Source organism: Rhincodon typus, chromosome 6 (genome assembly GCF_021869965.1).
Source record: "Rhincodon typus isolate 14 chromosome 6, sRhiTyp1.1, whole genome shotgun sequence".
Lineage (NCBI taxonomy): Eukaryota > Metazoa > Chordata > Chondrichthyes > Orectolobiformes > Rhincodontidae > Rhincodon > Rhincodon typus.
The window spans coordinates 19968117-20039522 of record NC_063337.1 but is presented as its reverse complement, the minus strand read 5'-3'; the positions used below and the strand labels follow the sequence as shown (position 1 = coordinate 20039522).

The 71406-nt window shown below is 41.2% G+C and overlaps 2 protein-coding genes across 6 annotated transcripts in view; one reads left to right on the top strand and one right to left on the bottom strand.

The window, feature by feature from the left end:
• The first annotated feature begins 20336 nt into the window (after positions 1–20336).
• Positions 20337–43035, top strand: LOC109910576 (mitochondrial uncoupling protein 2-like). Of its 5 annotated transcripts, none has more exons than XM_048597626.1 (9): positions 20341–20703; positions 29048–29245; positions 34552–34759; positions 37320–37517; positions 40128–40229; positions 40307–40487; positions 41872–41911; positions 42545–42601; positions 42696–43035. In XM_048597626.1, exons 2-9 carry the CDS (start codon positions 29120–29122, stop codon positions 42807–42809), a joined length of 1026 nt encoding a protein of 341 aa, XP_048453583.1. In that variant the 5' UTR covers positions 20341–20703; positions 29048–29119; the 3' UTR covers positions 42810–43035. The 5 variants fall into 5 exon arrangements, 2 of the variants coding, with proteins under 2 accessions (XP_048453584.1, XP_048453583.1); XR_007262218.1 differs by having other exon boundaries at positions 20344–20703; positions 41872–42159; positions 42696–42748; XM_048597627.1 differs by lacking the exon at positions 37320–37517 and having other exon boundaries at positions 20337–20703.
• Positions 43036–49606: 6571 nt separating this feature from the next.
• LOC109910656 (C2 domain containing 3 centriole elongation regulator) overlaps positions 49607–71406 on the bottom strand; it is a 97945-nt gene continuing 76145 nt past the window's right edge. Inside the window, exons 20-21 of the mRNA XM_048597900.1 lie at positions 70777–70885; positions 49607–53367 (exon numbers count right to left, since the gene is read on the bottom strand). Coding sequence (XP_048453857.1) covers positions 53227–53367; positions 70777–70885 — 250 coding nt within the window. The 3' untranslated portion in view covers positions 49607–53226. The remainder of the gene's footprint in view (positions 53368–70776; positions 70886–71406) is intronic.

Here is a 71406-nt window from a genome sequence, read left to right as displayed (position 1 = left end):
GTGTTCATCCAGCTCTACACCATGTTAACTCAGACTCCAGCATCGGCAGTTCCTATTATCTTCTCAAGATGAGCAACAACTTTGTATTCCTGATAAGGAATTGGCCTCCCTGAAATTATTTGTTTGCCTTAGATTCATGGACCATATGAGGGCTAACATGTAGCAGAACTATCCAATGAATTACTTACTGGTTCATCGCAAATGTTCCTGGAGGGAAATTTAGAGCACAAATTTTACTTTACATTGCGATGAAGAGATCCGATGCATACTAAAAGAAAGAACACTTCTTTAAAATCAGTTATATAGCGTCCAGTAGCACCAACTGAGACCTTTGAGGCAAAGCCAAGGAATAAATGCCATGCAAATGGAAATGGAATGTTTGTACCCAGCTCAGTAGTCCTGGAAGTGTCATATTAGGTTGTCACTATCCTCTTGGCTTCTAATTTCCATTGTCCTTTAATTCTCTTATTGAAGCCCACAGCTTCCCGTGGGTTATGTTAGAACACACTAATCTTCATTTTCTTTCTCAGAGGATTCCTGTCACTCCTGTCAAAGGGAAATCATAATAGATATCAAGGGTTCTTCCACTACTTTTGATGCAACCAGACTTAGGCTCTTGATCAGTATCTTTTGGGATGATCCTTATAAAATCAACTTCTTCATCAAGCTTTAACCTAATATGCTGGGCTCGCAGCATTAACTCTGCTTCTCCATCTCTCCACAGATACTGCCTGACCTGCTGAATTAATCCAGCACTTTGTTTTTATTTCAGGCTTCCAGCACCTGCAGTGTTATATTTTTATTTTAGCTGGTGTTTTACATGTATATTTGAAATTCTTTACGTATGTGGCTCAAAGGTAAGGCGTTGTCTGAAAACCATTTGCCTCACCTGAGAGTAAGCTGCTCAGTGCACAGGGAGTTAATCAGAAATTGGAGCAAATTACTGCAGATGCTGGAATCTGTACTGAAAACAAAAATGCCAGAGATCACAGTGGGAAACAACCAGGAAGAAAATGTGTTAGAGGAATAATGTCGATGTGGAGTACTGCAGGTTCGTGAGAATATTCTCAAGGCTGGAAGTGAGAAGAATGTAGGCTAGTGTTATCATGTCAAGGGCTGAACACAATGGCCAGAGTGCACTTCTAACCATCTTGTAAGAAATAGGTGACTGTGCTGCGAAAGGCATGTAGATTATTGCCACTCCAGCTAGCCAACTAGTGGTAACGTAGATGTTAGACAGCAGCCTATTCAACGCTACACATATTATCAATGATTTGGAGGTGGGGACCAAATGTAATGTTTCCACAAATTTTCAGATGACACAAAGCTAAGTGGGAATGTGTGTTGTGAGGAAAATGTAAAGAGGCTTCTGGATTTGAACAGGCTTGTTGAATGGGCAAGAATTCCTTCCCTAAAAGGACATTAGTGAACCATATGGGTTTTTGACAATCGCCGGTGGTTATATGGCTGCCATTAGACAGCATTTTATTCCAGATTTTTTTTTGGATTCATAATTCACTACCTGCCATGATAAGTTACAAACCTGCATCCTCAGCACATTAGCCTGAGGCTATGGATTACCAGCTCAATGATGCTACCACTACACCATTGCCTCCCTGGATGTGCAGAGTATTTCTTAGATGGTAAGAGTTTGGAAACCATAGATGTACAAAGGGACCTGGATGTCCTTGTCAAGAAGTCACTGAAGGCTAACATGCAGGTGCAGCACACTATTGGGAAGGCTAATGGAACGTTAGCATTATGACAAGAGGATTTGAATACAGGAGTAGTGAAGTCTGGTTTCAGTTGTGTAGGTTAGATTGCATTAGAAGTCTTTTCTAGTACTTGACCCATGGAATTGTATACCTTGATATCACGAGTGCACACCTAAATATTTCTTAGATGTCGTGAGAGTTTCTGCCTCTACTGCCTTTTCAAGCAGCATCTAGATTTGGTCTCCTTATTGCAGCAAATATTGCCATGGGGGAATGTAACGAAAATTCACCAGATTTTGTTTCCTGTCCCACGAAGAGAGTTAGGACGGTATTCTCTAGAGTTTCGAAGAATGAGAGGTGAGGTAAGGAGGCTTCAAGGTGATTTAGACAGGTCGAGTGAGGGAGTAAAAATGTGGCAGATGCAGTACAAAGTGGCCAAATGTGAAGTTAGCCATTTCAGTGTGAAAAACAGAAAAGGAAGAGTATGATTTAAATGGTGATATAATGGGAAGCATGGATGTACAAAGGGATCTGGTGTCCTTGAACCAGTCAAAGAGAGTAGATGCATGCAGCCAGGAAGGCAAATGGTATATTAGCCCTCATTGCAAGGGGTTTCTTACTGCACTTCTATAGGGCCTTGATGAAACCACACGTGGAGTATTGCATCCAGTTTTGTTCTCCCTACCAAACAGAAGATATAGTTGCCACGGAGGGAACACAGTCGAGGTTCACTAGGCTGATGGCGGGGGACGGCAGGCTGTTCTATGAGAATATGTTCGTTCAAATGGGCCTGTATTCACTAGAGTTTAAAAGAATGAGGGGATCTGATTAAACCAAATCTAACAGGACTGTAAAGACAAGATGTAGGGTGGATATTTTCTCTGGTTAGAGAGAGTCTAGAGCCAGGGGAACACAATGTCAGGAAACAGAGTAGTCAATTTGGGACTGAAATGAACAATAGCTTTTTCTCTCAAAAGATAGTGACCCTGTGGAATTCTCTACCACAGAAGGCTGCGGAGGGCAAGTCATTGAATGTATTTAAGAAAGAGACAACCTTCTAGATTTAAAAGGTGTCCAGGCTTATGGAGAGAAAAAAGGAATATGGCATTGAAGTAGAGGATCAGCCATGGTCCTCTAGATTGGCTGAGCAGGCTTGAAGGGACGAATGGCCTTCTCCCGCTTCTGGTTTCCGTATTTATGTTGCTATGTTTTTATCTCATTGACCCTTACAAAATACCTCAAGGGAAAGGCAGGGAAGATGCAGATAAGATGTTCTCTCCTGTCTGGCCAGTCTAGAACATAATTTAAAAATAAGACAGATGTCACTTACTTCAGAGATGAGAAGTTTCTTTTACTCAGAAGGTCATGAACCTTCTCAGAATTCTGTATCACAGAGGGCTGTGGAAGTTCAGCCTTAAACACACTTTAAAGGTAGAGTATGGTAGATATCGGATTATCAGTAATGACAGAGTTTATAGGGTTGGGGGGAGTAAAAGGCACTGAAGTAATCATATTGAGTGGCAGGGCATGTTTGATGGACTGAACAGCCTACTTCTGTTCCTGTGTTCCCAAGGACTGCATGGTTAAGGAAATAGTCTTTGCTGTTTGAGATTTATTCAGTTTATAGATGGAGACAACTGGAACCAACTCTGAGTCTCGTTTCACCTGGGTGATTGCTGAGGGCAGTAAATAATTTAGACATGTTGTACTGAGGTTTTAATAGAAAAACTGCAGAATTTTATTTATATAGCCTTTGTCCTGGTGTTATGACCCCAGCTGATGGTACCACCAGGTAAGTCCACCCTCAGCTGACTGTCTGTGTGGAGTTTGCACATTCTCCCCGTGTCTACGTGGGTTTCTTCCGGGAGCTCCAGTTTCCTCCCACAGTCCAAAGATGTGCAGAGTAGGTGGATTGGCCATGCTAAATTGTCCATAGTGTTGAGGGATGTGTAGATTAGGTGGGTTATAGGGGGATGGGTCTGGGTGGGATGCTCTGAGGGTTGGTGTGGACTTGTTGGGCCAAAGGACCTGTTTCCACACCATAGAGATTCTATGAATCTATGAAGTCAGATATCAGAATGAAATCTAGCTTGATGGATTTTTTTTTGCATCCAGTTATTGTGGTAGCTAATCACTAAAATGTATTAACACGCAACAGCAGATTTTCTTTAACAAAAGAAATGTTTATCATACAAAAGAATGAAAATAAAACTTCAAAGCTACTGTAAAATAATTGTCATCTATATTTAAACACCCAAAAAACAAAGTTTCAGCCACTTTCTCTGATACAAATTCTCAAGTCAAGAGAAATTGCATCCATATCCGAACTCTAAGATTCTACTTCACTGACTCCTTACAGTTTCTTTGCTGTGAATTGTGGAGACACTTCAATGAGTCCTTTCCATGTTTGCTGACACAAACTTTTCACAAACGCGACAGTCTGAACCTTCTCAGTTTTAATAATCTCCAAACTTTTCACTAAGCTCTCCTGATTTAGAAATGTCATAAACTAAACTCTTCTGCCGGGGTAACCAGTTCCCTCAACTGCCTTGAACTCCGAGGAGAGAAACTAAACTTGCTTCTAAACTCAACACCACTGTTTTTGGAACTGAATTTTTTAAAAAAATCTTGCTGAATCCTACGTTATTCTGAACTGAAAACAAAACAACAACCTATGACATTAAATGCTTATCATACCTGTCCTGAACCCAACAGCGTAAACATTCTTTCCATATGGCCTGCAGTTACCTGCTTTCTGAGAAATGCAGGTCTTGGGTCACTCTCGCTGAGTGTCTAAATTTGGATTCTTTTTGGACAGCGAGAGAGATGGAGAGCGGGAGCGATGGATGGAAAGATTGATAGAGAGAGAGAGGGCGTGCACGCATGAGAGAGTGTGAGAGTATATAGGGATGTGTACATATATTCTACATTTATTGATTTCCTACCTCCCCCATTGCAGTCTGGAGTACTCCCTATATAATTCATATCTTTTCATTTGATAATTTGCTTGGATTTTTTTCTGAAAGTTGAAACATAGGCTGGAAGCATTGTCTCTGAGCCTTGGTTTTTAAATTTCTCTCCTCTTTAATTAATTCAAGTGCCCCCCTCACCTTTAATCAGTTCAAAAGGACTAAACCCAGTGGACTGTTTCAGAATGTCCCTAATTGTAAACAAGAAAAAATGATCCTGATAATTAGCACTTTACAGGCAATAAGCTCTAATTATGAGATAGTAAGAACTGCAGATGCTGGAGAATCTGAGATAACAAGGTGTAGAGCTGGATGAACACAGCAGGTCAAGCAGCATCAGAGGAGCAGGAAGGCTGACGTTTCCGGTCTGAACCCTTCTGAAGAAGGCTCCTGTGGAGCTCATTGCCACAGAAGGCTGTGGAGGCTGTGCTGTCTGCTGAGCTCTCACTTTCCTGTCATTTTTCAAAATTGTTCAAAGTCTATTTGTTTGGAGATCACGGGTTAGCTAGACCCCTCGGTTTACATTTTTGAAGATTACTCCACTGTTTTCCTCTATATTGAAAATTGTTAGCCTACTCAAATGTGTGTCCCCCCCATACCATAATTCTTAAAAAAAATACACCTTTTAATACGAGTGTACTTTTTCTAAAAAAGAAAGCCATTTTGTTTTGTTTGTCTCTTTTACCATCTAAAATTTTGCATTTAGAAGAAGGTGTAAATATGAGCTGACCACTAACTGATCAAGTAAAGAGAGATAGTAACTGAGGTTGAAGTGGTGTTGCATGATTCTACATAGAAAACACATACAAACCTATGAACAAGTAACAAGAGGTCACTCGGCCATTCAAGCCTGCTCCACCATTCAACAAGATCATGGCTGATCAATTTTAGCCTCAAGTCTACATTCCTGCGCATCCTCAATTATCTCTCATCCCCTTGTTAATCAAGAATCCATCTACCTCTGCCGTAAAAATATTTTAAAGATTCGGCATTCATTGCCTTTTGAGAAAGGCAATTCTCAAGCTTCTCAATTCTGATACAGAACATGTTTGCTCATCTCTGTCTTAAATGGGCACCCCCTCATTTTTAACCTATAAACCCTAGCCCTGGATTGTGAAGAAAACTGACTCCCTAGGGACCAGATGTGAAACATGACCTCCTACTCTTGGGTAGTTACCTTTGACTCTAAATTCAGAGGATATTGACCAAGACTGACTGACTGTCTAATCTTTCCTCATAAAGCAATCAACTCGTTCCACATATTAGACTCTATTGCATCACACATTTAGCCTCTTCTGTAAGTATGCTGACCAGTACTGTACACAGCACTCTACATGGTCTCACCAATACCAATAACTGAAGCATTGCCTCCCTACTCTTGCATTCAATTCCCCTCACAATAAAACAACATTCTATGAGCTTTCGTGACTTACTTGCTTTACTAACATTCTACGAGTCACGTACTATGATACCCAGATCTCTCTGCATTTCAGAGTTCTGCAACCTTTCGCCATTTAGATAATATGCTTTTTAATTCTTAGTGGCAAAATGGACAATTTCACACTTTCCACATTGTACTCCATTTTCAAGATCTTTGGCCATTCACTTAACTTATCTATATCCCTTTGTAGGCTTGTGGTTTCTCTTCTTAACTCGCTTTCCTACCTATCTTTGTGTCATGAGCAAATTTAGCTAACATACCTTTGGTCCCTTCATCCGCATAATTTATACAAATCGTAGAGTTGAGGCCCAGCACTAATCCTTGTGGCAGGCCACAAGTGACATCCTGCCAGCCTGAAAAAGTCCCATTTTATTCCTAATCTGTTTTCTGCCAGCCTTCTATCTATGCCAATATATAGGTGTAGTGTAGGTGGCTCCCCACACCTTAAGCTTTTATTTTCTACAGTAACTTTTGATGTGGCATCTGATCAAATGCCTTCTGGAAATTTGAGTACAACACATCCACTGGTTCCCCTTTATCTAAAATGCATGTTACTTCAAAGAACTCCAATAAACTCCAATAAGCTTGCAGCCTCAACAACTGAAGGTGCTGCTGATGGTGAAGCAATAATTTATATTATACATTGATTGTAATTAATAAACTCTACTTGACAGTATAAGAGCAAATTACTACAGATGCTGGAACCTGTACTGAAAACAAAAAATGCTGGAAATCACAGAAGGTTAGGCAGCTTCTGTGGAGAGAGAGCAAGCTAACATTGAATCTACATGACTCTTGTAGGAATGACCTCGGTCTCTGAGGCTAGAAAACTCTGAAGGTGTCGGGAATTTTAAGGAACAGCAGTTTATTCGAGTGGTAATTGATTACAACAAGGAGAGGAACTGAATATCATCACACAGGACAATCAAGCTCACTCCACAGAATACCCTTGCAACACTGTTTTATATTTTCTTACATTGTAATTATGTAATTCTACAAACTGTTACTATGCAGTTGATTGTAAGTCAATTAACGAAATGGTAATTACATCAAGTCTGTAAGGCCCCCAATTAAATTATATCAAATTCATAATTCAATTAACGAGGCACATTGATTACATCAAATTGTTGTGTATTACATATCTACTAGTCGGATTCAAACACACGGTGCCTGTTTGCTTATGTGGTCACTTGCTTATCTTGTAACCTTTGCCCCTGAATATCCTAAGGTCTGCTAAGGTCTGCCCTGCTTACTCATATCAGCTAGCAATCAACAAGGCTTCCGTGGTCTGGGTGGCACGTCTTTAGTAATGCAGGGTTGTTAAAATATCCTATTCTATGGTTTTTGTGAGACACTATATCACAAATCTCTTTGCTTTTGTACTAAAGGTCCTCTTTGCCAATCCACCCACAACTGCTCTATATTACCACTATTGTGCTCTCATTCACTCACAACTTTACTAACTACTCACTAGTGTATTATGTTTACTATTACCACATTTCATTCATTCATAAAACTGTGTTCTTGCAATACATTTCACTATTGAAAGGTAGACTAAATTAAAATGTCCCTTCCACCCCATTACTGCCTTTTCACAGTTTTAACCCTACCCGGCTCCATGCTGCTAGCAGTGTCTGGACCTGTGTCTACACCAGAGGCTATCCCTGAGTATGTGTTAATTTTGAAATCTATTCAGAACATCACCATCCCAGCCACTGTGTCACACGAAACTATGAAAGATTATAATATTAATCAGCCCTCAGCAACCGTCTCCCAGGACTTGAAATAGTTTGCAGGATATCAAACAAGTTATCTCCATCAGCATGTATCTGTTAGATACATATTGAATAGGGCCTCTATTCCCTTGAAGAGAGTTACTATCAAAATAGCACTTCTGTGAAATTGAATGAATGAATGAGGAAACAGCAATAATGAAATCTCAAGACCCAGCAGCAGTAATCAGTTTATACCTTCTGCCGTTTGCCTTTATTAAGTACATACATAATTTCTAACTTGATACAGGCCTGATTTTTATTAAAACGCAAGAGAATTCTAGAAAGAATAAAAAGAGACCCACAATCCTCACCCTCACTACATTTTTCATCAGATTTGATCATGTTCATCAGAAGAATAGTCATCTGGACTTGAAACGTTAGCTTGCTCTCTCTCCTCCCGGATGCTGCCTGAGCCGCTGAGATTTCCAGCATTTTTTTTGGTTTCCAGTTTTACTTTATATTCTATTTTGTCTTGTTTATTTAAAATTCTTGCAATCTTTCTGCTCTCAGTTTAGTTATTGTAGATTGATTTTCCTGCCTTTGCTCCCCATCCTACCCCCTAACCATGCACACTTCATGGGAGGAATGTGGGCCTCCTTGGCCATTCCCAACTCCTTCAGGGCAATTGGTGGGGAGCTGCTCTCTTGTACTACTGCAGTCCATGGGATGTTGGAACATCCATGGTGTTACTGGGAGGCAAATTTCAGTATTTTTAACGCGATGACAATGAAGGAACAGTGATTTTGGTCCCAGGCAGGAAGGGGTCTGCCTGAGAGGAGAATTTGCAGGTGTTGTTCCCATGCATTAGCAGCCTTTATTATAAATGAAAGGGGTTGCAGGTTTAGAAAGTGCTGTTGAAGGATGCTTTGGTGAGTTGCTGCAGTATATCATATAGATGATACATACTGCCATCTTCCCACATTGGTAGTGAAGAGAGTTAATGATGGAGGTGATGGATAGGGTACAAACTAAACAGACTGATATAGCCTGGATGGTGGCAAGTTTCTTGAATGTTGTTGGAGTTATACTCATCCAGGCAAGCAGAGTACTCCATCACACTCTCGAATTATAGTTGTAGATGATGGACAGGGATTGAGGAGACTGGAGTCAAGTTACTTGCTGCAGAATTCCTTGCCTCCAACTGCTCTTTTAACCACTGTGTTTATAAGGTTGAGCAATCCAGTTTATGATCAATGGTAGCCCCCAGCATACTGATTATGGGACATTTTAGTAATATCAATGGGAGTTGGGTAGATTCTGTTTTGATGGAGGTAGTTATTGCCCAACACTGGTATCATCAATATTGATATAAATTAACTCAAAGGCCAGAGGTCACCTTTAGTAAAATTATTTAAAATGCTGAGAGATATGGCAAAGCTAGCACATGTCTGGCTCCATTTGCCCTTGATCTGAGAGGGCCTAGTAAGCCACACATAGGGCAATTAAGAGTTCATTGTGCTACATCTGTAGTCACATTGACCAGACCAGTTGGGTTTCAAGTGAAAATTAGTGGCAATGTTATGGCACTACCAATACTGACTATCTTTTAATTCCAGATTTTATCCCAGAGAGAATTAGTTTGTGGATTACTAATCTGTCACATTACCATTACACCACCAACTTATTTTAAAAAAGGTTCAACATACCATTTGCTGACAAGCACAGTCAACATTTAGCAAGCAACCACGGCAGATGATTTCAATGTATGTTTACATTTGCTAAATCAAGTGAATTTATTTTGCAACAGGAAATCTGGAGGATGTTTCTCCACATTTTAACTAAATTTTCATATGCCCACAAACATAGCTATTGCACAGTTAGACCAAAGTTGCATGTCACAAAGCAGAGGCGAATTCTGTGCTTTTTAAAAAAAATCTGACTGAAGAAAGATAGTTTAAGTTAGCTTCAGACAGCCCTTTTGTTAAAGGTTCAAAAGTTAGCTCTCCAGCACCTTCCAAAGAGCAATTAAGGTTTTGTTTTTGTTAAAAAATCTTAGAAGCCTCATCTGAGGCCTCAAAATAAAGTAATCAATGGCCCAGTTGAGTCATTGCTGGCACCTATGTCTGTAATGACAAATCTATTCCATGTGATTAGCAAGTCTCAGGTTAAGTGCTAACATACATAAAATAAGAAAACAGAGCCTTAAAAGAACTGCGGATACCGGAAAGAAGAAACAAAAACAGAAATTGCTGGAAAAACCCAGCAGGTCTGGCAGTATTTGTGAAGAGGAATCAGCGTTAATGCTTTTGGTCCAGTGACCCTTCCTCAGGATAGACTGCAGCTAGGAAAAGTTTGATACTTGTGTAGATGATAGGTTGGGGGAAGTGGGGAGGAGTAAACGATGGGCAGTGATAGAGCCAAATTGAGAAAAACAGTTGGGCAGACAGGGTAAAGTACTGGGTAAAGGTCAGTCTAGGAGAATGTCAGCTACTAAGCACTAGCAGCTGTTCAATGGGTCGTTTCTGGTAGCAGCCCATGTGATGACAAGGCCTGGTGTTATGGGTGGGGGGTGCATAGGAGAAGGTACCTCAAGCCCCAACGTTATTAAACTCGATATTGAATCTAGAAGGCTTGCAGAGTTCCCAAGTGGAAAATGAGATGATGTTCTTCCAGCTTGCGCTGAGCTTCACCGGAGAACTGCAGCAAGCCTGAGATGGAGACATTGGCCAGGGAATACAGTGGTGCGTTGAAATGGCAGGCAATTAGAAATTCAGGGTTTCTTTTGCAGACAGAACATATGTGTTTTTCAAAGCTGTCACCCAGGCCGCACTTTGTTTCTCCAAAGTAGAAGAGATCACATTGTGAGCAGCAAATACAGTAGACTAGATTAAGTAAAGTGCAGGCAAATTACTGCTTCACCTGGAAGGTGTGTTTAGGATCTTGGATGGTGAGGACAGAGGGTGAGGGGGAGGGTGAGGATGTACAGTCAAGGAAACTGTGGCAGTCAGTTGATTTGTAATGGATATTGGTGGCCAGCCTATCACTAGAAACGGAAACAGATGCTATCAAGGAAGGAAAGGGAGGAGTCAGATAGATGAAGGTTAGAGTGGGTAGAAATTGGAAGCGAAATAGATTAACTTTTCCAATTCCGGACAAGACAGGGAAGAAGCACTGATGAGGATGTCATCAATATACCAGAGAAAGAGTTGTGGGCAGGAGCAGGGGTGGAACAAGGAATGTTCCACGTACACCACAGAGGGACAGGCATAACTGGGGCTCATACAGGTACCCACGGCCACACCTTTGACCCGAAGTAAGAGAGGGAGAAGTTGTTCAGAGTGAGGACAAGTTTGACCAGGCAGAGGAGGGTGGTGGTGGTAGTAGTAGAGGAGGATCATGATGATTCATCAAAAGCTCCCATCTCCCACCCAAGGAGAAAGCAGAGAGCCCTGAGACCATTCTGATGGAGGATGGATACATAGGATTATTAGAATTTCCATTTTATTCTCCCCCGCCATTGCTCTCTTTTAGTTCTATCTCCACCTACTGTTTACTCCACTCACCTCCTCCCGTCTCCTGCATAAATATTATAAAATATGAGGAATCCAGGCCATCAAGGAATTTATTATTTCATCAGCTGTTATAAATATTGATCACCTACCAAGGCAGGGGAAGAAAAGGAATATCACTCACACATGGGATCTCATTGTCAAGATGTTATCCTTTTAACATTTCTTTATTTTACTTTCTTGCCATGCATTAGATTTCTTGTAAATACATGTTTAGCTTAGCCTAATTGTAAGTTTATTTAGTCAATTTCTCTTGGTATCAATACTAAGTGGAATACTAAATTTTCTAAATGAAAAATTGTGTTTAGAACACTATCATTTGGTTTATCATGCAATTTTTATCAATTGCCAACAAAATATAATTAATTCCCTTAACTTCAACATATTAGATTCAAACAAGCTTTATTTTAGCTACACTGCATTTGGAATGCTGAGATAAATTGTTTTTGTTCACAAGAGTCATCATTTATCTTTTCAGCTGGTACATTTCCTCACTATCTGCTCATCTCAAAGCAGTTAATTCTCTCCATTTTTATCTTTCCCTGGTGGTATAGACAGCATGTGGCATGATCATCATCTTCAATCACTTTTGGTTTATCACTTGGTGCTCACTTCTCCAAAAAGAGGACATACATTTATGTATCAGAACTTCTTCCTCATAGTTATTACCCAGCTCTTTAGAAATAATCTCTGCTGAACTTGATGAGCCACATACCAATGATTTTTGATTTTGATTTTATTGTCACATGTACCGAAATACAGTGAAATGCTTTGTTTACAAGCAGTACAGGCAGATCACAGCAAGCAAAGGCTGTATAGATCAAAAGGACTTAGAGGGACACAGGTTACATTATTGATGCCTCTAAGCAGAAAGGTTTCTTTCCATGCCCCTCAAGTTTATACTCATTAAATCAGCACATCACCTCTTCCCTCTCACCCATAGGTGAAACACTCCAGCCCAGGCAACACCCTGCAGAATCTCCTCCACGTCCTCTAGAACAATCATATCCTTCCTATAGTTAGGTAACCAGAACTGCACAGAGCCCTCTAGCTGTGGCCTAACTAATGTGTCATACAGCTCTTTAACTTGTTTCGTTTCTAAAAATGAAACATTCACAGGATGTGGACATTGCTCTCTATACCAGCATTTCCCAGTGGGCAGTTAAGAGTCAACCACATTGCTGTAGGGCTGAAGTCACATGTTGGCCAGAGCAAATAAGGACAGCAGATTTACTTCCCTAAAAAAAGGACATGTGAAACAGATGAGATTTTGTAATAATTGACAATGGTTACACTTTCATCATTAGTTTAGCTTTTTAATTATTGAATTCAAGTTTCACCATCTGGGATTCAAATTCATGTCCCCAAAACATTAGTCCAGGGCTCTGGATTACTAGTCCAGTGACAATATCACTAGTGCCTACCACTACCGCTTAGTGCCTGACTAATAAAAAAGGTAACCATTTCATAGGATCTGTGTAGGACATACACACCAAGGTCCTTCTGATCCTCTGAACGTCCTAGGTTTTACCATTCTTTGTGCAACCCTTTAACTTGTTAGTCTTCCAAAACGCATCACCCCACTTTACAGATTGACTCTTTTGTGGCTAAAAGAGTGGTGTGGAAAAGAGGGTTTCCTTTTCATGGGGCACTGGCATCAGTTCTGGGACAGGAGGGGATCTATACCGCTGGGATGGACTCCACCTGAACAGGGCCGGGTCCAGTGTTCGGGTGAAAAGGGTAAATAGGGTGGTTAATGGGACTTTAAACTAGTAAATAGGGGGAGGGGAAAAGGGAGAAGTGAGCGTAGAGGGAGAATAACAATTAATGTAAGGCAAAGCAGCAGGTTAGCAGGTGACGAGGAAGCTTCAACTCCATTGAAAATTAGGAAAAAAGTTAAAGGGAAGGAGAACTCAAGAGCTGTTAGTAATGGAGGTAATAGGACCCAAAAAAAAGGTGCAAAAACTGGCATAACGGCACTTTATCTGAATGCTCGGAGCATTCGAAACAAGGTGGATGAGTTGAAGGCACAAATCATGGCAAGTGGATATGATTTAGTGGCCATTACAGAGACATGGTTACAGGATGGTCATGACTGGAGTTAAATATCCAGGGGTATCAAACTGTTCGGAAGGACAGACAGGAAGGTAAGGGAGGTGGTGTTGCTCTGATTTTTAGGGATGATATCAGGGTGGTAGTGAGAGATGATATAGGTTCTACTGAACAAAACGTTGAATCCATTTGGGTGGAAATTAGGAATAGCAGGGAGAAGAAGTCACTGATAGGTGTGGTCTATAGGCCACCAAATAATGACATTGTGGCGGGGCAGGCAATAAACATAGAAATAGCTAATGCATGTACAAATGGTACAGCAATTATCATGGGGGATTTTAATCTACATATCGATGGGTCAAACCAGGTCAGTCATGGCAGCCTTGAGGAGGGGTTCATAGAATGCATCCACGATAATTTCCGTGAACAATATGTAATGGAACCTACGAGGGAGCAAGCTATCCTAGATCTAGTCCTGTGTAATGAGACAGGAATAATTAATGATCTCACAGTTAGGGATCCTCTAGGAAGGAACGATCACAGTATGATCGAATTTAAAATACAGATGGAGCGTGAGAAGGTTAAATCCAGTACCTATGTCCTGTGCTTAAACAAAGGAGACTATGGAGGAATGAGGGAGGAGTTAGCTAAGGTAGAATGGGTGCAAAAACTTTATGGTGGGTCAACTGAGGAACAGTGAAGGACTTTCAAAACGATTTTTCACAGTCCTCAACAGAAGTATCTTCCAGTGATAAGGAAGAACTGTAGGAAAAGAGAGAGCCAGCCATGGATGTCTAAGGAAATAAAGGAAAGTATCAGATTGAAAAAAAAAACACATACAAAAAAGCAAAGAGTAGTGGGAAACTAGTAACTGGGAAATCTTTATAGGCCAACAGAAAGCCACAAAAAAAAGTTATAAAGAAAAGTAAAATAGATTATGAGAGTAAACTAGCTCAGAATATAAAAACAGGCAGCAAAAGTTTCTATAAATATGTAAATCGTAAAAGAGTGGCGAAGGTAAACATTGGTCCTTTAGAGGATGAGAAGGCCAATTTAATAACTGGGAACGAGGAATAGCCGAGACATTAAACAGTTATTTCGTGTCGGTCTTCACAGTGGAAGACACAAATAACATGCCGAAAACTAATGGCAACAAGGTTATAGCAGGTGAGGACCTAGAAACTATCATTATCACTAAGGAGGCAGTGCTGGGCAAGCTAATGAGGCTAAAGGTAGACAAGTCTCCTGGCCCTGATGAAATGCATCCCAGGGTACTAAAAGAGATGATGGGGGAAAAAGGAAATGCACTAGTAATTATTTACCAAAATTCACTGGACTCTGGGATGGTTCCCGCAGATTGGAAAACAGCCAATGTGATGCCACTGTTTAAAAAAGGAAATAGACAAAAAACAGGTAACTATAGGCCAGTTAGCTTAACTTTGGTAGTGGGGAAAACGTTTGAATCTATCATTAACGAAGAAATAGCAAGACATCTGGATATAAATTGTCCCATTGGCAACGCCCAGCATGGGTTCATGAACGGTAGGTCATGTTCAACTAATTTGGTGGAATTCTTTAAGGACATTACTTGCATGGTGGACAATGCGAAACCTGTGGATGTAGTGTATCTGGATTTCCAGAAGGCATTTGACAAGGTGCCACACCAAAGGCTGCTACACAAGATAAAGTTCCACGGTATTACAGGTAATGTATTGGCATGGATAGAGGATTGGTTGACCAGTGGAAAGCAAAGAGTAGGGGTAAATGGGTGTTTTTCTGGTTGGCGGTCAGTGGCTAGTGGTGTGCCTCAGGGATCAATGTTGGGACCGCAATTGTTTACAATTTACATAGATGATTTGGAGTTGGGGACTAAGTGTGGTGTGTCAAAATTTGCAGATAACACTAAGGTGAGTGGTAGAGCAAAGTGTGCAGAAGACAGTGAAAGTCTGCAGAGGGATATAGATAGTCTAAGTGAGTGGGCAAAGGTCTGGCAGATGGAGTACAATGTTGATAAATGTGAGGTCATCCATTTTGGTAGGAATAACAGGAAAATGGACTATGTTTTAAATGGTAAAAAAATTGCAGCACGCTGCTGTGCAGAGGGACGTGGGTGTCCTTGTGCGTGAATCGCTAAAAGTAGAATTACAGGTGCAGCAGGTAATTAAAAAGGCAAATGGAATTTTGTCTGTCATTGCTAGAGGGATGGAGTTTAAAAACAGGGAGGCTATCCTGCAGCTGTATAGAGTCCTGGTGAGGCCATACCTGAAGTACTGTGTGCAGTTTTGGTCTCCTTACTTGAGAAGAGATATACTAGCACTGGAGGGGTTGCAGAGGCGATTCACTCGGTTGATTCCAGAGTTGAGAGGGTTGGATTATGAGGAGAGACTGAGTAGACTGGGATTATACTCATTGGAATTCAGAAGAATGAGGGGAGATCTTATAGAAACATATAAGATTGTGAAGGGAATAGATAAGGTGGAGGCAGGGAGGTTGTTTCCACTAGCTGGTGAAACTAGGACTAGACGGCATCGCCTCAAAATAAAGGGCAGCAGATATAGGACTGAGGTCAGGAAGAACTTCTTCACCCAAAGGGTTGTGAATCTGTGGAATTCCCTGCCCAGTGAAGCGGTTGAAGCCACCTCGCTGAATGTTTAAGGCAAGGCTAGATAAATTTTTGAACAGTAAAGGAATTAAGGGTTATGGTGAGTGGGCGGGTAAGTGGAGTGAGTCTCAAAAAGATCAGCCATGATCTTATTAAATGGTGGGGCAGGCTCAAGGGGCCAGATGGCCTACTCCTGCTCCTAGTTCTTATGACTTCCATTTGCCACTGTTCTGCCCATCTGACCAGCCGTCTATCATCCTGCAGTCCAAAGCTTTCCTGCTCACAATTTACCACACCGATATTATTATGTCCTTTGCAATTTACTGATCATGCCTCCTATATTCCTGCCAAGGTCATTAATGTGCACAACAAATAACAAGGGATCCAGCACTGAACCCTGTGGTGTGCTACTGGATGCTAAGTCACACCAATCTTCAACAATCACCCTCGGCTTCCTGTCACCAAGCCAACATTGGATCCAATTGTCAAACTGCCCTGGATCCCATGAGCTCTTACCTTCTTGATCAACGTCCCATAAAAGAGTCCTTGCCAAAGCTAACATATATGGCAATGCATCCAATGCACTACCCTCTTCCACAGATCTGGAGAACTCTTTGGAAAACTCAAACCAACCTGTCAGATACTATTTCCCCTGACAAGTGTAAATTAATTCTGTCACTCTTTCCACACACTGCCCTGCCCACCCCCAACATTTTCCTTACCACTGATCAGACTCACTAGCCTGTAGCTGCCTGGTTTATCACTACCATCCTTCTTGAAAAATAGTATCACATTAAACTGTCTTCCACTCCTCTAGCGTGTCTGTTGCATTCAGAAAGGATTTGAGAGTCAATGCCAGGGCCCCTACTCTTCCCTTATTCGTCCCCCACAGCAGCATGGGAGACATCACATCCAGGCTGGGGACTACTCCAATATTACGCCCATTCAAACTGTTAAACCTCCTACCCTACTGGTAATTTGTTCAAGTACATAATGGGCCTTTTCTGATTTCTATTCTAACACAAGAAAAACCATCACAAATATTGATATCAAACATTCATTTAAAACCTCACCTACATCTCTGGCTCCATCCACAGTTTGCTATTTAGGTCCTTGTTAGTTTCCTTGCTAGTTTTCTTGCTTATCCTCTTGCCTCTGATGTGTAGGAAAAACATCAGTGGATGTTCCTTTATTATAACTGCCAGTATTTTTCCATGCCCCCTCTTTGCTTTTTCAATTTTTTTTGAAAATTAACACCCTGCATTTTCTATAGGTTTCTAAAGCTTCTAGTGTTCTGATCCCTTAGTATCAGCCATAATTTTCCATTTCCTTATCCAAATTTTTCAAAATTCCTTAATATCTAGGATTCACTGGAATTTTTGGTCCACTTTTAGAGGAACCTGGTGGCCACACACTTTCACTCTTTCCTTTTTGAAAGTTTCCTGCTGCTCTGGTATAGATTTTGTGCAAGTAGCTTTGAGAGAAAGCCCCAAGCAGTAATAGTAGGCCAAGAAATATATACTAAAATATTTAGCAAGAATATTATCTTTTACATTCAAGAACAGTAGTGCACATAAAATTGGTTTAAAAATGGCTTTCAAATGATACTTTAAGTTGTACGATAAATTTCAGGAAGAATATTGGGCTGTAAAGATAGGATGATATAAATATTGAGCTTAAAAGTAGCACAAGTCTATATAGAGATAGTAGGAACTGCCGATGCTAGCGTCTGAGATAACAAGATGTAGACCTGGATGAACACAGAAATTCTGAAGAAGGGTCCAGACCCGAAACGTCAGCTTTCCTGCTCCTCTGATGCTGCCTGGTCTGATGTGTTCATTCAGCTCTACACCTTGTTATACAAGTCTATATACCTGTGTTTTAGACACGAGGCTAATGTGCACTGCCTGATATGAAACATTAGCGTGATAAAAATTGAACTTAACCACAAGTGAAAACTGTTTATGAATGTTAAACAAATCATGGATTTAGCAAATGATGTAATTTCATTTTGTTATAAAACTGCAAAAGGATGTGGCACGAAGTGCACATTCGCAATAAAGGCTGAACACCAGCTCATAGTATTTTCCACATGCAAATATTGCATGGTCCTTAACTGCAGAAATGAAATCTTTCACAGAAAGTCAGAGCAAATAGCTTACACGAAGTGGACTCCTTTAAAAAAATAATGGTATCACTGAGGATACACTAGATTTCCCCATCAACATGAAGTAAAACAGAAGTCGTTTCAGGTCAATGCCCTTTAAATCAGTTTCTCTCTCCCTGGAAGTTGCCTAAATTGTGAATACTCAATCATCAGCAGTATTTTGCTTTTGAAATAAATGTACCTCTTATTAGTTTCATTTCTTTCTAAACCAAGCAAAGGAAAGAGTGAAACATATGAGCTAAATGATATTCTGCACATCCATTACAAATACCAATTTCTCTTACTGCAAAGTCTCAGGTATACCAACAGATACTGGGTGCTCCCTCTCCGAGTGCAGCCAAGACCACACAAGAGACACAGGCTGACAGAACGATTACTCCCAGCAGCATTCAGCTTGGGCCAGAAGATGGCTACCATGTTCAGATCCAAGAACAGGCCCACAAGGTGATCGCTTAACTTTCTGATTCCTGAACTCACTCCGACCACACCAAACCTACAACACAGCAGCTGGCCAGAGATCAGGCATGTGGGACTGAACTGAAGCCAAAACAATTGAGAAGCAAGCTCCAAACAGCCAAAGGGTTGCAACCGCTCAACACAAACACAGACTAACTCATTCTGGTATTTTGCAATGAATAATAATGAAGGTTTTCATTAGTGCAATGTGGATTCCAGATTGTTGGCATCACTTATGCTTCAACAGATCATTAGGCAGGTAATTAGTCATAGTCTATTAAGGATAATGATGAGCATCTCCCGCCATCAGAGATATAATTTTTTTTTCTAAATAACTTGTTCTGGGATGTTATTGCGCACCTCTGGAGCAGGTTGGACTTGAACCCAGGCCTCCATGTACAAAGGCAGGGACACTACCACTTTGCAGTTATAAACCAGTCAACACCAGACATGGAATGAACATGAAAGGTAGACTCCATAAACTGGGACAGTTGATACAAGAATGCAATCTGAGGTACTAGCATCATTCTACACCATACTCCAACCATCTACAATAACCGCCTGCATTGCACTGCAAACAAGTTACATCTCCTTAAGGTGGATCATCTCCAGCACAAAAACGTCATTTTTTTAAAAAAAAGCAGACCCGTTTGCAGGCAAGTCTCTCTGTTTCAGCCCATCCTGATTGGTCTTAGGGATTTTGTACTTTGTTCCCATCCCATTGCACAAAGCTGGGCCCGGCGCTCTTTAACCCTTGGCTGGTAACGTTATGAGGCTCTTGACAAAAATCGGCTCTTTTATCCAAATAGTGATTAAAATGAGGAGACTGTTGGAAGTAGAACTTGTTTCACGTCTATGCTATTCCACCTGATCTCAATGCCAAGAACCAACCGGTTAATTAACAGAAAAAAAGCAATAATTCTGCAAATTGAGAATATATACATTTTTCAAAATCCAAATCACAATAAATTTGAAAACATGCCTTAACATTTGCATATGTATTCATCTTAGGGTTCACCCCCCGAGAGGACTTTACCTTGCGAAATAATCTTATAACAGGAGAACATTATAACATCGAGAACATCCCACTAATATTAGAGTGGGTCACTTAGCTATTCATTTAAATTATGTATGTGCAATCCAACCAGGATGGGGCTGGTGTGTACAAATTAATTGACTTATAATTTGACGGATGTCTGGGGACAAATATGCTAAACAATAAATATTTGCCTCTTCTCCTCACACGCCCTCTCTAGGTATGTCTTAATTTAAAAGACTGAGGAACTATTCTACCGGAACCGAAATCCATCGGGACACAAAACTACATTCCACCTTCAAACCTTCCTAGCAGGTCGCAACTTAGATATGTTCAAGAACAAATTTGGGGTGGCACGGTGGCTCAGTGGCTAGCACTGCTACCTCATAGTGCAAGGGACCTGAGTTCGATTCCACCCGCGGGTCTGCGTGGGTTTCCTGTGGGTGCTCCAGTTTCCTCCCACAGTCCATAGATAATCAGGTTAGTTGGATTAGCTATGCTAAATTGCCCGTAGTGTTCAGGGATGTGTGGGTTATAAAGGGATGGGTCTGGGTGGAATGCTCTGAAGATCGGTGTGGACTTGTTGGGCCGAAGGGCCTGATTCCACACTGTAAGGATTCTATGAAGAACAAAGAGCAAGCAGCAAACCCAGTCCGGAATAGAGAACAACCGAGATGATCTCCTCAGATTGGACCTGGTTCTGGTCCTATTAGGACCATTTGGGGAAGTGGGACTAAATCAAAGTCTTCACTCGTGAGCAATTGATTGCAGCTATAGCCTCAACACTCGCTTTAAACTGAAGCAGTCTCTCACTCAATCAACGGGAATGCCCCTCCCCGTCAAGATATATAAATAGACATCGAAGCAGCCTGTTTACAAGTTTGTGAGTAAGAAGTTGAAAGAATACTTAATCGGTTTGGAATGATTTCTTTTAAGCGTGAGGGCCACTATCTCGCTTGTCAGTAGTCTCGGCTGTGTCAGGTAAGAAAACTCCTTTTGTGGAGTAACTATCTTTCCGATGCTCCATTAATTTAAACTCAGTAAAACATAAATAACCCCAAAACCTGCTAATTGGTACCTGATTATTTCATTATAGATGTCATGGGTATCATGAAACCGACGGTGATTAAGGCTGGCCAACTGTGAATTGTGTAGAGGTATCTTAGTACAATACCTTTTTTCCCTCCTTTCTCGCCGAGTAGTTTTAAAAAAAACATTTGTGGTGTCCTGTCTTTAGATATTTTTAATCAACCTGTTCAGGTATGACTCTCCTCTGAAGTAAATCAGACTTGATCCAGGTCTCCTGGCTCAGGAGTAAGGAAACTACTACTGCACTGCAATCCACTTCAAAATGCATATCTTTATCTTTATCCTGTTATCAATAGATGGAATTTGTTGCTGGGCTAAGGATTGTTGAATACTTGTAACATAGAACATTACAGCGCAGTACAGGCCCTTCGGCCCTCGATGTTGCGCTGACCTGTGAAACCAATCTGAAGCCCATCTAACCTAAACTATTCCATTATCATCCATATGTTTATCCAATGACCATTTAAATGCCCTTAAAGTTGGCGAGTCTACTATTTTTGCAGGCAGGGCATTCCACGCCCTTACTACTCTCTGAGTAAAGAACCTACCTCTGACATCTGTTCTATATCTATCACCCCTCAATTTAAAGCTATGTCCCCTCGTGCTAGCCATCACCATCCGAGGAAAAAGGCTCCCACTGTCCACCCTATCTAATCCTCTGATCATCTTGTATGTCTCTATCAAGTCACCTCTTAACCTTCTCTCTAACGAAAACAGCCTCCAGACCCTCAGCCTTTCCTCATAAGACCTTCCCTCCATACCAGGCAACATCCTGGTAAATCTCCTCTGCACCCTTTCCAATGCTTCCACATCCTTCCTATAATGTGGTGACCAGAACTGTATGCAATACTCCAAGTGCGGCTGCATCAGAGTTTTGTACAGCTGCAACATGACCTCATGGCTCCAAAACTCAATCCCTCTACCAATAAAACCTAACAGACCGTATGCCTTCTTAACAACGCTATCAACCTGGGTGGCAACTTTCAGTGATCTATGCACATGGACACCGAGATCTTTCTGCTCATCCACACTACCAAGAATCTTACCATTAGCCCAGTACTCTGTATTCCTGTTACTCCTTCCAAAGTGAATCACCTCACACTTTTCTGCATTAAACTCCATTTGCCACCTCTCAGCCCAGCTATGCAGCTTATCTATGTCCCTCTGTAACCTGCAACATCCTTCCGCACTATCCACAACTCCACCAACTTTGGTGTCATCTGCAAATTTACTAGCGCATCCTTCTACGCCCACATCCAGGTCATTTATAAAAATGACAAACAGCAGTGGCCCCAAAACAGATCCTTGAGCTATACCACTAGTAACTGAACTCCAGGATGAACATTTCCCATCAACCACCACCCTCTGTCTTCTTACAGCTAGCCAATTTCTGATCCAAACCGCTAAATCACCCTCAATCCCATGCCTCCGTATTTTCTGCAATAGCCTACCATGGGGAACCTTATCAAACGCTTTACTGAAATCCATATACACCACATCAACCGCTTTACCCTCACCCATTTGGTCACCTTCTCAAAGAACTCAAGGTTTGTGAGGCACGACTTACCCTTCACAGAACTGTGTTGACTATCCCTAATCAAATTATTCCTTTCTAGATGATTATAAATCCTATCTCTTATAATCCTTTCCAACACTTTACCCACAACCGAAGTAAGGCTCACTGGTCTATAATTACCAGGGTTGTCTCTACTCCCCTTCATGAACAAGGGGACAACATTTGCTAGTCTCCAGTCTTCTGGCACTATTCCTGAAGACAATGACGACATAAAGATCAAAGCCAAAGGCTCTGCAATCTCCTCTCTAGCTTCCCAGAGAATCCTAGATAAATCCCATCCGGCCCAGGGGACTTATCTGTTTTCACACCTTTCAGAATTAATAACACCTCCTCCTTATGAATCTCAATCCCGTCTAGTCTAATAGACTGTATCTCAGTATTCTCCTCGACTACATTGTCTTTTTCCTGTGTGAATACTGACGAAAAATATTCATTTAGCACCTCTCCTATCTCTTCGGACTCCACGCACAACTTCCCACTACTGTCCTTGACCGGCCCCAATCTTACTCTAGTCATTCTTTTATTCCTGACATACCTATAGAAAGCTTTAGGGTTTTCCTTGATCCTACCTGCTAAAGACTTCTCATGTCCCCTCCTGGCTCTTCTTAGCTCTCTCTTTAGGTCCTTCCTGGCTAACTTGTAACACTCAAGCACCCTAACTGAGCCTTCACGCCTCATCTCTACATAAGCCTCCTTCTTCCTCTTGACAAGAGATTCAACTTCTTTAGTAAACCACGGTTCCCTCGCTCGACCACTTCCTCCCTGCCTGACAGGTACATACTTCTCAAGGACACGCAGTAGCTGTTCCTTGAACAAGCTCCACACTTCAATTGTGCCCAGCCCCTGCAGTTTCCTTCTCCATCCTATGCATCCTAAATCTTGCCTCATCGCCTCATAATTGCCTTTCCCCCAGCTATAACTCTTGCCCTGCGGTATATACCAATCCCTTTCCATCGCTAAAGTAAACGTAACCGAATTGTGGTCACTATCACCAAAGTGCTCACCTACCTCCAAATCTAACACCTGGCCTGGTTCATTACCCAGTACCAAATCCAATGTGGCCTCGCCTCTTGTTGGCCTATCTACATACTGTGTTAGGAAACCCTCCTGCACACATTGGACAAAAACTGACCCATCTGAAGTACTCTAACTATAGCGTTTCCAGTCAATATTTGGAAAGTTAAAGTCCCCCATAACAACTACCCTGTTACTTTCGCTCCTATCCAGAATCATCTTTGCAATCTTTTCCTCTACATCTCTGGAACTTTTCGGAGGCCTATAGAAAACTCCCAACAGGGTGACCTCTCCTTTCCTGGTTCTAACCTCAGCCCATACTACCTCAGACGAGTTGTCATCAAACGTCCTTTCTGCCACCGTGATACTGTCCTTGACTAACAATGCCACACCTCCACCTCTTTTACCACCTTCCCTGATCTTACTGAAACATCTAAACCCCGGAACCTGCAACAACCATTCCTCTCCCTGCTCTAGCCATGTCTCCGAAATGGCCACAACATCGAAGTCCCAGGTACCAACCCATGCTGCAAGTTCACCCACCTTATTCCGGATGCTCCTGGCATTGAAGTAGACACATTTCAAACCACCTTCCTGCCTGCCGGTACACTCCTGCGACCTTGAAACCTTATTTATGACCTCACTACTCTCAACCTCCTGTACACTGGAGCTACAATTCAGGTTCCCATCCCCCTGTTGAATTAGTTTAAACCCTCCCGAAGAGCATTAGCAAGTTCCCCTCCCAGGATATTGGTACCCCTCTGGTTCAGGTGTAGACCATCCCATTTGTAGAGGTCCCACCTACCCCAGAATGAGCCCCAATTATCCAGGTATCTGAATCCCTCCCTCCTGCACCATCCCTGTAGCCACGTGTTCAACTGGTCTCTCTCCCTATTCCTCGCCTCGCTAGCACGTGGCACGGGTAACAAACCAGAGATAACAACTCTGTTTGTTCTAGCTCTAAGCTTCCACCCTAGCTCCTTGAATTTCTGCCTTGCGTCCCCATCACTTTTCCTACCTATGTCGTTGGGGCCTATGTGGACCAAGACTTGGGGCTGCTCCCCCTCCCCCTTAAGGATCCCGAAAACACGATCTGAGACATCACGGACACTGGCACCTGGGAGGCAACACACCAACCGCGAGTCTCTCTCGTTCCCACATAGTCCTTGGCTTTGGAAATTGAAGCCAGCTAATGTTGCTTAGACTTGTCAAAGGTGATGTGCACAATACTATTTGGAAATAAGGTTTTTTTAAGAAAAATTAGTGAGGTGTTCACTGCAATTTTTGTTTTCTGTCAAGTAACAGAGATTCCTGTTCATTAGCTGAAAGCATGTCAGAATAATTTAGGATTGAGAATATTCACTTATTTACAGGACCCCCTGAAAGCCAGGAACCTGGTTTATAACCAACAAATAAAATCTGTGGATGTTGGAAACCTGAAACAAACAGAAAAGGAAAAAAAAAGTTGCTGGAGCAATGCCACTGGTCAAGCAGCATCTGTGGAGTGAAAGCAGAGTAAATGTTTCAGTCTGCTGACCTTTATTTCAGAATCTTCTCTTCAGATGCAGCCAGACCTATTGACTTTATCCAGCAATTTTGGTTTTTGTGCATTAGAGTTAACAATCTTGGTTTATTGGCAAGGCACTTTCTGAACTATAGTTGTTGAATGTATGTCCCCACAGTAATATTAAGGCATTTTAGGTGTTAGGTTTCAAAAAGACAGACAGCTGATCCAAATCAGCCTTTCTACCTCTGTATTTGCATCACAGGGAAATTTAAAACCTTCAAAGATCCTCAATTAAGCCCAATGGTTCCTAACCAGACTTCTTGAATAACCAAGTAAAAACTGAAAGAACTACAGATGCTGTAAATCAACAAAAGTTGCTGGAAAAGCTCAGCAAGTCTGGCAGCATTTGTGAAGGAAAATAAAAATCAGTTAATGTTTCAGGTCTAGTGACCCTTCCTCAGAATTCATGGTAGCTGTGCAAATGTCAGTTAATATGCAGCAAGTGGGGGTGCGGTGGGGAGTAAACAATAGGATAGAGCCTAAAGGGAAGAGAACAGTTGGATAGACAAAGGAGTTGATAACTATCTGGCTGGGAGGGTGAATAGTTGTTAATGGGGAACAAAAACAAAGCTGCTGGAAAAGCTCAGCAGGTCTAGTAGCATCTGTGAAGGAGAAAACAGTTAACGTTTCCGGTCGGTGACCCTTCCTCAGAAAGGTCACCACAGATGCTGCCAGACCTGCTGAGCTTATCCAGCATCTTTGTTTTTGTTCCTGATTTACAGCATCTGCAGTTCTTTTGGTTTTTAGTTGTTAATGGGGACTGTTAGTGACTAACAGGTGGTTTGTAATGGCAGACTGTGATAACAAGGGTGTGTGGGGTAGGATATGGGAGAGTTTAGGCCCTAAAATTATTGAATTTGATATTGAGTCTGGAGGACTGTAGGGTCCCCAAGTGGAAAATGGGGTGTTGTTCTTCCAGCTGGTGTTGAGCTTTGCTGGAACACTCCAGCAAGCCAGAGACGGATGTTGGTCAGGGAACAGGGTGGTGCGTTAAGGTGGCAGGCAACAGATAGCTCAGGGTCTCTTTTGTGAACAGAATGTAAATGTTCTGCGAAGCGGTCACCTAGTCTACGCTTCGTTTCCCCAGTGTAGAAGAGACCACGCTGTGAGCAGCGAATGCCGCAGACTAGATTCTGGGAAGTGCAGGTGAAGTGTTGCTTCACCTAGAAGGTATGTTTGGGCCCTTGGATAGTGGGGAGGGAGGAGGTAAATGGGCAGGTGTTGCACTTTCCCTTACAGGGGAAGGTGGCATAGGGCTGTCAGTGTTTGGTGTGAAGGAAGTGTGGAGCAGGGTGTCCCAGAGGGAATTGTCCCTGTGGAAGGTGGACAAGGGAGGGGAGGGGACTAGGTGTCTAGTGGTGGCATCTCGCTGGAGGTGGTGGAAATGGTGTCTGATGATCTTCTGGATGTGGATGCTGGTGGGATGGTGGGTGAGGACAAGCGGAACCCTATCATTGATGTGGGAGGGAAGAGAAGGGGTGAGGGTGGAAGTGCAGGAGATGGGTCGGACCTGGTTGAGGGCCCTGTTGATAACTGAGCTGGGGAATCCTTGGTTGAGGAAGAAGGTGGACATTTTGGAGGCTCCCTTGTCAACTTTGGCCTCATCTGAACATGTACGACGGAGACGGAAGAACTGAGAGAATGGGATGGAGTCTTTACAGAAAGCAGAGCACGAGGATGTACAGCCCAGGTAACTGTCGGAGTCGGTGGGTTTACAGTGGATATTAGTGGGCAGTCTATCCCCAGAACAATGAGAAGAGTTAAGAGACGTTGTTGAGGGACTACCACAGCTTATTTTCTTCAGCTAAGAGGGGTGGCCACGGGTACCCGCATGGGCCCTAGTTATACCTGTCTCTTTGTGGGGTATGTGGAACATTCCTTGTTCCAGTCCTATTCTGGCCCCCACCCACAACTCTTTCTCTGATATACCGATGATATTATTGGTGCTGCTTCCTTCTCTCACCTGGAATTGGAAAAGTTCATCGTTTTTTTTCATTTCCAATTTCTGCCCTGCCCTCACTTTCACCTGGTCTATCTCTGACTCCTCCCTTCCCTTCCTTGACATTTCTGGGGATAGACTGGACACTAATCTCCACTACAAACATGCTGACTCCCACACCTACCTGGACTATACATCCTCATACCCTGCTTCTATAAAGACTTTTTTTTTTTTTTGTTTTGAATAACCAATTCCTGACTTCAAAAATAATAAATTCCTGACACTGGTTTGTATCTTCAACAGAAGGTTTACCAGTGTATTAACAATACATTAGATTAATTTGGTTTTTAAATTTTGATGCACTTAATGATTTATGCTTTCAACCCAAAACCTTTGCTTTTAGCCTCATTCATGCAAAAGATAGACCAACAGGGTTAAAAGAAAATAACAAAACTGCTCAGATTGAACTTTTCACGATGTGGTGTTCCATGGGCATAGATGTTTTCCTGGTTGATTTTCTGAAAATGTCAAGATGACCTTGATTGGTAGTTGAGTCAGATTAAGGCAGTTATACTGAACTTAGTTTTCTATTCTGAGCTTCCAAGGCGTGCTCATAGGAGGTTAGGCAAGGAGTTTTCACATCTACATGCTGAAGCACCAACAGTCAGAAAACACTGTCCAAACCCAGTTCGAACTCTAGTCCTTCCCTGATGGACTGAACATCTCCATGAGGTCCCAATTACCATATTAACATCTGTCATCTGGTTGAGCATGAGACCTTCCAGACTTGCTGGAACCAATTCTCAATTACTGATTTAGTAATAGCCAGCATCTGCTTTGTTTTTAAAACTAATGCTCTTCCCTGTTGATGAAGCATCTTTTTGACCAGGAACCAACCTGCCATTAATTTCTAGGCCTGGTTTTGCAAATAAATGGTCTGTTTTGCTTTTAACACTCAGGCCAAAAGTAATCTTTAGCTCAAGTTTCCACTTCACAGCTCCAAACTAAAATTGATAAATGAATAAAATAAAAGTAATGAAAGATAAGTAAGGGTCCTAACACACAATTTTGACCCATCAGTGAAGAAGGAATTGTTTTTCCAAGTTTGCCCTAGGAAATATGCACCAATTGCCTCTGCCCTTCTAGAACCTACAAAATGATCTTGGGTGGTGCTGTGGGATAGAACTAGTTGAGGTTGAAGTATATTTTGTACTTGCACTTCCTCCACCATGTGCTTTGTAAAATTTTAAGCCACTGCTCTGTCCCAGATGGTGTCGCGCTGCTTGTGTTGTTGAAGTTGCAATTTTCCAGGCAAGTAGCCAAGTATTCCCATCACACTCCTGACTTGTCCTTTTGTGGACAGGTTTTGGAGAGTCAGGATTGAATCACTGTCATTAATTAATTCCCAGCTCATGATCAATCTTGAATCTACAGTAACACGGTCTTGGAGGATTGGAAAGCAGGCAAATTAACGCATTCGTTCAAAAAGAGAAGGAGACAGAAAATAGCTAATAACTGTCATTAGGAAAATATTAGTCCATTATAACAGATCTCCTAGTGGAGCATTTAGAATTATAACATCTTTCAAGCAGAGCCAGCATTGCTTCATGAAGGGAAATCACGCTTGACAGATTTACCAGAATTCTTTGAGAAACTATCAAGCAGGATAGATAAAGGGGAACCAGTAGATGCAATATATTAGCACTTATAGGCAGACTTGAGTTGGTGGGCCTACTTCAATTCTTAGGACTGACTACATGCTGCTCCAGTTATGTTTCTAGTCAATGGTGAATGCCAGGTGTGTTGCGATCATCTCCCAAATTGAACTCGGTATTTGTTTTTGTGTGCCTTCATCCTGGAGATTATGTAATCTCGGGCAGAATCAGGAAATGCACGTTTTGTGTATAATGGTATGAATTGTGATAAATTGGAGGTTCAATGTCTAGAATTTCCTAAATTGGGTTTCCTATCTTTTTTCTTAGGAAAATGTCACTTTTTTAGTGAAGTGATTCGGTGACTAATGTTTCTCACTACCTGAGAATAAGCTGCAAATTTCACTTAAATGTGCTGGCTTTTGCCTATCCTTGCAGAAAGGAAAACTGTAAGGGATTCAGTACTGTCAACATTGCTTTCTTTGTAGGCTTGTTTGGTGAACAGTGGATGTGCAAGAGTGAAAATTTTCCAGGCATCTGTATGAAGGCTGCACTTGAACATGGTTGGATTAAAACCGACAGATGTGCCTCCAACAAATGGTGTAAAAGTTGTTGGTGCTGGTGCAGCAGCTTGTGTAGCCGATCTTGTTACATTCCCTCTTGATACCACCAAAGTCAGATTGCAGGTAAAATTAATATGTTTGACTGTTGATGCCTATAATCTCTTGTAAAGCTTTGCTTTTTTCTATTATTGATTATCACTTTATTGCCACACAATCTTGTAATACAAGACTGCAGCAGTGGGTTCTCCTGCAATGGAGGAAAGCATTAATGTGAACTTAAAACTCTTATTGAATCAATTACCAGCAAAAATCTAGTAAAGGCAAAATACTGTGGATGCTAAAAATCTGAAGCAAACACTAAAAATGCTGGAGAAATTCTGCAGGACTGGCAGCATCTGTGGAGATAGAAACAGTCAATGTTTTGAGTCTGATCTGAATTTTTTCAGAACTCCAGTGACCCTGATATCCTTTCCCTACCCCCAACCCACCATGTTCGTAATTCACAGTCTGGGACTGCATAGACATCTAATAAAGGTGAGATGATTGAGATCCCTTTTAAAGGAGAATTGAAAGAAAATGCCTACTAGATCCTATATGGAGACAGAACCACTCCTTCACTCTTTTCCAGCTTTGCTTCCTTTCTAAGTCATGTGTAACTTTGAATATTCAGGTCCCAGACTCCTCTTGCAACAAATCGGTAATTGAAGCAATTAATACAATGTGGTGAGGCACCCTGTTCTTTTATTTCCCTCATGAGGAACAGAATAAAGGCTAGATGGTCATAGACAGGATACAGGGGAATTGTATCCAAAGGACAATTGTTTAGAATAGTTAGTTGGACAGCACACATGTCAGTCTCTAGTAAATGAAGGATGAAATGACTGCAGGGAAATCTACCAGCAAAGTTCGAATATTGGCTAAGTGATTAAAATAATGGACAAGGAAGTAATATCTGTGGACTGGCAAAATGAGGTGAGACAAGTGGCTTGGATGTGGATATAGGAGGAATGGTTAGTAAGTTTGCAGATGACAGCAACATTTGTGGTATGCTGGACAGTGAAGATTATCTGTGTACAACAGAACCTTGATAAGATGAACTGATAGGTTGAGAGTAGCAGATGGAGTTTAATTTGGATAAATGAGGTACTACATGTTGGAAAAGCAAATCAGGGCAGGATTTGTACACTAAATGGTAAGGTCCTGGGGAGTGTTGCCAAATAGAATCCTCTGGGTGCAGGTTCATAGTTCCTTTAAAAGTAGAGTTGTTAGTCAACAGGGTAGTGAAGAAAGCATTTTGTATGCTTGCCTTTTATTGGTCAGTGCATTGTGTATAGGAGTTGGGAGGTCATCTTACAACTGTACAGGGTGTTGGTTAGGTCACTTGTGAAATACTACATGCCATTCTGGTCTCCCTGCTATAGGAAAGATGTTGTGAAACTTGAAATGATTCAGAAAAGATTGACAAGGATGTTGCCAGGGTTGGAGGGTTTGAGCTATATGGAAGGGCTGAATAGGCTGGGGCTGTTTTCCCTGGAGCCTCGGAGGCTGAGGGGGTGACCTTAGAGGCTTAAGGTCATGAGGGGCATGGATAGGGTAAATAGACAAGGTCTTGTATTTTTACCCCACCCCAGGGCAGGGAAGTCCTGAACTAGAGGGCATAGGTTTAAGGTGTGAGGGGAAAGATTTAAAAGGAACCTAAGGGGCAACATTTTTCATGTAGAGGGTAGTGCATGTTTAGAATGAGCTGCCAGAGGAAGCAGTGGAGGCTAGTACACTACAACATTTAAAAGGCATCTGGATAGGTATATGAGCCAAATGCTTGCAAATGGGACTAGATTTAATTCGGGATATCTGTTTGGCATGGATGAGTTGGACTGAAGAATCTGTTCTTATGCTTTAGAACTCTGACTCTGTAATAGAAAGCCATTGTGAATCCCTGCTGAGTCTGGGGATGGTACCGCACCTGAAATAATTAAGTACTAGTGGCAGATTGTCTAATCAATAATAAAATGGAGACAGAAGGTAAGTAGGCTGTAGCTTGGCTATGTTGAACACTTCATTAGAGGTAGAAGCCACTTATGATTTGGAAGGTTTGATAGCTGCCAACAAATTGTAAACTGAATTTAGTTGGATATATTGGAAAGCATTTTGGTGCCTACTCTACAGATGCTGATAGGGAACTGCCAATCTTCCATCAATGGATAAGTATGGGGAAAGGTCTTCCTTCAGATGGGACAGAGACTTGAAGATCCAGATAAGAAAGTCACTCCCCACAGCAAGAAGAGTAATCTAGAAAATGCTTTGGCTTTGTTGCCCAATTGCTCGGGAGAACGTATAGGTTGTTTGTCTTATTGGTTGCAGGGAGAATTTTTATTTTCAAACTGCCTGAAGAGGCAATCGATGTCCTAAATGTTGTGAAAAAGCAAACAAATATTGTCAACTTAATGTGTTGAACATATGGTATTTCTCTTTTTAACACTGTCTGGCTGAACTTTGGATCTGCTTTCAGTTGAGTATAGCTAACAATGTTTTCCTGGTATGGAAAAGGCAACTATTGGGTATCTTTGATGCAAGTCAATGATTTTCCACTTGGACATTCTGTGGAAGTTAAACAGTTTGCTTCTAGATAATATAGATGGGGATTTAAGACTGGAATCTGACTTCTGGGGCCCCAGTGTATAAAGACTCTGACGTTAAACAGAATTGGTACTGGGTAACCTTCAATCAACAGTCTTGTTTGGAATGTGTCACTTCATGGCAAGAATCACAGACTGACTGACTGCCACTTGTATCCCAACTTAAACTGCTGCGTTGCCAGAGAAAGATGACCTTTTCATCTAAAGTTGAAGAAACTGAGCAACTAAGAAGCTCAATTGGACAATTGAACTGCCAAGTGACCTGACCAGAGGCCAGGCATGAGATACTATGATGAAATATTACAATTCAAGATATTTAAAAGTTTGAAAATTGAGAAATGTGTGCTCTAGTTCCCTGCAATTTTAAGGACCTGAAAGAAATGAAAAATTGTCTATTTTCAGTGGCACTTCACAGATCTAGTTTTTTTTTTTTTTAAAAACTTCGCATTCCTTATAAAAAGGAACATGGGATCATAGGACTGTGGAGCGTGGGTAGGCCACTGAGCCTCCTACCACCACCCCCATGTAGTCTTGTCTCTACTGTCTGTCTGCACATAACCTTGACTCACCATCCATCAAAATTCTGTCTAAGGTGGCCTTGTTTGTAACAACAATACCTTTTTTAATCATCTAGGGAAGGAAATTCTATGTACTAATGATTGAGAGAAAAGTTCTCCTCATCTGTCTCAAAGAAGAACTCTTGGTCTTGGACTAAAAGTGGGAAGATATTTTCTTCCACACTTGAAGAATCCTCCTAGGTCTTCTCTCCCAACTATCTGCTCCTCCCACCTCACTGACCAATCCCCACCGCTTTCTACCTACACCCCCCTTTTTTACTAGCTTCATCCCTGCCTCCTTGGCCTGTCCATCCTCTCTCTACCTGCTATCACTGGCCCCCCCATTTATTTCAGAGCCCCCTTCCCCTCCCCCATTTCTGAAGAGGGGTCCTAACCCGAAACGTCAACCTTCCTGCTCCTCTGATGCTGCCTGGCCTGCTGTGTTCCTCCAGCTCCACACTGTTATCTCAGACTCCAGCATCGGCAGTTCTTACTATCCCCTCCTAGGTATCCATTCTGTCTTTCTCCTCCTGGAGAAGTGCAAACATGCAGTTGGGAGATGGTGATATGAAGTACTCTAAGAGGAAGTGGGATGTTATTTCACTTTTTTCTTTTTGTTTTGGGGATTCATACATAAGGGTGAATGGCCAAGCCCCTTTTTTAGGCAAGGGATGTTTCACATTGTAAAAAAAGTATTGTAATACTGCAGAGCCTGTTCACTTCAAATGAAGCAAAACAGAACTTGGAGATTTTGACTTTTTAGACACTTTAGTAACACTCCATACTTCAAGGTGATATATGGAATTTCTACACTTTGATAGCAAGAATGGTTGCTTTGGGGTTTTGAAACTTGAATACATGAAACCTTCAGCACCACAGGCCACTCTGGCCTTTAAGGTCATGGTAGATCTGTTTGTCTTAACTCTACTGTCCTGTCTGCCCCCTTTTTTCATTTGTTTGAGGTGTCTGATTTTTACACTGACTCTTCAGAACTGAATTGTCATTCTGGACTGGATATGTTGACTGTTTTTTTCCTTCTTGATGGTTGTTGCCACCTCCCCCTCTTTCCCTATTTATTTCAGAACCCCCTTCCCCTTCCCCATTTCTGAAGAAGGGTCTAGGCCCGAAACATCAGCATTCCTGCTCCTCTGATGCTGCTTGGCCTGCTGTGTTTATCCAGCTCTACGCCTTGTTATCCCAATACACTGTATTCCTGCAGGTGTTTGAAGGTCACTACCCAGCCCAAGTTGACGTTGTCACAATCCTAACTGTTGGAAACAGGTCCTCTGGTTGGGTGAGATGGACAACTTATACCTACATTGGCTCTTCAGAATCCCTGGCCCTGATCTATTCTTAAAGTTAATAGGCTAGATGTTGAGTCAGTGTTTCTGGTTTAAAGAAAAATTTCTTTTCCAAGAAAGCTGAAGAGCCATGCCACTGTGGTTAGGGGATGATAGGGATAATACTGGGATCATTTACCTTCTGGATAAGAGCTGGAGTCTTCAGTTGTCATGGTAGCTGTCAGCTACAGTAGTTGGATTGAAGCCCAGATGGAATTCTTAGGTGTAGCTTTCAGGCAGAATGGAGCAAAGTATTTAACCAGAATTTGACCCCCTAATTGGAAATCTTCCACTCCTTGTCTTTTGGCCTAGTTGATTTACTGGATGGACCATTATTGTTTAGTGTCAAATCTACAGCATAGAGACAGGCCCTTCAGCCCAAGTTGTCCATGTTGCCCAGTAAACTTGCATTCCCCAGTTGGCAATCCAGGATGCCTTGCTGACCGTGCCAAATCCTGACCACTAGGCAAAGCAAGATAGATTCATGATGGTTTTTTTCCTCCTGTGACAGAATAGACACTGGTATGTTTTCACTTTGCTGTTCTTGCAGAGAAACAGTAGGATCTTGTGAAACCACAATTGTTTGACAATACAGAAATTCAGCCAAACGCACAGTGCCCCATGGTTTGTAGTATTGTGGGACCTTGGCACATATTGAACTAAGCTAGGACTGTTTTATGCTCCGGATGCATGAGTGGACCAGAAACAACTTCCTGGGCATGCATTTGTTAAAATGTAGCCTTTCATTTTCTTTATAAACGACTAATGCAAACTAATAAATATGCATTAAGACATTTTAATGGAAAGACATAGCAACTTGATTGTGACTGAGATTATAGAAATCTTAATTAACTGAATTAAGGTTAATCAAAACTCCAATCCTGTTCATATCTTAGATTCAAGGGGAATCCAAGTCTATCAACAATGTGACCTCTCCAAAGTATAGAGGCGTCTTTGGTACCATGGTGACGATTGTGAAAACTGAAGGAGCAAGAAGCCTCTATAATGGCTTGGTGGCTGGTCTTCAACGTCAGATGAGCTTCGCATCAGTGCGTATTGGGCTTTATGATTCTGTCAAACACTTCTACACCAGTGGATCTGATGGTGAGTGTCTTCAGGTGTGGTGTGGGTGATGGATGGAACCCCTTGATGAAAGGAACATCTTTCATCTTGAACAGGTTGGCACTGTGCTGCTTGACCATAATAAGCATCGTGTGTGGTTCAGGAGCCTGTGGCATTCTGTCACATTTGATGCAGCAGTCTGCTATCCAGTGAAGTTGGCTTGCTGATTCCAGGGCTGGTTGAATTGGTAACTTAGTGCCAAGGAAAGTTGAATATAATTAAGACAAGCTTGTTGAGCCTCTCTTTCCTTGGGGATGAGGATGTGGCTGGCTATGCCAGTATTTGTCTTGGAGAAGGTGATGAGCGGCTGCCTTCAGCCACTGCAGCTTCTAGTTTAGGTACATCCATGTTGCTGTTAGTGTTTTACCAGTGAATAGTGATTGTGGTACCAAATCAGGCTGGCGTGTGGCTTGGATGTGAACATGCATGTGGTGGTGTTGGTGTTCCCATGTAGATGCTGCCCTCCTCCATTTAAATGATAGAGGATGAGAGTTTGCAAAGTGCTGTCAATAGAGCCTTGGTGAGTTACTGCAGTGCATCTTCTCGGTGTTGCCACTGTATGGTTAACAAGGTACCTGTCTGAGTCTCGACATAATGTAGAAGATTGTGCTGAGGATGCAGACTTTGTAAACCTTGCTGTTTTAGTGCTCTCTTGTCAGGAGGTCACAGTTCTTCACAATTTCAGATGTAACAATCGCATCTTTTGTGTATCCAACCTCCCCACCTGATGCTACTAACCACTTCAAGTATCTCCCCATTGATGCTAACAGCTGATGGTGTGGTAACATTCTGAACCGTGACACTGGCAGCAGGAAGACAATGGTCAAACCAATACTGCATTTTGCTGCTGAAGGTGTTTCTAAGTTTTTTGGAATGTTGGTTTGGAGAAACTGAGTACTTTCCATATTTTTTTTTTTTTTGCTTGCCTGAGATTCAAGACATGTCGAACAGCTTTCCCTCTCGACTGGTACTTGAGTAGACAGTCTCTGTAGTTGATCTGAAAGTGTGTGGCTGCAGCAGCAGCAGAGAAGGATGTGCCAAAGAATATTAATGCCAGAACACAACCCTGTTTGACTGTACTTACTGTGCCACCATTGCTGACCTTGCCCCCACCCCCATCTCCTTGAAGAGATCACACTGAACATCTCTACTGGGCATACAATTATCTCCAGCAACTTAGACTTGTCTTTTGGTTGCATGGTTTAATTGGTTTGGGGTGTAAGTGTTCCAAGGTGGCATTACAATAACTGCAAAATTAATGGTGACCTTGGGCTACCCAAACATCAGGCTCCCCTTCTCGGCCTCCCTGTTGACTCAATTTCTGCTCCTTGCTGAGGATTTGGCATTGGAGAGACTGCAGTAACAAGGAGAGACCTTCACATTTTGGCTTTCTGTTTTGCATTGCTAATCAGAGGTGTGCGCTGAAAATGAGAAAAGGTAGCACATGGAGGCTAACTCTCTTCATCCACACCCATGGCACTTCACTTCCTTTTTAGGTACCACATATGTAAAAGTTGCCAACCATGAGAGCAGGAGCAGACTTCAGGAGGACATAGATTGAAATGAATAGATACATGACAAATGAAATTTTAATGTAATGACATGTGAGGTGATTTATATTTATAAGGAAAAGTAACCAACTATAAATGGTACAAATTTTACAAGACTTGCAAGAACCAAGTGAATCTGCAGACTTAAATGCCAAGTTGCCAAGGAAGCTAGAGTACAGGACCTCTTCTCTTTTTCATAAGAGAGGCACTGAATACAAAAACAAAAGTTTTTATGGTAGGAATTGATAGATAAATCCTGATTTAGGCCTCACCTGCAGTATTGTCTAAATTGAGACACCATGATTTTAAGGATGTCAAAAGGGCATGGAGCAGATTTACCAGAAAAGGAAGAATTGAGGGACTTCAGCTGAGACAAAACATTGGAGATGCTGGACTTGACCCCCTCCTGCTTTTTTTTTTTTAAAAGCAAATACATTTTTAAATAATTTGATAAATCTCCATTTTGAACAGGTCAATGGGAGGAAGCTGTTTCATCTGGAATTCAGAATTGAAGCAATTGATAAATAAGGGTTTTTGTAACATTATAACTAGTCTGTGTAAAATATTGTCCTAAGGGGTTTTTTTAGAAAAAAACCCCTTAGGACAATATTTTACACAGACTAGTTATAATGTGGAATGTAGTCCTTCAAATGGCGAAAGCAAGGCAGTAAATTTTGAAAGGGAATTTGAGATGTTTCCAGGGTTATGGGAAAGGCGGTGGAGCTATTTGGATGAGGTAGAACCAGCCCAGGCACAGAGCTGATATTAAACAGGAGGGTGGCTATGATGCTATTATTCCATCATTACAAGCTGTAATGTAACGCTTATCCTCCATGCAATCCTATAATTTAAATATAGTCACCCCACTGTTCCCATATTGAATGAACCTGTCTAATCAAACCTAGATTGTTGGCAGTCTCTATACTTCTTAGGAGTGCTTTCCAGACCACCCCCCCAACTCTTGCACTAATCACCTTGCCTTTTTACCCCAGCTATTACCGTCAGTAGTCGTTTGCTTGCTGGCTGCACAACAGGAGCCATGGCAGTCACCATGGCACAACCAACAGATGTGGTGAAAGTAAGGTTTCAAGCACAATTGAACATAACTGGTGTGAGTAAGAGGTACAGTGGGACCATAGACGCCTACAGAAAAATTGCTAAGGAGGAAGGACTTCCAGGATTATGGAAAGGTCTGAAAATTTCATAATACTTATCACTCAAAGACTGATAATGTAGACCAATGTGAGGGATCATTTGTGGTAATGAGCACTTGAAAGGCTGAAGTGGGAATATTCAGGGTCTATTACCAATCAATGCTCAAAATGACTGAATTGATTTTTGTTTTGCTTTACTACAACTTCCTGAAGGGGTAAGGAAAGGCAGTCAAATTTAAAACGGCCTAGCTGAGAAAGTTTGCACTTAAGGCAAAAACTTTCTAGATTGAGAGCAGTGCACTAGGACTGCAAAGAACGAACAGTGCAGCACAAGAACAGGCCATTTGGCCCGCCCAAGTCTGCACTGACACATGACCCCCTTCTCTGAAGTAAAACCCCTTGTCTCTACATAGACCCATGTTTTTCTATTCCCTGCCTATTCATGCGTCTGCCAAGATGCCTCTTCAATGTTGCTATTATATCCGCCACCTCTGGCAGTGCATTCCAGGTATTTATTACCCTTTTTTTTTTTTTGTTTTTCTTAAAAATAACACTTGCCCCTCGTGTCCTTTTTTAAACTTTCTCCCCTTACCTTCAACCTACTAATTGAAACTTCTACTTGGGTGGTGGGGGGGAGGAGAAAAAGACTTTGACTATCCATGCCTTTCATTTAATTTTTTGTAAACTTTCTATCAGGTTGCTCCTCAACCTCTGGTCAAATGAAAACAAACCAAGTTTGTCCAATCTCTCCCTTTCTTAGCTAATATCCTCCAAACAAGGCAACATCCTGGTGAGCTGTTTTAGTACTTTTTCCAAAGCCTTCACATCCTTCTGACAGTATGGTGATCAGAACTGTATGCAATATTCAAAATGTGGCCTAAACTAAAGTTCTATACAGCTACAAGATGACTTGCCAATTTTTATATTCCAGCCCGACTGATGCCATATCTGTATGTTAAAGGTTCTGCCACTTGCTGTATCTGGATTAAATTCCATCTGCTATTTCTTTGCCTAAGTCTCCAACCTATCTATACCCTATTGTGTCCTCTGGCAATCCTCCTTACTATCTGCAGCTCCTCCAAATCTTTGTGTTGCCCACAAACTTGGATATATCAAACAGGGATCCCAACACTATTCCCTGTGGAATCCCACTGGTCATTGATTTAATGGTTTTTTTTAAAAAAAAAAAACACCTTCCACCACAACTGTCATCTATGACCAAGCCAGCTCTATATTCATTTTTACCAGCTCATTGTGAATCCTATGTGACTATTTTTTTTTGTATCCGCTTGCCACAAGGGACCTTGTCTACATGGACTTTAGCAAGGCCTTTGACAACATCCACCACCCTGCCCTGATCAATTGTGTTTGTCACTTCCTCAACTCAATAAGTTTGTAAGACTCAACCTTCACTGCACAAAGCCTGCCCCATTGCTAACAAATCCATATTTATCCAAGTGTGAGTAAATCCTATCCTTGAGAATCTCCTAATTTCCCAACTGCTGATGTAAAGCTCACCAGCCTGTAATTCCCTAGATTATCCCTATAGCCCTCCTTTTAAAGGAACAACATTGGCTATTCTCCAAACCTCTTTATGAGGATAGAAAATATTTTGTACAATTTCCCCACCTGCCTCCCCCAACATTCTGGATAGATCCCTTCAGGTTCTGGGGACTTGTCCACTTTTATGCTTTGTTTTTATATCAACATGCCCTAGAATATCAACAAACCCCTCTCTAGGCTCTCCATTATGTCCTTCTCCTTTGAAAGTCAATGCAGTATTTAAGGACCTCACAAACTTCCTCTACCTCCTTGCATAAATTCCTGTCTTTGTTTGTGAGTGGACCTACCCTTTGCCTAGCTACCCTCCTGCTCATAGAACATAGAACAATACAGCACAGTACAGGCCCTTCGGCCCACGATGTTGTGCTGACCTGTTATCCTACTAAGATCAAACTACCATGCATACTCTACATTTTACTATCCTCCATGTGCCTATCTGAGAGTCGCTTAAAAGTCTCTCTAGTATCTGACTCCACTACCAGTGCCGGCAGCACATTCCACACGCCCACCACTGAAGAACCTACCTCTGACATCTCCCCTATACCTTTCTCCAATCCCCTTAAAATTATGCCCTCTCGTAATAGCAATTTTTGCCCTGGGGAAAAGGTCTCTGACTATTCACTCTATCTATGCCTCTCATCATCTTGTAAACCTCTGTCAAGTCACCTCTCATCCTCCTTTTGCTCCAATGAAAAAAGCCCTAGCTCCCTCAACCTTTTATGCATGTATAAAATGCCTTGGGATATTCCCTAACACTGTCTGCCAAGGACGTTTCATGACCCTTTGTAACCCTCCTAACTCCTTGGACTGTTGAAAATCTGAAATAAGTACAAATGCTGGAAATACTTAGTGGAGCTGGTCACATCTTCTGAAATTGATTATTGACTGCTTTTATGCCCTCGCCCACAGAAACAAATCACCATGTTTTGACCTTTTTTAAATAATGTGTAGGTTCATTGCTTTTATATATGCAGTTAAATAGCAGCCAATACAATTCCTAATAAGCTGAATAACTTCAATGTGCATAATTTGCTACAAAATTGAAGAGATTAATTCGGATGTCACGAAGCCTTTTTTTTGCAGGTACTCTGCCAAATATTATTCGCAATTCTGTTGTGAACTGCTCGGAGCTAGTGACATATGATTTGATCAAGGAAGGGCTGATCAAGTATAACTTTATGACTGGTAAGCATTGCACAATAAATATAAAAGTCAAAACTTTTCTTAACAGCTCAAACTAATAATTCCGGTTTTGTTTGCAGATAACCTGCCATGCCACTTTTGTTCTGCTTTTGGTGCTGGATTCTGCACAACCATTGTAGCTTCACCTGTTGATGTAGTAAAAACAAGATACATGAACTCTGCTCCTGGCCAATACAGCAGTGCCTTAAGTTGCTCCTTTATCATGCTGACAAAAGAGGGATTCACAGCTTTCTATAAAGGGTAACTCTTTTTATTTAGCTAATATGGGCAACAGGCAGACTTTGAATATGAAATCAAGGATATTTTCATACCATTTTTAGTTCTAACTGGCCAACAGTGTAACTCTAAACAAATTCAGTTACTGTTCTGTACCGTCTCCTCTATATTATAATCTGGATACTTAAGGATGTTCAAGAGACTAATTGCTTTAAACACTTGGTTTGAATTTCTGTATGGACATCTCTATTTCACACCCACCCTCCCCACTAACACTGCTATTCTTCCTTCCCACCATTCCTACAATATTTATCTTCAGATGTCTGAATTTGATTTCTCCATCCAACCTGCCCCCTTGCTAGTAAATTCTTGGCTACCACACCAAAATGGTTTTCTTTCCCAGAGGTGAGAGACTGTGGGGCTATCCTGCTCCTGCTCCCACTCCAGTACTGTTGATAACTCAACTCGTGTTTTTGAACTAGCCTTGTTTTCCCACCAAGACCCGTAAATGTTTTTTTTGCCTTGTAACTCTGTTCTTGCCTTCCCACCTCCTGTTCAATTTCACTTTGGGTAGTTTGTGTCCATCACACAGCATCCTGTCAATCTGTGTTGGCAGGCTACCAGTCCCTGAACTGTCATTGATGCTATTCCCTCAACTCAATCAGGCTAAATTTTGTTTGTTTTTTTTTTTTTTTTTTAAAAATTCATTCATGGATGAGGGTATCATTGTCTGGATGAGCATTTATTGCCCATCTCAATTGTCAACCACATTGCTGTGTGTCTGGAGGCTAGACCAGGTAAGGGTGGTAGCTTCCTTCCCTAAAGGACATAAGTGAATCAGATGGGTTTTTCTGATAATCGGCAATGGATTCATGATCATTAGACTCTTCTTTCCAGATATTTAGTGAATTCAAATTCCACCACCCGCCATGGCAGGATTTGAACCCAGGTCCCCGGAGCATTAACAAGTTGCTGGAATAGCTCAGCAGGTCTGACAGCATCTGTAGAAAAATCAGTTAACGTTTTGGGTCCAGTGACCCTTCCTCAGAACCCAAACCTGAAACAGTAACTCTGATCTTTCTTCACTGATGCTGCCAGACTTGCTGAGCTTTTCCTGCAACTTCTGTGTTTATCGCTGATTTACAGCGTATGCAGTTCGTTCTTTTTTTCCCCCAGAGCATTACCTGGGCCTCGGGATCAACAGTCCATCGGTAATACCACCAGGTCATTGCCGCCCCACAACTAATTTAAAATTTGGCTCCATAACTCAACTCAACATTATTTATCGAATTGCTTATTTCAATGTCAGTAAGCTTGTTTCTGAGACTTTTATTTTACTTCTGAGGTAGATTTTTGGAAGATTTGCTTTCTCGATTAATTATAGCAAAATAATTTTATTTTGCAACAGGTTTATGCCCTCCTTCCTGCGTCTGGGATCATGGAATGTGGTAATGTTTGTTACGTATGAACAGTTGAAACGTGCAATGATGCTGGTGAAGCAGTCCTGGGAATAATCATCTTGTTCCATGTTTTATATATTTTTACATCAAAGTTTTTAATATTTACCATGTTTATATAAATCCAAAGGGCATGGATTTCTTGATCATTCTGTTTTAAAGAATGATTCAAACTGTGGGCATGTCGCTGGTCGATTGCAATGCTATTATCTTGCTGCTGCTTTACTTCTTAATTTGAGGTAATTTGTGAATATATTTTTGTGAAGGTGAATAAAGATAATTATTTGATGTATTGTCTCTTCTGGAATGTAGAAACAAACTAATGACCCCATTACCTCTACTTCTAATATAATCGGTGATTTTTTCCCCCCCCCTCCAAGTCTGAAGTATTGTATAGACTATATATATTTTTTAAAGTTCATTTCATGGGTTGCCAGACAGGCCAAATGCTGACTGCAGTTGTGAGGGTGAGTACAGAGTACACTTCTGTATTTGAGTCATTCACTTGCATGGTCAAAAATGGATAAAGCATGATTTAAGGATCATGTTATCAAGCAATGACTTGGTTCTAAGTTAAACACAAACACAATTGCTTTTAATTCCAGAAAATGTTAAATATTGCAGATCTTCAGCTTCTGGAAAAGCTCAACAGATCTGGCAGCTGCTATAGAGCAAGAGAAGGTTAATATTTTGAGATCAATATGATTTGATGTTAATGAAACCTTAATTTCTCAATAGTGTTGGGCTTAACATGACCTCTTTTCTTTCTTCACAGATACTGCCAGACCTGCTGAGTTTCTACAAGACTTTGTTATTTCTGTGGTCTTTGTTTGGTGTGACATGTCTAGAAAACAACTCTAATTCTGATCTTTGCTTCATGTGCAAGTGAAACATATGCATTGTTAGCATTACTGCAACATATGGCTTCTTGTTTTGGTTATTTAAAACAACTTCATTTCTGTAATCTGGTATGCTGATCTTTGTTACAGTAAGAAATCCAGACAAGTTTGGATTCTAATGTCAGGTGCTTTTATTCTGTTTTTGTTTTAATTAAATACAATCCTTACCCTCTTTGCATCACAACTTGTTGAAAGCATTTGTATTTACATGTCATCTTATAGGCAATAAAGTATTTTAAGTTTTTTTTTGTCAATGTTCTACAGTAGCATTGAGACAGCAACTAATATATACACAGCATGGCCTTGCAAACAGTGAAAAGGGTCAAGTCTAGCTGCATCTATTCTGCTTGGCATCGCAGAACACAGCAATCATAACTTAGCAGCACCAATTGTATGCTGGTGGCCTAGTAGTGGTAATGTCACTAGTCTGTTGAAACCAATTGTTCTGCCTCATGATGTAGTTGGGGTGATTTAATAATAGCAGATAGCAATAAGAGGGAAAAACTTCTGACACAACTTGTGTTTTATTCCCAGAAGTTCAAAAATAACTATCTCTTTAGGCTCAAAATGCTGGAGCTTCATTGTGTATTTCTTGTTGCTCTGTGTGTGACCAGAGGCATGGATGTCATGAGCATGCACCTAGGTGCTGAAGTGAGCAGCACTGAGATACCACCTGGACCAAGCCCTGAGCTGGGTACTTGTCCCTTCATGCAAAGTATCCATGCAGCAATATTTCACCATTGGCAAATCCTTCAAACATGCTGGTCTGTGCTTCCTCAGTGCTCTGCAAATGAGAGGAGTATCATGATGGTCATAAGGGGTGGGGAAAATCAGATGCCAATGTCTGTAGAAGAAGTATATGTCTGGTGCCCATGCATAGTACCCTGAGATATCGTTTAGTGCTGAGCAACATGAAGGCTCTTCACTGCCAACAGTGAGCTGAAATATCCAGTTGTTTCATTTTTTTTCTTTCTTTTTTTGGCATGTTTGGTCAGACAGGAAGCTGATCAATGAGGTGACTTGTGGCATTAATGACGCAGTTAACAAGATTATACCTTTCTTCCACCCCCACCCTTTAATTGCCTAGTGAGGAAGATTGCATTGTCACCTGGCAGATGTATAACAGATGCAGTGAATTTCTCTTGACATTGAGGCGTTGCCAGATGACTTGCACAATTCTGCTATGAATCTCCCATCTTTCACCTCTGTTTTCTAAAACAGTCTGCCCTTTTGTCTGTGTGCTTTTCTTTTTACAATGGACAGGTATTGAAAAATCTTAAAGCAATCAGAGCTATTTACAGTATAACACCTCAGTCAATAAAGAAAATATTTGTGTTTGAGGTTTTAATGTAGCAAGAAATTTTTGTAATTTTTAGCTTGACAGAGATCAGAAACTAGCAGCCTTCACATTCCCTTCTACTGTACAAGGTTAAATCTCTTGCCTGTTTAGTCTTGACAAAGTGTAAAATAACCGTCAGTGCAGAATTACCTCAACATTAGGCATTACTAGTTTTGACTTTTTTTATTGATTTCCTCCTCCAGTCTTCATGGGCCTAACTCCACCAGCCAAACCCCAGGATCTCCACTCGAGCGATCAGCAGAAGACTGTGCCCTCCCTGTAGGATGACAGGCAGTTTTCCAGAGCTTGCTACGCAGCCTGGTAGCTGGCAAAGATGCCCTAGCCCCTCTGAAACGCTATCCACCTGGCTGTGTTAGCTGAGGGGAGGCGGGGGTGGGGGGAAATTGGAAAGATGGAAATTTCTCATTCATGAAGATGACTGAGACCCTCCACATGGATTGTGAATTCTAGGACCACTGTGCCACAGTGGATAAATCAACTGCTGGAAATGATTGAGGCTTTGTTTCCTCTATTATCCTCCAAGACACTACAGTCTCCATTAAAAGACGACAGACTGACATTTGGAAATGTAAGAACTTCAGCAGGGCATAAACAGTACTGAAGGTTTATACAATTGTGTATAATACTGCCTTTTGTAGGGTGGTGGAAACAGATGACCCACTTATCCATCCAGCTCCGGCTAAACAATAATCAATTTTGAAAAAGGCAAAAGCATTTACTTATAAGTAGGTGTGTTTGAGTGTAGTCCAGAATCTTGAATGCATTCACAATTTAGAATCACAGGTTAGCATAGGTCTAGGGTACCAAATAAAAATCAGCCAAGGTTTCCTTACTGATATAAATCAAAAAAAAACCTGAAAATTAAAATTTGTAACTAGTAGAATTGTAACTAGAGTCATTTGTATAATGTTTCATAAATTAAAATCTACATTTTACTAAGTGGTGTCTCATTTAATGTGGGAATACATGGTTAATTGTCAGAGATTACCTCATTTATTTGGAAGATGTTCTTCCAACTTCAGGGAAATAATAATTGACAGAAGTAAGTTTTGGAAGCCTCCATTTCTCACTTGACAGGAAGGTGGATCTGGGTATCAATGACTGACAGATTCACTTCAGGGACATAGTTTTTGTAACTTCAGTAAGTTTACTGTAATACCTTTTTTGTACATATTTTAAATAGAACTAGCCTTAAGTTCTGCAAGTTTTGATTGAGGTAATTTTTTTAACATGGTGTGAAAGTCACCTGTTCATTTCTGACTGATCTAGTCAATGAAATTGCAAATATGGGGGTTGGGCAACACAGAGGTAGAGAAAAGGACACTTTAATTGAATTTTGATATCTTACAAAAACCAGTTGATAGATGGAAAAGTAGAGTTATTTGCCTGACCAGGACCAGTATCCTCCAGTAGGCAGTTTCTTTCTGCTTTCCTGAATGAGTAGCACACCTACCCACTCAAAGGTAGCATGGTCCAAACTGACATAAACATGCAGAGTGCATGAGGAGTTGACTACAATTTGAACACCAACTAATCAGTGAAGTTGATGCAACATTTGCACTCGAATAATGCAGGACAGTAGAAAATCACTCCAAATATAAACCAAAGAAAAGTGTTTTGTTCTATCCTTTGTAGGGCCAATTTACTGGTTATGGCACAGGATTTCTTTCAACTTGAGGTATTATTTGTTAATCTTGAGAAAGGACACCAAGTAAACTTGAACTACAGAAGCAACTTCCTCTGCATGTCAGTTTGCGCCCCAACTGTGTGCTACGCCCTTCCTGGATATCCTCTTGTTACAGCTTTCTCAGGCTCAGTGACATTCAGTGATGCATAGGCACACTGGATGTACTGTGCCACTTCCATGCATGGTGTCCCTTTAAGGTACATTTTTGTCTCAAAAACACTGAAATGACAACTAAAATAAAAGCAAAATACTGCTAATGCTTGAAATCAGAAAAAGAACAAAATGCTGGAAAATTCAGCAGACTGGGCATCAACTGTGGAGAGAGAAACACAATTAATTATTCAAGTCCAGTACAACTCTTCAGGACTGGAGAGGAAAATGGGATGGGTTTCACACCATCGAAAAAGGAAGCTGATGGTTGTGGGTGGGGTGTGGCAGAAAAAAGGACAGCTATGTGTAAATCAGAAAAACAACATTCAGATTGGCACAGACAAAAAAAATGAAATAAAATGGAGGACAGAGTTGTTGAACTCGACATCGAATCCAGGAGTCTGTAAAGTGCCAAACTGTTCCTCATGCTTGGAAAGGCAATTTATTCAAAAAGACCTTATTATTACTATTAATGTACAAAAAAGGGCTAAACCAACAACATCCTCTGATTTCTCTTCATCTGATGATAAAACATCTCTCTTTCAAGGGATCAAGAACAGGAATAGTATTCATACATTCCAATCTATTGTGATTTATACTTTTACTTAATATTATTTTTATACTGTTTCTATAGTGTTTTTCTAAGCTTTTTTTGCATTTGGGTCTACAGGGTATGAGTTCAGCTCCTTCTTCCCTGTATTCTTAAATGTAAGGTTCTTTACCTTTAACTGAATATGGTAGGGGAACTGAAGGCAGTGTGTTATACCATCTGTAGCATGTGGGAATTCCTAGCTGCTTTTAGCAGTCTGGATGACCAACTCTGTAGGAAGTGCCTCTAGTTTGACAGCTTGTGCACTGGTTGGAGGTACAGAGGTGCTTCCATGAAGTTGAGGGCTACCTGGATCACTCATTTTCTGAGGTACTCACCCTGCAGTTTAAGGAGCTTCAGGCAGATAGGGAATGGGTGACCAGCAGGCAGAGAGAAGGGGCCGGGCGGGCAGAGAAGAAAGCCCCAGAGGCCATCCCACTTGGTATCCATTTTTCTGTGTCGGAAAACAATGGCAGTGAAGGTTCCTCTGGGAAGAGCAAAATTCACTACACTATGAGTGGATCAGCTGCATGAGGGGGTTGGGGCAAAAGTCCAAGGGAATACTGATAGGTGACTCAAATTAATTAGGATAGTTGTAGTGCAAAGGCATTAGAGAGTGCAGATTTCTTGAAATGTATTCAGGAATTTTTTTATATCAACACGTAGAAGATCCAACCAAGGCTGGTGCTATGCTGGAACTAATTCTGGGGAATAAAGCCGGTGACATTTAGTGATAGCGACCACAACACCATTTTAAATTTGTCATGGGAAAGGAAAAAGATGGTCTGCAACAAAGGGTTTTGATTTGGGGCAAGGCATATTGAATTAAAATAAGGTAGGATCTGGGCAGAATAGACTGGGAACAGTTACTTGTGGGAAAATCTACAGCAGAACAGTAGGAAGCATTTAAAAAGGAAATGAGGAGTGTACAGACCCAGCATATTCTCTTTAGGACGAAATGTAGAAGCAACAAAACCAGAGAACCCTGGATGTCTAGGAATATTCAGGATTAGAAGGAAAAGAGAGGCTTTTAGTAATGAATGCAGGCCCCAGTGGAAGTTTAGAAAGTTTGGGGGGGAACTTAAGAAAGCAACTAGGAGAGCAAAGAGAGGGTATGAAAAAACACTGGCAAGTAAAATTCAGAAGAATCCAAAAATATTTTGTAAGTATATGAAGGGGGAAAGGATAACCAGGGAAAGAGTTGGGCCCATTAGGGACCAAGAGAACAATGTGTGTGTGGAGCCACAAGACACAGGAGCAGCATTAAAGGAGTACTTTTGCATCTGTCTTCACTTGGGGGGATGCAGGGACTGAATTTACAGAAAAGGACTGTGAGGCTCTTGAGCAAAAGGAACAAGGAGGTATTGGACGTTTTGGTGGGTGTAAAAATGGTCAGATCCTCAGGTCCAAATGAGTTGTACCTAGGCTGCTGCGAGAGGTGAGGGAGGTAATTACAGGGGCCCTGTCCCAAATTTTTAATTCCTTTGTGGCCACAGGGGAAGATCCAGAGGACTGGAGGACAGCTAATGTGGCTCTACTTTTCAAGAAGGATGGGAGGGATAAACCAGGGAATTACAGACCATTCTCACATCAGTCATAGGGAAACTATGGAGAAAATTCTGAAAGAGAGAATTAATCTTCACTTGGAGAAGTAAGATTTGAATAGGGATATTCAGGATGGCTTTGTCAGAGGAAAGTCATATCTAACAAATTTGATTGAATTTTTTGAAGAAGTGACCAGGTCTGTCAACGAAAGTAGCGCAGTTGTTATAGTTTATACGGATTTCAGTAAAGCCTTTGACAAAGTCCCACATGGAAGACTGATAAAGAAGGTAAAAGCACATGGGATCCAGAGTAACTTGCCAAGAGCAGGAGACAGAGGGTGGTGGTAAAAGATTGTTTGTGTGATTGGAGGCCAATGTACAATGACATACCACAGGCTCAGTTCTGGGTCCCTTGATATAAACAAGATGAAGATTTTTACGGGGGAGGTGTGGGTTGACAATAACTAAGTTTGCATACGATGAAAAAGTTGTCCTTGTGGTTGACAATGAGCAATGTCGTAGGTTACAGGAAGATATAAAATGGATAGTCTGATAGGCAGATGGTAGTTAACCCTGAAATGTGTGAGGTAATGTACTTTGGAAGTATCAAGACAAAGGAGTACTTAATGAATGGCAGGACTGTAGGAATCTCAGAGGAACAGAGGGATCTTCAGGTGCTTGTCCATAGATGCCTAATGGCAACATGACAAAATAATAGATTGGTTAAGGAGGCAAATCGAACGCTTGCTTTTATCAGTCACAGTATAGATTATAAGAGCAAGAGGTAATGCTGGAGCTGTACAGAACTTTGGTTAGACCACAGCTGAAGTACTATGTACAGTTCTGGTCACTGCACTATTGGAAGGATGTGATTATACTGTAGGAGGTGCAAAGGAGATTCACCATTGCGTTGCCTTTGGTGGAGCATTTCAGCTACAAAGGGAGGCTGGATAAGCTCGGGTTATTTTCTTGAAAGCTGAGGTGGTGGGACCTGATTGAGGTGTATAAGATTATGAGAGGCATGGAAACAGTGGCTAGAAAGCAGCTGTTCCCCTTAGCTGAAGGATGGTGGGAATCTGAAGTGCATAGCTTTAAAGGATAGTAGTGGTGGGAAACCTCACCAACTTTAAAAGATACGTGGATGAACACTGGAAATGGCCCACAGTCTTGGATGTAATTACAAGTGTTGGAAAGTGGGATTAGTGTAGATAGGTCAGTGTAGACTTGATGGGCCAATGGACCGTTCTGTGCTGTAAGACTATGGCTCTAAATCTCAAACAAGAACAGATGCTGGAAATCTGGAGATCAGAAATTCAATGTGAGGAACTGTAGACACAAGCAAAATTCTACTTGGTACAATGATCAGGAATGGTAAACATTCATGAATTAATTTATGTATAAAGTGTATAAAGATTGGGTACACTTGCAGAACAAAGGGTGGAGCCTGCAACATCTAGTGAGATTAATTAATCATTTATTTTAGAAACTGATAAATTGACATCAACTTGTATAAACTATACAAAGATACAGTGTTTCCATGTATAAAGATATCCACTATGTACAATAATGTAAAAATTTATCAACAGTGCTAATTACTATATTAAGCATACCTGTTATTTTAGAGTATCTTTTGTGATATAAAGTCCAATTGAGTTTGGAAGAATGGAAAATTATCGCATTGAAACATTATCTCATTGAAATACACAAAGCTCTTGTACATCTGACAGAGTAGATTGATGAAAGCATTTCCCTGGGCACAGGATCTAGAACCAAGGGGCACTGTCTCAAGATAAGAGGCAAGCCATTTAGGTCTGAGATCAGGAGGAATTTCTTCACTCAGAGGGTGGTGAATCTTTGGAATTATCTAGCCCCAAGGGGCTACATGGCTTAATCATTATGTTCAAAACAGAGATCAATGATTTTCTAGATTTTGAAAACATCAAACAATTTGAGAATAGTGTGGGAAAACAGCACTGACAGTAGAAGATTAGCTATGATGTAGCTGAGTGATCGAGCAGGTTCCTATTCCTAATGAAAGTCAATCAGATCAACAGAATGTTTCAAATGGTTTCAGTAAATCAGACAACTGTGTGTCAAAGAAAACAAAAAATACCACATTGAAAAATAATTTATTATACTGCAATATTTCTGAAAAACCAAAGACGTAATTCTGACTGACACAAAAGAATGTTAAAATTTAACAGCTTACTATACAAGATTTAAGTTCATACAAATACAAATAGATTAAAACAATGCCAACTAAATGAAGCTCTCTCATTCATTTACATAGAAGTATGCACATAACTGCCCTATGAATTTGACATTCTGTACTTTTAAACAGCACATAATCAGACCTTATTTAAAGAACATAAAGCTGAGTGTGATGTACCCAAATTTGCTGACACTAATAGTTAGGAAGGTATTTTATGATGAGGATATTAGAAATCTGTAGGGGATGTAGTTAGGTAGATCAAGAGGGTAAAATCTCAGCAGATGGAGTTTAATGTAGGGAAGTGTGAGGTCATGCACTTTGTCAGGAAAAATAAAAAAAAGACTAATTTAAACTGAGACAGATTCCAAAAATGTGCAGCACAGAGTGCTCTGGGTGTTATTGTACATGAAACACAAAATGTTGGCACACAGGTACAGCAAGTAATTAAGCAGGCAAGTGGAATTTTGGCCTTATGTGATAGGGTTGGAGCTTAAAAATGGGGAAGTCTCATTCCAACTGTACAGGGTGTTGGCGTGGCTGCACTTAGGAGTACTGCATACAGCTGTGGTCCCTGTATTTCAAAAAGAATATTTTGCAACTGGAGGCAGTTCAACAGAGATTCAGCAGACTGATTTCTGAATGAAGGGATTTACTTATGGTTAAACAGGTTATTCATTAGAGTTTAGAAGAATGAGGGGTGATTTTAGGAGGCTTGACAGGGAAGATGTTAAGAAGATGAGGTTGTTGACTTGCTCGCCGAGCTGGCTGGTTGTAGTCAGACGTTTCATCACCCCGCTAGGCAACATCATCAGTACAGCCTCCAATGAAGCGATGTAGTTCTTCTCCGCTTAGTATTTATATGATCCGGTCTGTTGGTGTTTTGTGTCATTTCCGGTTCTTTTTTGTAAGGGTTTGTATATATCCTAGAAGCCTGGTTCTCCACACATAATGCTATCAATAAACATGTGGAATTAGATCCCATATACAAATCCTTGCAAAAAAGAACCAGAAATGACACAAAACACCTCAACAGACCAGATCATATAAATTATAAGTGGAGTAGAACAACATTGCTTCATTGGAGGCTGCACTGATGATGTTACCTAGCATGGTGACGAAACGTCTGAACTATAACCAACCAGCTCGGCGAGCAAATCAACAACCTCACCCACAATCCGAGCTACAAATCTTCGCAAGAACCTTAATATATTAAGAAGATGCTTCCACTAATGGGTTAACCTCAAGCTAAGGAACATAGTTACAGAATAAGGGGCCTCATTTAAAACTGAGATGCCAAGTAATTTCTTCTCCCAGAAAGTACAGAATGTCTAGAATTCTCTATCCCAGAGAATTGTGCAGGCTACGTCACAAAGTACTTAAAGAGATAGATATATTTTTGAAATTTCAGGGAGTTGAAGCCTATGAAGCATGAAAGAGGGGTTGAGGCCTGGGCAGAACCATCATTACCTTATTGAATGGCAGGGCAGCCTTAAGGAGCTGAATGGCCTATTCCTGCTCCTATTTTACAATACTATAATATTATTACTAATAATAACTTATTAATAGTGGTCCAATTTGCTTCTCATTGGCACTACAAAACGATGTTACCAAGTGTACACCTGAAAGGTACTGAGTCATCTTCCTCTTTCCTGTACAGTAAAGACCAAACAAGTACATTGCAGATTGACATTGTATATTGATGTCAAAACTGAAGCACAGGAAAGGAGACAATAGCTGCTTTTGTGAATACACCCCAGGGGACCATGGCTTTCCCTTAATATATGGCCCAATATAACAATGTAAAAAAAAAAGTATTCCTCAAATAGACAACCAAACTGGATTAGAGGTTTGAAGAAAGTAACACCCATTTAAGACCTGGTTCATTTGTTCCTGCACAATAGTCTTTTTGCAAAGTAAACAGCAGTTCGGAGAATGCACCTAGAACTGCAACAATTATATTGTGAAGAGGAATAGAACAACTACCCATTGCTGATCTCTACCAGCTCATCCTGAAACAAGCAATCTGTTCAATAGTTTTTTTTTCCCCCAAAATGGACAACAGACTAATACCATAAGTTCATTTATTTTAATGTAATGATACCCCTGTCCACTTTTCTATTATTCCAAGTGTTCAGGTTCACACATTCAGTGTACGTGGTCCAGTTACTTAGGTACTTCCGTGAATTCATGAGTAAGATTTTTCCCAGTGCAAGCACCAGAATCCTGTACAGCTAAGGTAAAAATCTCATTGTAAAGATTTGGAAGAGATTGCTTATGTAATTTGAGCTACTCAAATGGATCATATGTACTGGAACTAAATGATTGAAAATTCTTACAAGTGGGCAATGAAAACACTGCGTTGAAATAAGTGCCGTAGCTTTATTATTTCAATGTTTTACAAAGTAGGGAGTGTAAAAAAGGTACTGTCTTGCTGATCTGTGCCGTATGCTTAACACTGCCCCAACGTCATCTGTTCTAGGCTGCTTAGCACATCACTTATGATGCTGTGGGAGAAGGAAGATAAATTTCCATTGGTAATGAGGAAGATGGAAATTCAAAGCTTGTACTTCCATTTGAAGTAGAATTTCTGTGCACTATAATTCATAAGAAAGCAGAACTTGCGGACCAAATAGGCTGAACTGATATGCAATAAAACATGATAACTATGTTTGTGTTTCCCTTCCAGAGGCAAATTGGTATCATTGGTAATAAACTTTATTTCATTTATTGTTCAGGTCTCATTAGCAAAAAGCAAGTAGCTCTAAATGCAGCATTGAAAGTCAGGGGCAATTTACGTGGACATCTTCAATTCCAGACGTGAATTATGTTACCAACTCTAAAATTGTATTATCTGAAATACTTTTTTCAGCTATCTTCTGTAAAGTGCCCTGCAAAAATCTTAGCAATTCTTTCCGTTTCTTCTTTAGGTAGTTCTGATGGCATTAATCTTGGTTTCTGACGACTGCTGCGCCGAGAACTGGTTCTGTTCAGACTTGAAACTTTATTCTGAAAAAAGGAATTTCGGAAACATGTTAGAAGGCACATATTCAAAAACAAACAAATGTGGCTTTCCTCTCTTTGTAATTCTTGCGTTCTATGACTCAATGAATATTGCCCAGAATGCTGTATGCTTTATTTGCCTGTTCGGCCACCTTTAATTACTTATGAACACACACACTAAGGTCCCTGAGATCCTGCAACCTCTTTAGAGTTGTTTTATTTATTTTTACTGTCTCTCCATGTTCTTTGTATCAAAACGTATGAACAAAATTTCTCCACATTGAACTTAATCTCCAATCTATCCACCCACTCTATCAAGTCGTCTCATAGAATCATGGAACCCTACAGTGTAGAAGCTGTGCTTTTGGCCCACTGAGTCCCACCAACCCTCCGAAGAACATCCCACCCAGTCCCACCCCCATCCCGTGCATTTCCCATGGCTAATTCACCTAACCTATACATCCTTGCACCCTATGGGCAATTTAACATGACCAATCTACCCAACCTGCACATCTTTGGACTGTGAGAGAAAACCAGAGCACCCGGTGGAAATGCAGACATAGGGAGAATGTGCAAACTCCACACAGACAGTCACCCAAGGCTGGAATCGAACCCGAGTCCCTGGCACCGTGAGATAACAGTGCTAACCACTGAGCCACTGTACCACCCATCTCATGTCCAATTGAATTTCTACACCATGCTTCTCACAGTTTATAATGCTTCCATGTTTGTATCCCTTACAAATTTTGAAACTTGTGCATTGCATACTAAAGTGTAGACAATTTATTTATATCAGGAAAAGTAAGTTTTAACACAGACCCAAGGGGAATTCCAGTGTTTACCTTCCTCAGCCTGAAAATCATGTGTTAACTGTTACTCTGTTTCCCGTAACTCAGCCAATTTTGAATCCATGTTCCTACTGCGCCTTTTATCCCATGAGATCTTACTTTGCTCGCAAGCCTCTTATGCCACACTTTATCCAGTGCCTTTTGGAAGTCCCTTCACACCTCAACCAACTTCTTTGTCACTTCTTCACAAAACTCCAGCAAGTTAGATAAATACGATCTTCACTTAAAAAATCCATGCTGGCTCTCCCTAGCTATCATGTATTTGTCGCGATTTATTGTTTCTAGAAGTTTCCAACCCACTGAAGTTTAAGCTGACCAGTTTGTATTTGCTTAGTTTATCCTTACACCATTTTTGAACAAGGATATAATGTTTGCAACTCTCCCATCTAAGAAAAACTGGAAAAAAATAATTGCCAGGATCTCTGGGGGTAGGGGTGGGGCAATGGCCTAGTGGTATTATTGCCAGACTGTTAATCCAGAAACCCAGGCAATGTTCTGGGAACCTGGGTTCGAATCCAGCCACAGCAGCTGGTGGAATTTGATATCTGGAATTAAGAGTCTAATGATGACCGTGAATCCATTGTCAGTTGTCGGAAAAACCCATCTGGTTCACTAATGCCCTTTAGGGAAGGAAACTGTCATCCTTACTTGTTCTGGCCTACATGTGACTCCAGACCCACAGCAATGTGGTTTACTCATAACTGAGGGATGGGCAATAAATGCTGGCCTAGCCAGCAATGCCCTCATCCCGTGAATGAATTTTTAGAAGAAATTTATACTCTCACTTCCATCAGTATCTTTAGATTTATTGCATCTGGTCCTAGTGTCCTGTCAATTTTAAGTACAGATAGCCAATCTAATTCCTTCTCCTTATTTTAAACCCTAATAGTGACTGAATGTTTCATCTCCCCCTTCTCCCCCCAACACACACACAAACAAACAATATGGCCTGAGTAGCATTATCTTGCTTGGTAAAGACTGATCAAAGTGAATTTAGTACCTCTGAATTTAGTACCTCAGTTATAGCTCTTGCTTCATTGTGCAAATCCCCTTTCTGATCCCAAGACAGCTAGTAGTTTGAGGGTGCAACTGTAAGCAGCTTAGACATTTTTAAATTAATGGACAAGGGTAGCAGAAAGTGAGGTTGAAAGAGGTATTTGGGAAGTCGACAGGGATGCCTTGTCAGTAAGCAAGGCCACAGGAGTAATGAGCTCATGTAGATGGTGAGGTTAAAGGGTTAGCTGCTAATTGGGCAGGAGGGCTTATATAAACACAACTTACCATTTATAAAACCATGCCGACTTTCCAAATATCCTGTCGCTGCTTCCTTAATAACGGATCCAAATTAATTTCCAATGACTAACTTTAAACTAACTGGTCTACAGTTTTCTACTTTCTGCCTCCCTCCCTTATTGAGTAAGGGAGTTGCATTAGTATTTGTTCAATCCACTTGAACTGTTCCCACATCCAGGGAATTTTGAAATATTATAACCATGCATCCATTATCTCTGCTGCCACTTCCTTTAAGACCCTGGGGTGTAGGCCATCAGGACCTGAGAACTTGCCTGCTTTTAGTCCTAATAGTTTCCTCAGTACTTTTTCCCAGTGAAGGCAAGTGTTTTAAGTTCGTCCTTTTTAATAACCTGTCACTGTTGAGATGGTACTAGTGACCTCTACTGTAAGAATTAAGGCAAATATTGATTTAGTGCATCTAGTATTTCTGTATTCTCCATTCTCGTCCTCTAAGCGGCCAACATTCACTTTAGCTACTCTCTTCCTTTTTATGTACTTATAGAAAGTTTTGCTACGTTTCATATTTTGCACTAGTTTTCTGTCATAATCTCAAAGCCAGAGCAACTAGGATCAGGCAATAAATTCTGGCCCAGCCAGTGAATGCCTTTGCTCTTTTTTTACTTTTTCTAAAAGTGACCCTATGTTGATCTTTAAAAGTTTATGAATCCTCCAGCCTGCCACTGACATTTGCAATATAGTTGCCTTAGTTTTGTTTTTATACCATCTTTAACCTCCCCGCTTAGCCAATGATATTTTTCCACCCTCTTAGGATCTTTCTTTCTCTCTGGAATGTATTTTAATAAGGATGAATTGAATATCTCCTAAATGTCTGTCATTGTTCATCAAGTGTCCTATCGTTCAAAGCCAGGGGTGGGGAATTTTGAAACCAGTGAATTCTACATTCAGGTTATCAGGTTGTAGGCTCCTGAGGTGGAATATTGTTCTTCCAGTTTGCGTGTGGCGTCATTGTGGCACCAGATAGATGCTGAATAGATGTCAGCACCGATATCTATTTCAAACCCATCGACTCGCATAGTTACTTTGACTACACCTCGTCTCACCTACCCTCCTGCAAGAATGCCATCCCCTATTCCCATTTTCTTTGCCTCCACCGCATGTGCTCCCAAGATGGAGCGTTCCACTCCCACATCCCAGATGTCCTCCTACTTCAAGGACCGCAACTTCCCTCCTCCATTGATTGAAAATGCCTTCAATCGCACCTCTTGCATTTCCCGCACTTCTGCCCTAAAACCCCCTCCCCCCAACAAAAATAAGGACAGAATCCCCCTGGTCCTCACATACCACCCCACCAACCTCCACATCCAGCGCATCATCCCCCGCCATTTCCGCCACCTACAATCCGACCCCACCAGCAGAGAGATATTTCCCTCCCCACCCTTATCTGCCTTTCCTAGGGACTGCTCATTCCGCAGCTCCCTCATCTTCTTCCACACTCCCACCAACCCCACCACACCCAGCACCTTTCCTTGCAACCACACGATGTGCTACACGTGCCCCTACCTCCCTTCTCACCTCTATCCAAGGCCCAAGACAAATCTTCTATACCCGACAAGTGTTCACCTGTACATCCTCCAACCTGGTCTACTGCATCTATTGCTCCTGTTGTGGCTCCTCTACACCAGTGAGACCAAGCACAGACTTGGGTGACCAATTCGTGCAGCATCTACGCTTTGTACACTATAATCAACAACACCTTCCGATTGCCAACCATTTTATCTCCCCCTCCCACTCCCTTGGTGACATGTCCATCCTGGGCCTCCTCCAGTGCCACAATAATGCCACATGCAAACTGGAGGAACAACAGCTCATATTCCGCCTCAGGAGCCTACAGCCCGATGGCCTGAACATAGAATTTACCAGTTTCAAAATCTCCCCACCCCTGGCTTCATCGCAAGTCCAACCCTCCCACCCATCCTTGCCTCTTTGACCTGACACAACTTGTCCAACTTCCTTCCCACCTATCCACCCCACCCTTCCCACTCACCAATCCCCACTACCCCTACCTGCATCCACCTATCACCATCCCATCTGTCTTCCCCCAGCCCCACCCCTCCTCCCTCTATTTATTTCCCAGCTCCCTTCCCTCTCCCCAGTCCTGATGAAGGGTCCTGACCTGAAACGTTGACTCTCCTGCTCCTCTGAAGCTGCCTGACCTGCTGTGTTCCTCCAGCTCCACACTGTGTTGCACATGAGAAGGTAGTGGTGAGCTACCTTCTTGAACTGCTGCAGTCTATGTAGTGCATGTACACCCACAATGTTGAAAGGGACAGTTCCAGATTTTGACCCAGGAATGGTGAAGGAACACTGATGTAGCTCCAAATCAGGATATGTTGCTTAGAGGGAATCTTGCATGCAATAGTATTCCCCTGCATCTGCTTCCCTCGTCCTTCTAAGTGGTAGAGGTTTGGAAGACGCTGTCAAAGGAGCCTTGGTGAGTTCTTCCAGTAGATCATGCAGATGGTACACACTGCTGCCAATGTGTGTCAGTGGTACAACAGTGAACAATGAAGGTGTTAAACGGAGTGCAAATAAAGTAGTCTACTTTGTTCTGGATGGTGTCGAAGTTTTTGAGTATTGTTGGAACTGCACTCATCAAACTGAGTGGGCAGAATTCCATCACACTATTGATTTATGCCTTGCAAATGGTAGACAGGTTTTGGGGATACAGGCAGTGAGTTACTCATCACAGAATTCCCAGTCTCTGGCCTGTTCTGGAGCCACAGTATTTATTGCTTGCCCACTTTAGTTTCTGATGAATGGTAACCATCAGGATGTTGATGCCAATTGTCCACAAGTCATAGACAAAAAGAACATTGTCCACGAGACAGTGTACACTTCAGCCAAAAATGTGGAATGGTGCTATACTCGTTCTTCTGCCAACTGTGCCTGCAGTAGGGCAGTAATAAATGTGGCGAATTGAAAAGTTAGCCTTGACCAGGCACCAGAGGTTAGAGGGTAATTGAAAAACATGAGAATAAGCCTCTAATCGTTATTAATTTTTAGTAAACAATAATAGAATCTAATGATGTATCCACTGGAGCAAATTAAGCAGCACAGAGGTAACCTTGGGCTTGCTCAATGTGATTGAAGCCTTGGATGGTGACAGGAAAGAAGGAAGACATTGGTGTAATGATACATTTGGTAGAATTTGAGGAGTTGAGGTGGGTGAAAGACATATTAAGAAATGAACAGTCGCTGAGTTGGGTTTAGGAAGAAGAGTTTGGGTGAACAGAATGGATCACTTTCCAAGAGAAATCAAAGAAAAAGCACCAGCCAAAACATGGATGTGAATAGAAACAATATTAATTCTGAGGTATAACAAACAATAGACAAGACAAGTAGCAATGAAGAAACCGAATGGGGAGGAAAATGAAATAATAGCTCAAAATATCATTTTCACAATTCATTTCAACATTTGGTAAATTGCAAAATAAATTAAATAAAAAATGCTCATGGTCATTATCTTTTGCATGAGATTGCAGAGTACAAGGTTGTTATAAGGTAATCAGGAAGGCTAATGGAATATTGGCCCTTATTACAAGCAGGATGAAGTAGAAAGGTGGAGAAGTCTTATTGCAACTGTACAAGGTGCTGGTGAGACCATATCTGGAGTACCGTGAGCAGTTTTGGCCCCCTTATTGAAGGGGAGAAATTATTTCATTGGAGGCAATTAGGTGCACTAAGATCATTGCCGGCATGGAGGAAGTGTCTTATGAGCAAAGGCTAAATAGTTTGGGACTCAACTTCTTGGTGTTTAGAAGCATGACCTCATTGAAACATACAGGATTCTTAAGAGGCTTGATAGCATAAATGCTGAAAGAATATTTCCGTTTCATGGGAGAGTCTCAGACCAGAGGGCATAGTCTCAGTATAAAGGGACACAAATTTAAGACTGGAATAAGGAGGCATTTCTTCTTTCAGAGGGTTGAGAGCCTTTGAAACTCCTTGCCACAAAGAGCTGTAGGGACAGAGTCCTTGTGTATATTTAAGGCTCTGAGATAGATTCTTGATCAGTAGGGGAATCAAGGGTTATGGGGAAAGGACAGGAAAGTGGACATGAGGAATGCTGGATCAGCCATGATCCTACTGAATGGTGGAGTAGACTCAAGGAGCCAAATGACCTACTCCAGTTCCTATTTCTAATGGTCTAATCTTTTAAAAGGAAACTTAGCAAGGTTCTGGGACCCAGGATGGTTAAAGCTGTTGGTTAGTTAAGATTGTAACGTGTCATAGGAAAATATGGATTTTTGTACCTTGCACATTGTTTAAGAATTTGAAGAGGAGTTTCTGATTTTGTTTCTGAAATAGCCACAAATGCTTCTCATTTTAAGAGGCAGAATTTTCATAAGGGGTGTGAAATGGTATTTGAGGTTTCACTGTCAAGTAAATGAAGTGGATTTAATAAGCGAACAATTTGTATTTAAGTAAAGGTATACATCGGCTAGGGGCTAAAGAGCTTCAAACAGTTTTAGATCAGAAGTGATGATTAGATGACTATTCTTCATCTACACCTGTAGCCTGCTCAATCACATCAATTCAGCCACTTGATTCATTTTGTGTGACACTGAGTAATGTCTGAATGCAAAGGCTCCATGAGCTGCTGCCAACCTGGTTGCTGGGTTTGAAAACCTGTTCTTCCTGTGTACCTCCAGCCAAACTGCTCCTGTACAGTTAGGTACTTTATCAAACCATTCAGAGATGTTATACACACTTCTGGAGCAGGTGGGACTTGAACCTGGGCCTCCTGGCTCAGAGGCAGGAACACTGGCATCAATTGATATTACCTGCTCACAAAAGCAAGGCAAATTCAATCTGGCCAATTACCATCCTATTAGAATATTCCCAATCATCAAAATCATACAGGATATCAACAGTGCTATCAAGCAGCACAGATTCACAAATTCTCACCAATGCTCAATTTGTGTTCTAAAACATCACTTGGCTTCAGACCTTATTACAACTTTGGTCCAAATATGGACACAAGAGCTGAATTCCAGAGACAAGATCAGCCTAGCAGTATCTGACTAAATGTGACACCAAGATTTCAAATAAAACTGAAGACAATGCAGATCGTACAGCAACAGCAATCACACCTAGCATAAAGGAAGATGTGTTGTTTGAGCTCAATTACATTAAGCTCAGAAAATGGTTACAAGAATTTGATGGGGTGGCATTCTAGTTCCAATTATCTTCAATAGCTTCATTAATATCCTCCCTTACCATTGCTCATAAAAACAGAAGTGGAGCAGTTCACTGAAGACACAACAGTGTTCTACAGGCAGTGAACCACTTGATCTCCACATGCAACATAACCCTGACAACATCTGTTTACATTAGGTTTTGGGCTGTCAAGTAGTATGTGAAATGCACAAAACACAAGTGTAAGGCACTTAGTCTTAAATTAAACAGCATTCCACTTCTGCCCCTACATTAATGGCATCATCTTTGTTGGGTCACCCACCATCAACATCACTGCTGACCAGAAAATCAACTGAGAAGCTACAAAAATACTGCGTTTACTATAGCAGGGCAGAATCTGTGCATTCTACAGCAAATTCTTCCTAAACCCTCTGCATGTAAGATGAAATACCCCCACTTGCCTTTAACAGTTGCAAATATAACAATATTCAAAAAGCTTGACATCATACAAGACCAAAAATGCCTGATGTTCACACCACCCATCAGTTTAGACGTCCATTCCCTTCATTTATTATGTACAGTGGCTGTAGTACCTACAACCAGCTGCACTGCAACAAACCACCAAGGTTTCTCCCACAGCATTTCCCAAACTTACAACCCTCTTCACTTCAAAGGAAAAGAGCATCAAGTGCTTTGGAATACCATCGCCTCCCAAATTCTTCTCCAAGTCATGACACCTTCCTGACTTAAATTTTAAAAGAAATAAGAAAAATATTTGGAAATAGGGCACAGTCATAATAGAAAAAAATCTCTAGGATAAAACTATCTTGTTTGTTGAAGGAAAATGCTGATAAATACAAATTCATGGAACAAAGTAATCTTAACGCATATTGCAGTGCACTTTTATTTCAGTATAATTAAATAATAACTTGATACTTTGAACATTTTGTTATTAACTGTGAATAATTAACTATCCTCAAAACAAAACTGAATGGCGTAAGCATAATAGAAATAATTTTTGAACTGTAAATCCTTCTCATGTTTGTCATTAATGACCTGCCACTGAATTTGGTGCACCTATAGCTGTGGAATTTAAAATTACCACAAGTTTTGCTTTAATTAAACTTTACATGATTCATGAACACTAGTTACTGCATTTCAATTACATTTTACACAGTAGTGAATTACTAGCTTGCAGCACAGAAACGAGCGAGAGTCAGTAACAAGCTGGGCTCATTTCCCTCCCCCATTCTTCCTCACTAACTTCCTGATCAGCTGACTTGCAAAAAAAATGTTGGCTTCAACCAGCAGAACAGCTGATGACATCTCAGCCTTCAAAACAAGCATATCTAGCTCCAACTGGTTCTAATTATCAATATGTGACCTTTATGCCTGTTAAGGCTATGAAATGAAACCAGATAAATGAGATCTGTCAAACCCCAAATTGTGAACAAACTAAAAATTTTCTATGACAGGTTATTTCAGCCACTTAAGAAATGAGGAACTGCAACAGTTTCGCAGAGGAAAATCCAAATTCTTTTCTAACAGAGGGAATTATTGTACTAAATGGGCAAGAAATCTTTTTCTGACATTTACATTTATTCATTTGATATAGTGATAATGTTCAAAAAATTCATGAATACATCTGTTTACTGTGTGTTAGATGTATATTTCTGTTCTAGAGATTTCACGAGAAGACTGAATGAAGTAAACGGTACTAATGGAACATTGTGTCTCTGAATACTGTAATAAGAAACCAGTTACATAATTAAAGTACATCATAATATTCCAGCAAGGAGCCAGTCATGAAGCAGAAAAGGCCAGGTTATTTTCAGCACTTAATTTAGTTTACAGTTGGCACAAACATGTTTTTTAAGCCTCAGTACAAAGTAGCAGTAATTTATCAACTCAAGCTAGATCTAATACCTGATGAAGGTGAAGTACCAGTCATGCTCCGGAACAGTGAAGGGCTCCTTCTTGTTGACACAAATTACTCTCCATCTCCCAATGCTTTCTATTTAAGTTTCATTCCCACCTGCTACCTATATCAAAAGTGCATTATTTCACACATCAGGTTAATCTAGGATTCTCTTATCCCCTTCTAAATTTCTAAGTGATGCTTTTGAGGTTGTTTCCTCAAACTACAGTTAGTATTATCTGATATGACAATATGAAAAAAATTTACCAAAAGCAGAGTAAACAAAGAAGTTCAATACGGCTCCTTAGACAACACGTTCCAAACCCATGAACCACTTAGAAGGACAGGGACAGCAGCTCCAAGGAACACCATCCCCTGCAAGCCACTCATCATCCTAACTTGGAAATATATCATTCTTCCTGACAAATATATCATTGCTCCTGTGTCACTGGTTCAAAATCCTGGAAATCCCCCCACCAACAGCATTGTGGGTGTACCTACACAAAATGGACTTCGATAGTTCAAGAATGCAGCTTACCACTACTTTCGAGGACAACTAGGAATGGGCAATAATTGCTGACCCAGCCAGGGATGTCCACATCCCATGAATGAATAAAAAAAGATAAGAATTTTATTACCTACCATAGTCAATTGCATTACATTGCTGTATCCCCCCTTATCAGAATACTAGCAGCTACCACTGAACTGGCCTAGCCAGTAGGGAGGCAACGACCTATCACTAGACTACTTATCCAGAAACTCATCTGATGTTCTGGGCACTCAGGTTCGAATCCCACCATAGCAGATGTTGGAATATGACTTCAATTAAAAATCTACCAATGACCACAAAACCATTGTTGATTGTCGGAAAAACCCATCTGGCTCACTAATGTCCTGCAGGGAAGGAAATCTGTCATCCTCACCTGGTATGGCCTGCATGCGATTCCAGACCCATAGCAATGTGGTTGACTCTCAACTGCCCTCTGAAATGACCTAGCAAGCCACTCAGTTGTACCAAATGCTACTAAGTCTCAACAAAGAAATGAAACTGGACAGAACTAGGCACCAAAAATTACAACAGCAGAAACAGCCCTGTCAAACCTGCAAAGTCCTCCTTACCAACATCTGGGGTTAAATCCAGTGCCAAAACTGGGAGAGCTCCCTCAAGCAACATAGTCATACTCATGGAATCATACCTTACAGACTATGCCCCAAAGAGCATCATCACCACACCTAGACATATCCTGTTCCATCAGCAGGATAGACCTAACAGAGGTGGAGGTACAACGGTATACAGTTGGGAGGGAGTTGCCCTGGGAGACTTCAGCATTGACTCTGGACCCCATGTTAAACATGGGCAAGGAAACATCCTGCTGATTACCACATACCATCTTCCTTTGGCTGATGAATCAGTACACCTACATGTTGGACAACATTGGGAGGAAGCACTGAGGGTGGCAAGGGCACAAAACATACTCTAGGGGTGGGAGATTTCAACGGCCATCACCAAGAGTGGCTCGGCAACAGCACCAATGACTGAGCTGGTAGGGTCCCAAAGGATATAGCTGCTGGACTGGGTCTGCAACAGGTGATGAGGTAACCAGCAAGGGAGAGAAACATACTTGGGCCTCATTCTCACCAATCTACCTGCTGCAGATACATCTGTCCGCGACAATATCAGCAAGAGTGACCACTGCACAGTCCTTGTAGAAAAAAGTACTGCCTTCACATTGAGAATACCCTCCATCGTGTTGTGTGGCACAATCACTGTGCTAAATGGGACAGATTTTGAATAGATCAGTCAACTAAGGACCGGATATCTGTGAGGCGGTTTGAGCCATCAACAGCAGCAGAACTGTACTCCAGCACAATCTGCAATCTCAAGGCCTGACATACCGCCCACTCAAACATTACCATCAAGCCAGGGGATAATCCTGGTCCAATGGAGAGTGCAGCACCGGGCATAACTAAAAGTTAGGGTTATCAACCTAGTCAAGCTATCAAACAAGACTACTTGCATGCCAAAGTGCATAAGCAGCAAGTGACAGACAGAATTAAACGATTGCACAACCAATGGATCAGATCTAAGATCTGCAGCCCTGTCAGATCCTTTGATGAATGATGACGGACAATTAAACAACTCATTAAACAACTCCATAAACATCCCCATCCAAACACCAGGATGAAAGATGGTTGCCAGCATCACAAATACCAGTCTTCAGCCAATTCAATTCACTCTATGTGATACCAAAAAATGGTTAGAGGCATGGATACTGAAAAGGCTATGGGCCCTGACAACATTCTGGCAATAGTACTAAAGACTTAGTAGTAGAACCTGTCGTTCCCTTAGCCAAGCTGTTCCAGTAAAGTTAAAACACTGGCATCTACCCGACAATGTGGAAAATTGCTCAGGTTTGTCCTGTACACAAAAAGGAGGACAAATCCAACCGAGCCGATTACTGCCCCATCAATCTAGAATATAGAACAGTAAAGCACAGGAACAGGCCTTTGGCCCATGATGTTGTGCCATGACACCTGATCAAACAAATCCCTTGGTGGATATCCCTCCAATTCCCTGCATATTCAAGTGTTTATCTAAAAGTCCTTTAAACTCCCCTATTGTATCTGTCCTCCACCACCACCCCTGGCAGCGTGTTCCAGACTCCTGACACTCTCTGTGTAAAAACACTTGCCCCTCACATCTCCTTTGAACTGTCCCCCTCTCACCTTAAAGGCATGTCCCCTAGTATTAGTCATTTCAACTCTGGGAAAAAGATTCTGTCTGTCAACCCTATCTATGCATCTCATAATTTTATAGACTTCTATCAAGTCTTCCCTCAACCTCTGCCACTCCAGAGAAAACAACCTCTCCTTATCGTTCTTATCCTCTAATCCAGGCAGCATCCTGGTAAACCTCTTCTGCACCCTCTCCAAAGCCTCCACATTCTTCTTGTAATGTGTCGATCAGAACTGAATGCAATACTCTAAATCTGGCCTAACCAAAGTCTTATAAAGCTGCAACATGATATCCTGATTCTTATACTCAATTCCCTGACCAATAAGGCAAGCATGCCATATGATTTCTTTACCACTCTATCTACTTGCGTGGCAACTTTCAGGAAGCTATGGACTTGAACCCCGAGATCCCTTTGTATATCAATGCTGTTCAGGGACCTGCCATTAACTGTATACTTTCTCTTAACATTTGATCACCCAAAGTGCAGCACCTCATACTTAGCCGGATTAAACTCCATCTGCCATTTATCTGCCCATAATTGCAACTGATCTATACCGTGTTGCATCCTTTGACAACCTTCTACACTATCCACAACTCCACTGATCTTCGTTTTGTCTGCAACTGTACTAACTCACCCATCTACATTTTCATCCAAGTTATTTACATATATCATAAACAGCAGAGTCCCAGTATGATCCCTGCAGAACACCACTTGTCACAGACCTCCAACCATAAGCACCCTTCCATCACTACCCTCTGCCTTCTATGGGCAAGTCAATTCTGAATCCACGTGGCCAAGTCATCATGGATCCATGCATCTTAAGCTTCTGGGCGAGCCTACCATGAGGGACCTTGTTGAAAGCTTTGCTAAAATCCATGCAGACAACATCCACTGCTCTGCACTCATTGATCACCTTCATCTCCTCGAAAAATTCAATTAGTTAGAAGACATGACCTGCCCCACACAAAGCCACGTCGACTGTCCCTAATTTGGCCATGCTTTTCCAAATGCCTAAAAATTCTCTCCAACAGCTTCCCAACCAATGATGTGAAACTCACCAGTCTATAGTTTCCTGAATTATCCCTATTTCCCTTCTTGAACAGAGGAACAAACAGCATTAGCTACTCACCAGTCCTCCGGGCCCTCTCCAGTGGCTAGCGAGGACATAAAGATCTTGGTCAAGGCCACAGCAATCTCCTCTGTCGCCTCTCTCAGTAACCTGGTGTAGATACCATTGGGCCCTGGGGACTTATCCACCTTAATGCTCTTCAACAGACCGAACACCACTTCCTCCTTGATCTCAAATTGTCCTAGCACGTTAGCATGCTCCACACTAATCTTACTATCCTCCATATCCTTCTCCTGCATGAATACTGACACAAAGTACACATTTAGGATCTCGCCCTCATCCTCTGCCTCCAGGCACATGTTCCCTCTTTTATCCTTGACTGGTCCTGTCTTCTCCCTAGTTATCCTCTACTTTCGATCATCAGTAAAGTTATGGACATGTAATCAACAGTGCTATCAAGTAGCATCTGCACAGCAACAACCCGCTCAGTGATACCCACTCTGGTTTCCACCAGAGCCATTCAGTTTCTGACCTCATTTCAGCCTTGGTCCAAACATGGACAAAAGATCTAATTTCCAGAGATGAGTTGAGATTGACTGCCCTTGACATCAAGTCTGCATTCAGCTGAGTGTTGTAAGAAGAAGCCCTCTAGCAAAACTGGAATCAATGGGTATCAGGACACAAGCTCCCTACTAGTTGGAGTCATACCTTGCACACAGGAAGATACTTGTGGTTTTTGGAGGTGAGTCATCTCGTGTTTGACCAATCTATTGGAGTTCTTTGAGGAGATACCTGCTGCAGATGAAGGGCAATTGGTGGTTGACAAGGTAGATGTTTCCTTTCTAAAACTAGAGGTCACTGTTTATTAGTCAGGGGGTCACTCATTTAAAACAGATGAGAATTTTTTAATCTCTTTCAGAGGGTCGTGAGTCTTTGGAATGCTCTTCATCTAAAGGTGGTGGAAGTAGAGTCCTTGAAGATTTTTAAGGCAGAGTTTGATAGTCTCTTATTAAACAAGGGATGAAAGGTTATCGTGGGTGAAGCATGAATGTGGATTTGAGGATACAATCAGATTAGCCATGATCTTGTTGAACGGCAGAATAGCTGGAGGGGCTGAACCTGCTCATGATTCATATGTTTATACGTAGTACAGTAAATTATTCAGTACCTATTTAACCAGGAGTGTGCCGATTGATCAAATATTCCAGATAATCAAGAAATGATAGACTAGTTAGAAAGATTAGATCATATGGAATACAGGGAGAACTAGTTATTTGGATACAGAATTAGCTTGAAGGTAGAAGACAGAGGGTGGTTGTGGAGGGTTGCTTTCCAGACTGGAAGCCGGCCAATGAGCCAAGGAATGGCAGATGCAGTTTAACTTAGATAAATGTGAGGTGCTGCATTTTGGAAAAGCATATCAGGGCATGACTTATACACTTAATAATAAGGTCCTGGAGAGTGTGGCTGAACAAGAAGACCTTGGAGTGCAGGTTCACAGTTATTGAAAATGGAGTCGCAGGTGGATAGGATAGGATAGTGAAAAAGGCATTTGGTATGCTTGCCTTTATTGGTCAGGATGTGAAAGTGCTGGTATTGGACTGGGGTGGATGAGGTCAGAAATCACACGACACTACAGGTTATAGTCCAACAGATTTATTCAGAGCCTCAGTCCTTCTTTAGGTGTTAGTGAGAGAAGTAGTATCAGACACAGAATTTGTAAGTAAAAGATCAAAGGTTCACACCATTGATGAGGATGTACTAAACAAACCTAAGATGCAGTTAAAACTTTAATCAGTGATGAGGTTTTAATTGATTAATATGTATATGTAAATCCCCAAATTCCTTTCAAGTCATGGTCCTGAGAGAACTAAAGGTTTTATCAGTGTAAAGAAGAGGTGACATTTTAGGTCAGACGATGTATGTTAGGTGTAAGACCTTGTTTAGAATCTGTTTGTGATTACGTTTGGAGTCAGTATGGTTTTATTTCTAAAGTAGGAATTTTTAAAATGCCATATTGATGGACTGTCTATAAATTGTGTGAGTTTTGAAAAAATAAAATGAATCAACAAACAAATTCACCCCAAAGATTCACGTGTGTGTTCGAGAGAATGCGTTGGTTGGGGGGGGGGCGATGGTAGAAGAGAGAGAGACAGAGAAAATGCTGGTCTGTTCTTCGCAGCCTTTGACACATTATCGATGACAATGAGCACCTTGCCATGATCTTCCTCATGCCTCCGGTTCTCTCCTTCAAACAACCGCCAAACCCTAAACAGACCATTGTTTGCAGCAAACTACCCAGCCTTCAGTACAACATCGACCACAACACTATACAACTCCGTCATGGTAACCTCTGCAAGACATGTCAGATCTTAAACATGGACACTACCATCACAAGTGGAAACACTATCCACCACATGCACGGCATATTCTCATGTGACTCGGCCAACATTGTCCAACTCATATGCTGTAGGCAAGGATACCCCGAGGCATGGTACATTGGCAAAGCCGTGCAGACGCTATGACAACGGATGAATGGATACCATACAACAATCACCAGACAGGAATGTTCCCTCCCAGTGGGGCAACACTTCAGTGGGCAAGGACACTTGGACTCAGATCTTCAGGTAAATGTCCTCCAAGGCAGACTTCGGGATACACAAGAACGCAGTCGCCAAGCAGAGGCTGATAGCCAAGTTCGGTCCCCATGAGGACAGCCTCAACTGGCATCTTGAGTTCATGTTGCACTACAGGTAACCTCACCATGCTATACATGCATGTACATGTGCACACACACACACTTGTATCTGTGGGGTGAATCTGTATTTGCAGATACATTTTATTATGTTCAAAAAGCACACAATTTATAGACAGTCAATATAGAGTTTTATAAATTCCTACTTTAGAAATAAAATCAGTCTGACTCCAAACTATAACAGAAACAGATTCTAAACAAGATCTCACACCTGAAATGTCACCTCTTCTTTACACTGATAAAACCTTTAGTTCTCTCAGGACCGTGACTTGAAAGGAATTTGGGGATTTACATATACATATTAATCAATTAAAACCTTCTAACTGATAAAAGATTTAACAGCATCTTAGGTTTGTTTAGTACATCCTCATCAATGGGGTGAATTTTTGATCTTTTACTTATAAATTCTGTGTTTAATACTACCTCTCTCACCAACACCTAAAGAAGGACTGAGGCTCCGAAAGCTTGTGTTTCCGAATAATTCTGCTGGACTATAACCTGGTATTGTGTGATTTCTGATCGGTCAGTGCATTGAGTATTGGAGTTGGGAGGTCATGTTGCAGCTGTACGAGACATTGGTTAGGCCATTTTTAGAATATTGTGCAGAATTTTGGTTTCCCTGCTAATAGGAAAGATGTTGTGAAACTTGAAAGGGTTCAGAAAAGATGTACAAGGATGCTGCCAGGGTTTGAGCTATAGGGAGAGGCTGAATAGACTGGGGCTATTTCCCTGGAGCGTTGGAGGTTGAGGGTTGACCTTACAGAGATTAATGAAATCATCAGGGCATGGATAGGGTAAATAGGCAAGGTCTTTTCCCCAGGATGGGGTAGTCTAAAACTAGAGGGCATAGATTCAAGATGAGAGGGGAAAGATTTAACATGGACCTCAGGAACAACTTTTTCACAGAGGGTGGTGTGTGTATAGAATGAGCTGCCAGAGGAAGTGGACGAGGCTGGTACAATTACAAAATTTAAAAGGCATCTGGGTGGGTATATGATTAGGAAGGGTTGAGAGGGATATGGGCAAAATGCTGGCAAATGGGACCAGATTTATTTAGGATACCTGGTCTGCATGGACAGGTTGGGCCGAAAGGTCTGTTTCCGTGCTGTATAACTCTATGACTCAATCTAAGTTCACATAAACAATATAATAACACACACTAAGTAACAGAAAAGTAATACAGGACTGTTATATTTGATTTACACCATAAATCACATTGCAACTTTGCCCAAATAAAACTTAACACCAGACAACCTTCTCACTCACACCCTCTATGACTACTTGGACATTGCGGTAGATCGCGGTATTTGAGGAGAAATTGATTCAAAATTGAATCAACTGTTGATGTTTCATTTGGCCACTTGATTGAACATCAAGTATTTTTTACGTTGAGGTAAATAAGTTAAAAAGCTATAATAACTGGACCGAACAATACAATGAATGTTGCGGTATTTGAGGTATATAATTTTTACCGGTTTAGCAAGAATACTGGTTCATAAGGTGCCGGTTAAAACAAAGTTTGCTGCACCAAATTTCTAAAATACTTGGTACTATGAAGTTAATATATGTTATTAAATTAAGTGGATACAAATTTTGACCAGTGTAACAACAGCAAAAGAACGATTAAAACTTACTGGATCTGCTGCAGCTGTTTGGAATGATTGTGCAACATTGAGCACCCTCATTGAAGCTTCTAAATGACTTGGTGGGAGGAAAAAGTTTGGAATTACAACTGGATCAGGTCTGAATAAAGATGTTAAAGATTATTAATATTCATTAGTTTTATAAGAGCACAACAGTATATAACTTCTTCAGTATAGCTTACTACACAATGAGAAACAGTTCCATTTCTTTCCCAATTTCAATCTTCCTGGTCAGACTGTGTATAGCTAAACTTGATCAAACGCATTTATTCTCAATCAGTTTCATCAATTACATTAATGGCATGCATTAAAACATAAATACAAAGTATTTTAAGAAAATCAATAATGATGGATCAATGAGAAACATTAACAGTATTGGATGTTCTGAGCAAAACTGGGGGATGGGGGAAATGAGTGGTAATGTCACTGTGCTACTAATCCACAGTCCTGGTTTCAAATCCCACTACTGCAGATGGTGGAATTTAATTTTTATTAATAAATCTGCAATATAAGGCTAGTCTCAGTGGTAAAGGCATAATACTACCACTGATTGTTGTTAAAAAAAAAATCCCAACTGGTTCACTAAACATGATTTTGGGAAGAGAATCTGCCAGTCTGATC

What these genes read in the sequence shown, in the direction of transcription:
- LOC109910576 (XM_048597626.1), top strand. Translation starts at nt 29,120, where the DNA reads ATGGTTGGATTAAAACCGACAGATGTGCCTCCAACAAATGGTGTAAAA. An exon ending in CAAGTATAACTTTATGACTG is followed by an intron (nt 40,230 to 40,306) that starts GTAAGCATTGCA and finishes TTTTGTTTGCAG; the next exon opens with ATAACCTGCCATGCCACTTT. An exon ending in CTGCTATAGAGCAAGAGAAG is followed by an intron (nt 42,602 to 42,695) that starts GTTAATATTTTG and finishes CTTTCTTCACAG; the next exon opens with ATACTGCCAGACCTGCTGAG.